The 67,518-nt window shown below is 30.4% G+C and overlaps 6 protein-coding genes across 9 annotated transcripts; 3 read left to right on the top strand and 3 right to left on the bottom strand.

Annotated features, from left to right (window-relative positions):
* Positions 1-8,230: 8,230 nt before the first annotated feature.
* On the top strand, positions 8,231-13,059 carry LOC108471809 (homeobox protein knotted-1-like 1). Its single transcript, XM_017773374.2, has 5 exons — positions 8,231-8,956; positions 9,044-9,154; positions 9,296-9,434; positions 11,680-11,930; positions 12,708-13,059. Exons 1-5 carry the CDS (start codon positions 8,699-8,701, stop codon positions 12,909-12,911), a joined length of 963 nt encoding a protein of 320 aa, XP_017628863.1. The 5' UTR covers positions 8,231-8,698; the 3' UTR covers positions 12,912-13,059.
* A 6,820-nt stretch (positions 13,060-19,879) lies between these two features.
* Positions 19,880-21,246, bottom strand: LOC108472923 (nicotianamine synthase-like). Its single transcript, XM_017774489.2, has one exon. The coding sequence runs from the start codon at positions 21,109-21,111 to the stop codon at positions 20,152-20,154; it is 960 nt and encodes a 319-aa protein (XP_017629978.1). The 5' UTR covers positions 21,112-21,246; the 3' UTR covers positions 19,880-20,151.
* Positions 21,247-38,740: 17,494 nt separating this feature from the next.
* Positions 38,741-40,935, bottom strand: LOC108473773 (pentatricopeptide repeat-containing protein At1g09820). Its single transcript, XM_017775523.2, has 2 exons — positions 40,688-40,935; positions 38,741-40,589 (listed from the first exon to the last, which is right to left on the bottom strand). The coding sequence occupies exons 1-2, from the start codon at positions 40,918-40,920 to the stop codon at positions 39,026-39,028; spliced, it is 1,797 nt and encodes a 598-aa protein (XP_017631012.1). The 5' UTR covers positions 40,921-40,935; the 3' UTR covers positions 38,741-39,025.
* A 24-nt stretch (positions 40,936-40,959) lies between these two features.
* LOC108473772 (lon protease homolog 1, mitochondrial-like) lies at positions 40,960-49,241 on the top strand. The gene is made up of 20 exons (XM_017775522.2): positions 40,960-41,535; positions 41,956-42,021; positions 42,381-42,566; positions 42,717-42,782; positions 42,911-42,952; positions 43,080-43,202; positions 43,569-43,667; positions 43,887-43,952; positions 44,057-44,143; positions 44,341-44,380; positions 44,733-44,904; positions 45,188-45,312; positions 46,158-46,288; positions 46,382-46,486; positions 46,639-46,752; positions 46,875-47,042; positions 47,533-47,634; positions 47,804-47,989; positions 48,265-48,783; positions 48,915-49,241. The coding sequence occupies exons 1-20, from the start codon at positions 41,215-41,217 to the stop codon at positions 49,101-49,103; spliced, it is 2,907 nt and encodes a 968-aa protein (XP_017631011.2). The 5' UTR covers positions 40,960-41,214; the 3' UTR covers positions 49,104-49,241.
* A 5,655-nt stretch (positions 49,242-54,896) lies between these two features.
* Positions 54,897-57,314, top strand: LOC108471808 (uncharacterized). The gene is made up of 6 exons (XM_017773373.2): positions 54,897-55,162; positions 55,339-55,611; positions 55,705-55,878; positions 55,984-56,090; positions 56,384-56,664; positions 56,752-57,314. The coding sequence occupies exons 1-6, from the start codon at positions 55,076-55,078 to the stop codon at positions 57,312-57,314; spliced, it is 1,485 nt and encodes a 494-aa protein (XP_017628862.2). The 5' UTR covers positions 54,897-55,075.
* A 3,337-nt stretch (positions 57,315-60,651) lies between these two features.
* Positions 60,652-63,290, bottom strand: LOC108470943 (uncharacterized). 4 transcript variants are annotated; one of them, XR_008274006.1, is made up of 5 exons: positions 63,160-63,290; positions 62,859-63,022; positions 62,181-62,296; positions 61,183-61,690; positions 60,652-60,981 (listed from the first exon to the last, which is right to left on the bottom strand). XR_008274006.1 is itself a non-coding variant. In XM_017772473.2 (4 exons), exons 2-4 carry the CDS (start codon positions 62,964-62,966, stop codon positions 61,348-61,350), a joined length of 567 nt encoding a protein of 188 aa, XP_017627962.1. In that variant the 5' UTR covers positions 62,967-63,022; positions 63,160-63,290; the 3' UTR covers positions 60,652-61,347. The 4 variants fall into 4 exon arrangements, 2 of the variants coding, with proteins under 2 accessions (XP_017627962.1, XP_052876989.1); XR_001869436.2 differs by having other exon boundaries at positions 61,200-61,690; XM_017772473.2 differs by having other exon boundaries at positions 60,652-61,690.
* Positions 63,291-67,518: the final 4,228 nt, after the last annotated feature.

Genomic DNA, 67,518 nt, shown 5'->3' with positions numbered 1-67,518 from the left:
CCAAACCCATTACAAACCTAAACATTAAACCCAATTCAAAAGCCCATTAAGCCCCCCAAAAAAAAACCTAACCCAAAAAAAAAAGAAAAAAGAAAAAGAAAAACCTAACCCCCCCAAAAAAAAAGAAGAAAAAAGAAAAACCTAACCAAAAAATAAAAAATAAAAAAACCTAGCCACCTAACCACTTTCCCACTTGTCCCATTTTTCCTCCCATTTTTGATATCCATTGTCTACCACCACCACCTACAAAATAGAAAAAGAAATAATAGAAAATCATGTAAAAGATGGCTATAAAAAGCCATTCAAAATCATGTAAGAGGGGATTTTACAAAGATTGAAAAAAAAAAACACAAAAATCCCTTCAAATTTTGAACACAAAAGAAACATCAATAAAAAAGGTTGCATCTTTTCTTTTTTCCTCTTCTTTCGAATCTTTTTTTCTTTTTGTGTGTTTTTTTTCTTTCTTTATATATACATATATTGTTAAAAAATTTTACCTTTTCCGCCACTGTAGGCGTGGGTTATGGTGGTCGACGACGGATGGCGACCGACGTTCGACCGTGACCGCCCCCTGGCCGATTTCCTTTCCCCTCCTTCTCTCTTCTTTCCCCGTCTTTTTTAGGTATTTTATATATATTATGTATATATTTTTAATGCCATTAGTTATATATTTCTTATGTATATATTCTTAAATACTATTATATACATATATATATATATATTTTAAATATCATATTGTGTATATATTATTATTACAAATTATTACTATTGCTAGTATTATTATAACTATTATTATATTAGTGTATATTTTATGTACATATGTATATATATATATTTTGCACATATCATTATTTTATATTATTGTTGTAAATTTTTATGTATATATTTTTTATATACGTTTCCTAATATTTTCTTTTATTGTAGATATTATTATTATTATTATTACATACTTTTATTATATGCATATATATATATGTATTTTTATGTACATATTATTATTTTATATTATTATTACCAAATATATCATTTTTCCTATTTTATTATTAGTACATGATTTGTTTTTATTTTGTAAATATCATTATTATTGTTATTCTAATATTCTAGTATTCCATGTTAATATTTTTCATTAATGATATCATTTTTTAAGTCCTTTATCTATTTTTAATTTCTCACTTTAGGAGTATTTTTTCTCATGTTTTAATTAATTTCAAAAATAAGGCAATGTACCGATTTAATATCAAGCCATCGATTTCATCGCTATGTTGGGTGAAATTGTCGGCTTGTGTTAAAAAAAGGACACCCTTTCTAAAAAAATCGAAAACTAAAATTCTCATTTTTCAATCGGATCACGATTAAATATTATATTGAACTTGTATTTTTGAAAATCAAGTCAACACATGATTATGAGATACCAATTTTGGGCGTCGCGAGGGTGCTAATACCTTCCTCGCGCGTAACTGACTCCCGAACCCCAATTTTTCTCTGAACTTTCATGTAGACCTAAATTTGGCCTTCTTTTTGTTTTAAAATAATTTTATTAGGTGTCCGATCACACCTATAAAAAAGGATCGGTGGCGACTCCCTTTGTTAATAAAATTGAAAGTTGGTTTTCAAATATTTAATAAATCGCCACAATTAGCGACCAAGCGAAACTAAATTTGTTTTACGTCGCTACATTAATAATTATTATAATTTTGTAACAAATTTATTGTTTTCATAATTTTAATAATTTTAAATTTTTAATTATTTTTCAATCAACTATTGGTCAACGATAGCCAACAGCCACGTTAATAATCAATAGCTGTTTTTTTTTTTTTAACGTGATTAGTTTCAAGGGTCAAAAAAGTTTAACAAAATAAAAGCTCAAATATCAAAATGAGACAAAAAAAAAGAAGAAATTTAAGTACGAATATGAGAAAATAAATATATTTCACGAGCCAATTCAGGAATAAAACCCCTTTTTTTTTTTTGTCATTTCAATTTTACTTAGTCATCATATTCATGAGCAACTCCATCAAACAACAAGTACTTTGAGAAGTTAAAATTTGCATCAATCTTTCTACTTTGAAAAAAAAAATTTGAGATTTAATCTGAGTACTTAAAAAAGTCAAAAGTTAAGTCATCTTACAAATACCAAACCAATCATTAAAATATTTAGTTTTTTTGTTAAAATTTGCTAACTTGACATATTAGTTAGGTTGACTTTATTTTATGTGACATATGATTGAAAGAAAATAAACAAGTCAGGTTGAAAAATTTTGATGAAAAATATTAAGAATGATAATGATTTTATTAAAATTTTAATTGAAAAGTAAGAAAATTTGTATTCTAGGATCGATAAAATATTTATCTATTAAATATCTTTAACTCAAACTTCAAAATATTATAATTAAATTTTCACAACGTTTTAATGGAGAGTTAATGACAACATAAATATGACACAAAACATATTCAAAATATATGGATGAAATTATAAATATTAATGTATTTACCACATGAATGATTTAAATTTGACGTATTAAAAATAATCCGTATAAATTATATTGACATTATTTTTTCTTAACATGACGTATAATAGAAACATGTCTACTAATTATTTTACGTATTTAAATTATGCTCCAAGTCAAATGAAAAAATTTAAATTTAAATTGATGATCCGATTAATACAATATTAATATTTTAAAAATTCAATTAAAAGATTAAAAGTTTAAAGATGAATTTAGAATTTAAGTGATAGTTTGAAAACATTTACTAGAATTAACCTATAATAAAATCATAGGTGAATCTAGGAATGGATTATTGATATTTAGGTCCTTAAATTTTTTTAAAAATTTTAAATTAGTAAATATAAAATTATATTTTGACCCTTCTAAAATTATAAAAATTAGATTTAATCTTTTAAAATTATAAATATATAGATTATAAAAATTTAAATTTTCATTTTACCCTAAAAATTATTCTAATTTCTCCCCGAATAAAATAATTCTTTAAAGTGATAATTTGTTGATTGTGAAGGAATATATATATATATATATATTATATTATGTATTCACTCCATGGAAGCACCATTAATTCTTTTAGGCTTAAATATATGAAATCAAATTGGTAAATCTTTTCACGTTAGCTTTTGGATTTTCTTTTTATCATATCAATCCTTAAAATTGGCAACTGTTATCTATTTAGTCCTTGAGATTAATCCCGTTTATTTTTTAAAAAATTTTAGTGACGTGGGCCTGTATTATTGTGATATGTGTTATTTATTTTTCTATATATTTATAATCATATAAAAAAGGTGTTACTTTTTTTAAATATTATTTTTAAATAATATTTTGATCTTGAATTTTGTTTTTGCTTTACAAATCTCTGGTTTTCTTCGTCTAGACTCTTCCTCTCATTTCTCCTATCACTATCAAACACTTCATCAGTACCAATTTTTGGCTTTTTTTTTTACTTTATTCTGAACTTTGCTTTAGATTTCCATTTTTCCTCCATAGGTTGTTCAAATCCAAATCTTAAAGAACACTACAAAAAAAATAAATAAATAAATAAAATCAAGAAGACCCAATTTGACTTTCCCTTTCCATCCGTATCTTACCTTCATTACTCCACAATAAATGAAAGTACCAATTTTATGATAGTAAAGAATTGTCTCTTCTGGTCTGGTATTGGTTTAATTTCTTTTTTACTCTAATGGTTGAGTATTAAGTAATTTTTCTTTGTATCTCGTTAAAAAGGATAATTAAATATTTATATATATAGTTATTGTTTATAGAATTGATGTTCTTAATAAATTTTATGCACGTAGAACACCTATACTGTTCTGAGCTATTTAATAGATTTTATGGCCCCACATTTGAATTTCTTGGGTATATACGAGCTAAGATCGCGAGCTCCCCTTGCGAGCACTTTGTGGCATGTGTGAGTTGAGACAAAGAGCTCTCGTTGTTGATTTCTCACTGTAAAGGTTGCACGTATTCATTCAATAGAGCTTAGCCAAGTTGCGAATAAACGATTTGAATCTTATCTGGTTCTCGGGTTGGCGATCATTATACAAAAGAACACTTTTTATGCTTGGAAAAAGTAATATAAGAAGCTTGAGTTGAAGACATGAGATGGGGATGAAAAAGAGGTGGGTTTTCATGGAGAAAAAAATAGGAAGGAAGGCTAAATTGAATGAAAATAATGAAAAAAGAAAAACTCATGGAAACCGAGTTTTGTATAAAGAAAATGAAAGCCAAGAAAAGGCGGGATTTAAAAATATATCTATATTTTTTTTTTTTGGGGGGGCGGGGTTTCTGTTTAATATATACAAGGTGATTTTTCTGATTTTTTTTCACAAATTAATATATATTTTTAAGTTTTTAATTAGGCATTTACGATGATACTTTAGGATTTTTCACATATTTTCAGGGAAAAAAAAGAATGTTGATTTACAAATATTTGGAGATGAAATTGTTGTTGCTGAGTGTTTGAAACCTTGAGCTCAAAACCGACCTCTCTTTGGTGAAGAGATTAGTGAGTAGTTGGCTAGAGGGAATTGATTCTAGGCTTCTAAATGAGTGATGAAGGGAGGAGTAAAAAGATTAAGAAGAGCTAGAAGATGACGGTAATAATTGTTTTTAAAATTTTTAATTATAATTATAATTTTATAATTATTTTATTTTTATATTTTATTTTATTAAATTAATTTTTATATATAAATTATTTATTTATACATGTGTCGTTACAAAGTTGATTGATTTTACCACAGATAACAAAAAAGTTAACGATATTAGTTGTAGAGGCTGGTCTATGTAATGCTTGTTAACTTTTAGGGACTAATATGATCCCAAAAAATGAAATTGATAACATTATATAATACTAAAATATAAACATGCATAAAAAAAGTTGAGTATATTTAAAGTTTTAATAAATAAAAAATATATAAAATTTTAATATTAACTTAAAAAACATAATTTTAAATAAAAATATAAAATCAACATGCCAAAAATATGCTTAAGTTATACCTTTACATATATGAGTGGAGTTTATTTCATAAACATAAATTATATTAATACCATATATAAACTCGATTTCTTCTCAACTTTACTATTAAGACGACATAATAATTTATTTGGCTCTCAAACTTTACAAAGAAAAAAAACTTTACAAAAAATATTATTTTAATCCTTCATTTAATTTTTCGCCTTTTTTAGCCCTTAAACTTGTATTTTTGTCAAATCACCAAAATGAATGTAAAGTTAACTTTTTTAACTTTGCTGGCATTGCATACTCGTAGATCCCACGTGAATGACACGTCAACATTTAATTAATTTTTAAAATTTTTAAAAATAAAAAATTAAAATTTCTATTAATTGTAATTTTTTAATATTTAAAAATTAATTAAATGTTAACGTGCCATCTACATAACAATCTACATGTATGCTACAAAAGCAAAATTAACAAACGTTTACTTTTTTATTAATTTTGGGTGATTTGATAAAAAAATACAAGTTTAAGGGCTAAAAGAGGCACACAAAAAAGTAAATGAATACTAAAATGATATTTTGTAAAGTTAGATAGCAAAAAAAGTCATTATGCCTATAACATCTCTAATGCTACATTTGACAGAGTATTATTATTTTAGATATGATTTAATATTTGAATTAGCAATAAACTAATTTAATTGGTAATATTTAGCTATTCCGTGACTTATTTTTGTAAAGTAAATGAAAAATTTCCACTTATTAAAAATTGGAACATTAATTTTATTATAAATTCTTATCGTATATGCTATTCCTTACCTAACCCTAACCCTTAAATAGAAGTATAATGCGGTTTAGCGCAATCGAACCCATGATTTTTTACACTAACAACAATGTAAAAAATAAAACTTTTTTCAAAATAAATAGAAAATTTTCATTTAAATTTTACAAAGAATAATTTATTCATAATGTATCCTTAAAGTTGGACCAAACACAAACAATTTCACCACTATACATAAAAAAACTGTGTATTATCTTGTCACAATTGTTCATCACAAAACCTCTACAAAATTAACTTTCAATTAAATGCACATTTTGTACTTGAATATTTTACTATATTAACTTTTTCTTATTTAAAATTGAGTTTGATTAATATTGACATTGTTGTAAATATAAGAAAATGTGAGTTTTAGTGTATTGAAATGCATTATCTTTTTATTTAAGAGTTAAAAAAGACTATAAAATTCTAAATATAGTATTAAAAAAACAGATAAAATAAGAACCAATGGTAAAAAAATTATAATTGTTATACTTTCACTATACCTCTCTTCATTTGAAGTTAAAATTTAATGGAGCTTAATTTCATGGCTTCGATTGAAGCATAGTCTCATCCTCGCTTTACTCAATTGAAAAAATACATTTCACTTAAAAGAGCTATCGAAAATGAATTTGTAAAGATATTTACTTTAAATTTTAATTTAATTTGGATTTAAAGATGTTCGATATTTTATTTTAAATTAACAAAATGCACACCCAAATTATGGATGAATAATACGACCATAAGCCTTAATCTATGCTTGTTTATATATATTAGACTTGATAATGAATCAAGTTTGGTCAATGCAATATTTTTAGCTTATTTTTATGTTTGATTTGAAAATGAGTTTAAAATTTTTTCAAGACTGATTTAGATAAAAATGTTAAACTCGAACCTAACTCGATTCGATTGTATTAATTTTTTATATAAAATAAATTTTAAAAATATTATACATCTAATATACTAAAAATACTAAAATAAATATTTCTCAACAAATTGAAAATACATCAAAATAAAATCTTTATACTTAAATAACACTAATATAGTTGCAATTTTATAAGTAAATACATCTAAAATAGTAACAAATTTAATAACAAAATAAGAGTTAATTAATATCCAAACAATAATAATAAAATAGTAACGTTATCAAAATAACAGCAAACAAAAGCGATTTTTTTTTTTGACAAATTCGAATCAACCCGTGCCCGAGCAAAATTTTACTCGATTAGTTTAAAAAATAGATCTTATTTCTTTTAGACCTTTTTTTTAAATTTATATTTTTTAACTAAATTTTTTTACTTTTCAAACGGGCTGTTGGAATTGAAGAAGTGATCTGAACCATATATTTGTATATTTCTTTTCCTTTCCTTTTGGTTAGTCATAACAAAAAATAAATAAATCATGTGTATGTAATAGCTCCATTCGCTACCGATGTGAAATGAAAATTTAGGCTTCCTTTGGATTGGATTTTACCCATGGTGAGATAGAATATTTGTTGAATATTCCTTTTCACTGCACTGGTTTATTGTTTGGAAGATTTGAGCTGCAGTGCAATTGAGCACTCTCACCACACTACTGCTCTCAATTTTCACTGGAGCTAAAGGTGCCAGTGAAGAAAAAACTGAGCTCAGTTTCTTTATTATCCTTTTTTTTTTTGAGTTTTATAGAAAGTAAAATATTATTAGATATTATTATATAATTTTTAGATAACAATTTAATAAATATATAAATTTATTATCATAAATATATAATTTTAATTATTATTTAATATAAAATAATTTAAATATGTTTTATTATTTATTATTAATATAATTTAAAATATTTAAATTTTATTGCATATGATTTTAATATTTTAATTATCATTTTATAAAATTTTATTTTATTTTATGTTATATTATTTAATATTAATATAAATTTAATTATTTATTTTATTATAAATATATTGTAAACTAATGTTTATAATGGTCATTTTTATTCTCATCTCACCGCTATAGTTACGTTTGAATCCAAACACATATCCACTACTATTTTAAATCTTATCGCTACAGTATCTAATCTCACCACTAAAATAACTAATCTCACCATCATTATTATTTTTAATATCACCAGAGATAAATATACCGTCCATCCAAACTAAGCCTTAATTTAAAAAAAAAAAAAATTATAATCCTATTATGGTACGTTCCAACAGGGTGGCTAACATTGTCGATGGCAACCATAAAGAAAAGAACAGAAAAAGAAGGGTACGTACAGTACAAGTATGTATGACATTAAACAGTGAATGAACAGCATAGAACAGTCGTCCACTATAGTTTCCCTAATCTATAGGGTCCTACAATATATATCCTCTGTGAGACAACCAATGAAACCTTCACAGTGCCATTGTCCACCGTGGGTTTTTTTTTATATATCTTCTCTTTTGACCACTCAATGCATTACATATTTTCATCATCCCTATCTATAACTATACCTACCTTGTTTCAATCTAATGAATGATAAATCTTCACTGTTACAAAGCGTGTGAACATCTGCAGTGAGATACCCCCTCCTTCTCTATACTATCCTCTGTGGGTGTGCAACGTGCAAAAGCAATCCACACCCAACATTCTCTCTCTCTCTCTCTTTCTCTCAGGTCTTCTTGGAAAAGAAAAGCAAAGTCTGGTCTTTTTCATGTGTTTGATCAATCAACTAAGATGTGAAAACTGAAAAACAAAACAAAAAAACCCCACTTTTCCCAAAGCTCAATATATGTCTTTGCTTCTTAGCTTTGCCTCTCTTCTTCTCTCTCAAAAGGTATTTGCTTTTGGTTTCTCTAAAGGCAGCTACAGTGTCTTCGTCTAAGCTCACCCAACAACGTAATTAGCCTTTTTTTTCCCAATATAAACAAGTTGCATGTGTGGTGTTAGTATTAGTTACCATGGAGGACATATACAGGCTTGATGATACAGTAATCGCGTGTTCAAACGATGTTGTAAGGGTTAATGACTTTGCTGCAGCCGTTACCACTGATTTTCTCAGTACACCAGTTGATGATCATCATTTACTTCAATTTGATCATCAAGAAACTGATACAGGTGTTACTGGATCATCAGCTATGTCTGATCTGATCAAGACCCAGATCGCCACTCACCCTCTTTATCCCAACCTAGTATCTGCTTACATAGAATGCCAAAAGGTTGCTTTTGTTTTTCAGCTTTTTATGGTTTTTTTTTTATGATTTATTCTCATAATAATATACATGTAGTTACATGTATGTATATAGGTTGGAGCACCGCCTGAACTGGCCTCACTGCTTGAAGAAATTGACCGAGAGAGCCATACTATAAGTGGTTGCGGTGAGATAGGAGCTGATCCAGAACTTGATGAGTTCATGGTAATTAAATAGTCTAAGATTCTTAATTTTGTCTCTTTTTTTTATCTCATAATATCTTTGTTTGGTTCTCGGGAAAAACGTTAAGGAAAAGGGACTTGTTGCATGAATCGTAACATCCATTATTATTATTTTTGCTTGAAGGAATCATATTGTGAGGTTCTTCATAGATACAAAGAGGAACTGTCCAAGCCGTTCGATGAAGCGACGACGTTCTTGACCAACATTGAATCACAGTTAAGTGATCTCTGCAAAGGAGCACTGACCATGGATTATCGCACTGGTAAAGTTTTTAACTCTGCATTTTCTCTCTAAATGATTTTTTCTTTTTCTTTTTTTCCAATGAATGTGGAAGCTAAGAAAAGCTCAGTCTCTTGTTACTGTGCATGTAAAATAAAATATATATATGCATATAATATTATTTTCTGATGATAAAGTTGAAATGTTGAAAACCCTTATAGCTAGTTCCACAGACAGTACTATCTATAATTATTTGGTGCTCCTTTTTGACTACTTACCTATTTTCTAACCATGTTTTTTTTTTTTTTTGGTTTAAATATTTTTATTTTATATGCTTTCATTAATATCATCTTTCAAGATTCAAATTTGGATCATTACTTTAAATGTGCAATGTAATTTATTATTGTACTCATCATGAGTTCTTCACTTGAGAGGACAATGTGACTTACCCTTTTGTAAACATGCTTGAGCTGTAATTTTGCTTGTGTTTCATGAATTTCTAGGGCCTGCAGGTTACACCACCACCCTGGGGAATAATATGCTTGAGATGGCTTCATTTTTGTGAATAATGAAATACATAATGAGTTGAAGTAAACTTAGATGCATAATTTCCTTCTTAATTAGAAAAAAAAAAACTTAAAAACTCTATTAATATATACATAAATATTATTATAAAAGTATTATATAAAATTGTTTAAAAACAACTAAAAATAAATTGAGGGACTAAGGATCAAACCTGAGATTAGTACCACTCTTATGGTTCATTCAAGCTTAATATATCATTTACTATCTGTGATTAACACTTCTTTTAGGGTGATATTGTGGTTTTCTTTAATGTGATATTTGACAAAATTGTATATTGTTACTAATAATATCAATTTTTAATGTTTAATTCGAGTCTAAGGATTGATTTGATGAAAACTAATTGCAAAGATGATTAATTAATTATGAATTTTCATTAAATGAATTCTAAAATCAGAATTACACAGTAAAAAATTATCAACATTATTTCCAAGTACTAAAATGTGTTTATTATATCTGTTTTTTTTATGTAATGCTTAGAATTATTCATAATATTTCTAAATCTTTAAATAAGAGGATAATGCGTTACAACGCGTTTGAATTCACATACTCTTACACTGACGACAGTGTTGATGCTAATCAAACTAAAACTCAATTGGCTACATTGTGATAATGTTAAATTATGTTTAGTTTGGGAGGACTATATTTTTAGGCTTATGTTTATTTTAGACCTTATAATAAGGTTTGAATTATTGGTTTTTATGATATCTACTTCTCTTAGGAACCTAGGTTTTGCATGAGTAAATGAGATTCATTTTTTTTTCTTTTTATAGTTTTGATTTAAACATTTTATCTGCTTATTCATGAAATATGCAATTCATCAAATTTGATATTCTTAGATTGACAATAGCTTAATTTATACAAAAGAGCATCCTATGTGTATAAAATTAGTGAAATTATTTGTCAAGCCCATTAGATTAAATTAATTTCTCTATTATTAAACGGATCAATTTAATCTATTTACTACTAAAAATTTAATTAAATTAAAATTTAACATAATTAATATTTATTGTTTAAAAATGACAAAAATAATATATCCATTTCTAATTAAATTTCAAACAAAATACTTCATTTATATAATTATAATAGTTAAAAATATGAACTTTGTTAAAGAGTACATAGCATTTTTAAAAGGGTGAAAGTAAATGGTAAACCCTCTATTATAGGAAATGTATCAAATTAGCCCTTTATTATAAAATGTATCTATTTAGTCTCTATACTATTAAAAAGAATAAAATAAGGTCAAATTTTCATAAAATTAAAATTTATTTTTAAAATTGATATTTACTATTTGGAGTGGAATTGGAAAACAAAAAATCATTTTTTAAACAATAAATGTTAATTTTATAACAATTCGGCCTTATTTGACTCTTTCAATAGTACAAGGAGTAAATTGATTTCTTTTAATAATAGAACTAATTTAAACATTTAAGGTATGTTGCTAGCATAGGAGAATGCGGGTTCAAGCGTATTGGAACGCATTATCTTATTACTTAAAAGGTTGAGAAGAGTTACGGATAATTTTAAGCATAGCGAATATAGAACACAAGATTTATAATAATCAAAATTTAACTTAATATAAAACTAATATCTCATGTTTTTCTGTATTCGTATCAATGTCAATATTAATCAGGTTAAGATTTAATCAGTTATATAGTTGAATGTTTAGCAACAAGTACGCATGTATCATATGCTTTTCTTTGTAGATGAAGGTGCTGAGTCTTCGGACGGAGAGTTAAGTGGCGGGGAGCTGGTGGAAGCTTGTGAAAGTCAAGAATGGCACGGCGGGCGTCGAAGCCAGGACATCAAAGGAATGCTGATGCGCAAATATAGTGGCTACCTCAGCAGTTTAAGAAAAGAATTCTTGAAGAAAAGAAAGAATGGCAAGCTACCAAAAGATGCGAGGCTCACACTGCTAGATTGGTGGAACAACCATTATAGGTGGCCATATCCTACGGTAATTGCTGTTTAATTACTTTTAAGTGTTTTTTCTTCAGCTTTCTTTCTAGACATGATTACATGCCACAAAGCAATAGAGATACTTGAATGAATGTTGAAATTGTCAGATATTGATTCAATTTTTTTAAAATTTATGTATTTACTATTAATAATATTAAGATTATGGTGGTTTATGACAGTTTATTCAGTGGGCAAAGAGCCATAGATGATAACGAGTGATCGTAATTTAAGTTCTTGTGAGGGCTGGGTTCGAGAGGAGGATAGGTTGAGAGTCTGAGTATAGGTTCCGTGGTCTATATGGGCCTTAAAAAGTGATGCTTTTGTTCATTTTGCAGACACCATGTGTTGTCTCGATATTAGTTCTTACTCTTTGGAACTCGGCCAATCTATTGATGTCCTGTCCCTATTGATATGACTTGTCATATTAGAATAATGGATAAATATGATGTATAGTTAGTAAACATACTATTCATGTCAAGGGTATCACCTCCATGATGTGTGCTCATGGAGCCATCAGCTCGCGAAGTTGAGGGCTCACAAGGTCTTAGCTTTATAGGTATCCTTAGCTGGCAATGTGATTCTTAGTCTTGTGTATTGACTTGTGAGGTTAGTAGGACATGTAAAAGGAATTAAGTTCTGATTCATGATTAGTGATTGTTTATTGGGTGCTTTGAACTTGTTGTCATCTAATACTTTATATTTGATTTTTTTCTCCTATTTGTGGTTGTTTGGATCTGGTCCACATTAAATATTTACCTTTTGTGAGGTACTGCAGGAGGAAGAGAAGCTGAAATTATCAGAGATGACAGGACTAGACCAGAAGCAAATCAACAACTGGTTCATCAACCAGAGGAAGCGCCACTGGAAACCGTCGGAAGATATGAAATTCGCTCTAATGGAGGATGTTGCCGGAAGTATCAGAGGAGGACCTACGTACTTTGATACCGGAGCTGGAATCGGAACTGCTGATGATATTTGATCAGAACCACTGTATGTATTCATTCTAGGCATCCTTTCCACATGTAAAATTATTTACTCTCACCATATATTGTACTCTGTAACCCATACAAATCTATGTACATGTTACTCTTGTTTTTTTGAAGTTATTAAACTATTTTTCTAGTTAAGCAGTCTGAGTTCATACTTCATTAAAATCCCACCATTGATGTAAATTTGAAACTGCTGGTTTCCTTATTGAACATACTGATGCTTTTCTTTCCTTTCATTTGTACTTCAATGTTGTATTCAAGTGTGTAGCTTTGTAATAGGAACATGTGACAGGCATCCTGGATTCTGTCAAGTCATGTCTGCTTTCACTAAAACCTCATCTTTATGGTACACTTTGCTGCTGAGCCTTATTTTTGCTTTTGCTTTTTTTCATTTAATGAAAAGGGTAAACTGTAAAAATAATTATTTTTATTTGTTTTATGTTAGTAATTTATATTTGAAATGTTACTTTTAATAATTTAATTATCGTATTATAGTATTTTAGTTACTAAGCATTAATGGTCATTAACGATATAACGGAAATTGGTGCGACACATTAAATTATCATTTCAAATGAAAATTTTAAATTATATTATATAATTGGTTATTATTTTTTTATATTTTTAAACTTTCCTTTATTTTTTCCAATTCTTTTCTCCTTCTCTCTTTTTCTTCTATTTTCTATTCCTTTTAACCTAATTTTTATATTTTTATTTGTTAAAATTAGTCTTTATATTTTTTTGAATAATTTTAATTAGGAAGATCAATCAAAGAGAGGAGAAGCATAAGAGAATGGAAAATAGAGGGAAAAAAGTTATAACAACATAAAAGAAAAATTAAATTGTTCAAAATAAAAAATATGAGGATTAATTGTATAATTTAATTTAAAATTTTTGTTTGAAATGATTATATAACGTGTCACATTAGTTTACTATTATACCGTTAACTATAATTAACGGTTCAGTGATTAAAATATAATATGAGGTAAACAAAAGTGACTATTTTGGTAATTTATCTTAATGAAAATGTATTGTTATCTTTGTCTAATTTTTTAATATTAATCTCATTATAAGTTTTTATCTTATTTGCTCTTTTGTACAATGCATAAAACTGCTTATAACTCATCTTCAATCCTTAAATAGGAAGATAATGTCCTTCAGTACACTTGAACCCACATCCTCCTGTACTGATAGCAATGTCAATGCCAATCGAACTAAAACTTAACTGTACAAATCAAAATTATAAAACTTTGGCTTTAATAGTTTTAAACTTTTTATAATATGTATTTCTAATTTTTTAAAAAGTAATAGGTCAAAGTTAAAAAAGAATTTAATTCTAAAAGTCAAAATGTGACAAATTTAGTAAAATGGAATACATCGTTTTATTTACAAAAGATTAAAATTATGAATTTGGATTATTATTTTATTTTAAATGATAAATCAGTGAAAATAGGTTGAGTTAGAATTTTGGGTTTTGGATATAAAACAATTTGTATAAGTCGATTAATGATAAATTATTTTATGGATCTTTCTTACTATATCATTTGTTATCCCTTTCCAATTATTTAATGACATTTTAGTAATTTTTTATGCCATTGATACATAATTTTAGTTTTTTTTCTTTTACCTTGAACCTTAAACCTCGGATCTTGAATTCAAAATTCTAAACCTCAAAATTAAACCCTGAACTCAAATCTTAAATCCCAAACTCTAAACTTAAACCTCAAACTCGAACCTTGAACCTATAACCCTTAAGCCCTAAATTCTAAACTCAAACATTAAACTCAAGTTTAAGGGTTAAGGGTTAAAATCCAAGATTTGAGATCTAGGGTTTAGGGTTCAAGATAAAAAATTATTAAAATTATGTATTGATTGTAGAGCCCAAATTTTGCCCGGGCCCAGCAAGCAGAGCCCAAAACACCAACCATCCAATTAGCACCCCACTAAACCGACCACTAACTCCATCACCCCACTAAATCACCCCACTAACTCCATTACCCCACTTGTCTGCAAAAAGAAAAAGACAATCAGTTGTAAAATTTGGCTATAAAAGCCATTCAAAACTATTGTAAATGGGGCGTTTTTTTTTTTTGAGAAAAAGGGAGGAGATACTAAATACGAACACAAAAACAGCGATTGAATATCGGTTTTTATTTCGAAGGATTTGCGCATCGTTTCAATTTGCTCCTCATTTAAATACTACCTTTTGTGAGTTGAAATATTTGTATTTTAAATCCCTATTCATTTGGGCGCATTTCATTCTAGTTCTTGTCTATGTTTTAGGAATTCTATTTGTCTACAAATTATCCCCTTAATTTTGTTTTTATTTCCATTGAGTTCTTTAAAATTCATGTTTTATATTCTTTATAATTCATTCATTATTTCTTTAAATTCATTTGGCATTTTTTTTATGTATACATTTTGAATTACCTTGATAAGTTACGTTGTTTTTTTTATTTTTGTTTAAGTTACAAAATTATTATTTTAAAATTTCCTTTTATATAATATTGTTTAAAATTTTGTATGATATTATATACTCTTATATATGTTACATGCATATAATTTATGAAAATTAGCTCTATTCTATATACATTATCGTTTTCATATTATTGTATGTAAATATTTTCTTTAGATTTATTATATATATTTTCTTTAAAATTTATTTATGTACAATTTGGCTTTCTTTTAAGAATCTTTTTTTATTGTATATTTTGTTTGTTTTAAATACTTTCATATATTAGTATTTCAGTATATCGTTATTTATCTTATTTTTTCATTTTTACATATATATCGCTAGTCAAATTAATTGGTTTTATTTGAAATTATGTTGTATGTTATTTATTTTGAATTTCTTCTTGCATATTATATAATTTAATAATCGTTTATATATTATTGGTTTTATGTACATATGAGGTATTTTGAATTCTAGCGTCGTTATTCCTTTGTAAATTTTTTCATATAGGTTTTAAATTGTTTTGTGTTATGTCGGTTCCAAATTTTCATATTGTTTTGTGTATTATGTGTCATTTTTGGTTTTCATATTATAGTTACATATTATTGTTTCATGCAAGTAATTATGTTTGTATTTATTGTTAATGCATCATGATTATGATTCTCATATTCTCTAAATGTCGATTGTCTTTTATTTTCGAGCAAACCGAACAAGTATATTTTGATACGGTTTTTATAATTGTTAACTTGAGCCCCCCTCAACATGAGGAAATCTTTCGTGTTTGGAAGTTTGAGAGATCGTGCCCAATCGTGCTGGGTTTCGATTTTTCATTCGACTAAAATACAGAATATCCTTTTGAAATTTCGTCTATGTTCTCTTAAATTAAAGCGAGGCAATATTTCGTATTTGGAAGTTCGATAAATCGTGCCCAATCATGCTGGGTTTCGATTTTTCATTTGACTAAAATACGAAATATCCTTTTGGAATTTCATCCATGTTTTCTTAAATTAAAATGAGATAATATTTCGCATTTGGAAGTTCGATAAATCGTGCCCAATCGTGCTGGGTTTCGATTTACCGTTTGGCCAAATAGCCAAATATCCTTTTTGAAATTTCAAATGTATGAGTTTTGGAAATTATGGGATGATCTCGTATTGAGGGTTTGAAATGTTGTATCCAATTGTGCTGAACATGATATTTTATTCCTTCTGAGAGAATCTCAACATCCAATTCAAGCTATCTAAACGCTTTTAAAGGAATTGTATTTTAAAATCTTTTCCAAACATTAGGACGTTAATTGATCAATACGGTACTGACTTTGGGCGTTGCGAGGGTGCTAATCCTTCCTCTTGCGTAACCGACTCCGGAACCCGTTTTCTAGTCTTTCATAGACCAAAAATATTGAATGAATAAACCAAAATGCTTTATTAGAATGATTGATCACAAGGTGACCCGATCGCACCTAAATAAAAAGGATTGGTGGCTACTCCATACCATGTTTTAAAGTCGATCCCCGTTTTCCAAAATAAAAATGGTTTCGACATTGATGACATAAAAAAATTGTTGAAATATTATTAAATAATTAGAAATGGATTATAAATGATATAGTAAAAAGGATGCATAAAATAATTTTTTGCCAACTAACAAGATTTGTTTAACCATATAAACAATTTGGATCAAAACAAAACAATAAAACACTTTAATATAAAATACAACTTTTGGTAGAGCTTGAAGCATCAAACTCTACTATAATTAGAAGGATTCAATATATATTAGTTTACGAAAAAAAGTGAACCTTGAAATATATACCTAGAGAGAATAACAGGATTGCAGATGCTCTAACAAAAAACGGTTCTCTTGAATGATGAAGTTTTACACATATTTGATGATCCCTTATGGAGATTAAAGAGATCCTAAAAGATGAAAAAAACTATCGGTAATTTATTTATGAACACTTCTATATAATTCTTCGTTTATTTTACCAAAAAAAAAAAGCAATTGTGGGTGTTGGGATAATTAGGCCCAGTTGGAGTTCTTGCAAGCTGCAGCAATGGGCTACAATGCTCACACCATTTATCCTTATTTACCAGCTTCATCTGATACCATTATTCATTCCTTACGTCCCAAGAATACACCGACGTAACTATTTTCCAAGTTTATCTGACATGTCTATCTCCAATAGGTGAATTTAAGTTTTAAATGTTTTTTTTTTATTTTATCATTTTGATTCGAGTTAGAATTATTTAGAGTTATGATAGATGATAGATTTTTAAGTAGTTTTAACCTTTTCGAGTTCAAATCATTTTAAATTATTTATTTGAATTATTTTAAATTTAAATTATTTGAATTCAAATGGGATGAATTCATATTATTGATTATTTATCAGATTTTAAAATTTGCTTTTTATCTTGTTAAATTAATTATTTTTCGATACAATATTAGGATTAAGGGATGGGGTAACACGATTTGAACTCATGTCAAACGGGTGTTTGATAAGAATTTTAACCACCATTTCATTTAAGTCAAGTTTTTTCAAACATTAATCTTATTATAGATTATTACCATATTTGTTCTTTTTAATATAATGTCTAAAACTACCCATAGCCTCTCTCAACCCTTAAATAAAAGATAATGCTTTTATATATATATATATATATATATATATATATATATATATCTTATAAAATAACGTTTTTTAGAAGTTTCAAATTAAAAGAAAAAGAAGAGTAGCGAAAGAAAGCAATTAACAAATTATAAGTGAAAGAAGAAGATATTATCACCATAAAAAAAGAACAAGAAAAATATATAGTCGGTATTTCTGGATCTATCATTGCTTATTTGTCCTTCTCCATTAATCATAACTTATAACTTGATGAGAAATATATTTATGTAGATATTTATATTTTTTTATGCAATACTTATTTTATTTATAAATCCCAAACTCTTAAATTTAAAAAAAATTAATTCGAGTAAGTTTAGATAGACGGTTGGATATACTATAGTATCATTACAGTATCTAATCTCTCGTCACCGCTATTTTTATATTAACTGTAGATAAACACATCACTCATTCAAACTAATCTCAAGTTAAAGTTTAATTGTCCTAAATATTTATAAATTTAAAAATATATATATAAATACATAAATAATGGAATTATATGTGATTTGAAGTTTGGAGTGATGAAATGCAAAGTGTAATGGCGGATAAGGAAAAAAGACGGCAGAATCCAACAAAAATTAAGGTCTTTTCAAACTTTCACCTTTGCTTTGTTTAACTCCTTTAACTGCACTTTCCATATAGATAAGCTTTATAATTTTGTACAAAAACGTCAAATTTATGATTCTCTAATCGACTTTTTCTTTTTTTCTTTTCTTTTACAACTCTTACTCCAAGTCAATTTTTTTTTTTTTTAGAAAAACGAATACCCGGTCAATAGGTCATAGTTATTTAAAACATTTTTTCAACTTACTCAAGTTATTTTTGTAAAAAGTGAATACTTGATCAGTTAATTATTATTACATATAATCTTTTTTTAACCCTTAAATAAGAAGATGAATATATTTTAATGCATTTGAACTAGACTTGTTTATGAATCGGGCTACTCGTCTAAAATTTGGGAGGGTTTAGGCAAAAAAATTAGGCTCGTTTAAAATATGGATCGGGCTTAGACTTGAACATTTAAGGGCTGAGTCTGGCCCGACTCCTTTTAAGTTTATAATACTTTATATTATGTTATTTTTATATATTATATAACTTAAAACACATTAAAAAATAAACTTATACTAAATATATAATACTACTCTAATGTAAGCATTAAAATAATGTTAAGATGATTATATAAAAATTTCAATAAGAAAAAATGTATAAAATTATTAAATATTAAAATAAAATAAAATAAAATAAATATAAATATTTTTAAAAATATTAAAAAATAATATGAGCGGATCTGAAATAGCCTTGGGTTAGTCTTTTACAAATATGGGTGGGTTTAAGTAAAAATTTAGGCTCAGATTTTAGGTCGGACCAGGCTTAAGACAAGCATAAAATATGTTATATAATATCATACTTAAGCCCGACCCGAACCCAACTCAATCTGATTCATAAACACCTCTAATTTAAATCTACATCATCTTGTATTGGCAACAATGTCGATGTTTACCAAGTTAAGACATAATCATTAGTGAAAAATAATAATTAATGTAAGAAATTTTAGATTTTAAAATTTTTAAAATTTTAATCGATTAACGGAATTATTTTTATAATATTAGATTTGGACTAAAGAATAATATTAATAATTGTACAAGCAAATTATATCAAATTAAAATAAGAAAATATTTATTTACTTTTTATTATTTCGGCTGGCAAAATCAATGATACAGTAAGACCTTAGGCTCTAAGGTGAGCAAAAAAACAAGTATACTTGCTTGCCTGCTTATATCCAATAATACTATGGCAAGCAAAGCAGAAAATAAGACCAATCATTGAAATATGCATCACCTTTGATATACTATTTCTGGAACTTAACTACAATTATCTTAATTAATTTATTCATACATACTGTGCAACAACATAAAACCGACCCATAAAAGTTGTTCAATGATTGAAATCGAGACTGATATTAACTAAAAATTTTAATATATCAAATCTTTCATCACTCCACCCGTCAATGAAAAGATACAAACATAAAAGATACATGTTTGTAATAAATAACGTGCTAGACAAGCAGCAAAAGCATAGCAAAGGGTCCAATATGGTGATTTTCAAAGGTACATTAAAGGCTTCACGAGAGTTGGTCCTCAATATCAAGTTCTTCCATCAGGTTCACATGGTTTAAGAGGGGATTAAACATGTCAATGTCGAAACACTTGTTGGGAAGTTTCACCGGCCCCACAGGATGCTCAGCAGAGCAGTGTTTAGGCATTGGGAATTTACGTGCAATGATCACGGAGTTAATGACTTCATCGGTAGGATGGAATATAGAGAGGACTTGGAATCCTCGTAAGTCAAAAGGATCAACAACCGGATAAAGGAAACCCCTAGCTCCATGAGCACTTCTCAACATCAAAACAGCCCCAGGGTTCATGTACTTAGCCAGATGTTCAACGACTCGGACTTTTTCGTCTTTGTCCATCCCAACAAGAGCTGCTAAGAAAACGACATCGTACTCTTTCAAACCATTCGTGACATCCATTATGTCTGTGGTATGAAAGAACATCCGTCGAGACAAATCGGGATCCGACGAGACTAATCGAAGAGCTTTCGAATTAGCCGAAGGGTCGATATCGTAGTTGTGGAACGAGGTGGTTTTAAGGTAGAAAGAAGCTAGCACGATCGAAGTGAGGGGAAGGGGACCAGAGCCAAGGAAGGCAACTTTGTTAGGCACATTTGAGCAGTGTTTGGTGAGGATATTGAATTCGAGTTGGCTGAGTTTAAGGTAGTTTGTGTAGTAAGGGAAAATATTGAGATGGTGAAGTGGGTTATCATAGGATGCTAAGATGGTGGAGAAATGGGTTTCTAATAGTCCCTCGGCTTCACCACATAGCCGAATCAATTTGGACCTCATCTGTTGAACCTTTTTGCAAAGCTTGGTGACATCGATATGGGTGGGTGGCATGCATGTGAGGACGAGTTGGGTGAAGAGCATGTTGACATCTTTGGAGGGTTTGAGACTGTCGAGGGTTGAGATTTGGTCATATAAGTCGGTGATTTTTTGTACCAAGGGATCTTTCTCGCAGACCATTGTCGACGCTACGAGGTTATGGGAAATTTAACAGAGACTTCCAAAGGGAAAATGAAGAGAAAAATGGCAAAGGAAATAAAAAACACCCAGTTGAGAGAGGCAGAGACAATTTCAAAACCACCAATGGCGTCGTTATTTATGGGCAACTTTTGGGGGACCACACCATGCCTGAGGGTGGCCTTTGTTATTTTTCTTTAGGTTAAAATACGTTGTTGGTCCTCTCTACTTTAACAAATTTTGAGATTTATTCTCTATACTTTAGAAGTTAATATTTTAATCTAACTATTTTTTAAAATTTCAAAATCCTAGCTAATTATTATCTTTGTTGGTAATTTTTATTAAAATTTTTCAACTTATTATATGTTGAGGATAAACTCGAATTAAGCAACAAACAAGAACGAATAGCGAAAATTGGACACAAATATTTAAGTGGAAAAACTCCTTTGAATAGGATAAAAAACCAAGGGCAATGAAAAACTTCACTAAACGAAAAAAACCCAAAGAGGAGTACAATACGGAGAAACAAAAACAAACCCAAACCTAAAATAGAGAGTTCTCTTAAATTCACGCAAAACTATCTCTTAATTATGTTGTTGAATCAATCTCTCTAGGGTTGCTAAAAGCCCTTTTTATAGGCTAAAATTCATGGGCTAATCTGATTAAAATATCCCCAGATTTATTAGAGTTCAATTGAGAAAAGAAAGCAAAGTTTAACTAAGAGAAAAAACCTAGTTTAGTAGGGAGACGCTTATCGACTTGTCGAGACATCGGCTCTTTCCCGTAGCGACATGGACCCTATTTCGTCCAAAATGCGAGGCATACTCCACGCTATATTTATTTTCTGTCAATCATATGACATGTCATATAAAGACAGCCAAATCAAAATTCCAAGTTAACAAAATTTGATAAGAAATATTTACTATTTTAATTATTAGACTGAGATTTTAAATTGAAAATGTAGGAAAATTAAATTTTAATTTTTAAAGTATAAAGATTAAATCTCAAATTTTGTCAAAGTACATAAATTAATAACATATTTTAACCTTTACTTTATTATCAAGTGAGAGAGGCTTACTTTAGTTTTTACCTTTTCTTACATTGTTTATGTTATAATTATATGCATAGAAAATCGGCCCTTTCAATAACAATTACCCGCTATAACAACAATTAACAACACCAATTAAGGTTTTAGTAGAGTCGATTTTTTACGTTTAATAACTCATGATAAATGAATTAATTTAATTTGATAATCCATGCTTTGATTAACCGAGATTGCTAGATTTATGAACTTTATAACTAATTATTAGAAATAATGTAAAATAAAATATGTATAAAAGCAATAATGCATGCACATGTTATATGCTTTTTAATTTTGTTGATCTATTAATTCACAATTTAATTTAACATAATTCTCAGTTTTTTATTTGATGAATTTTGAGGTATATTTTAACATATTGTTATAAGTGTATAATAATCATCTTTTTATAACACGCAAAGTCTTAATAGACAAATGAGATTATTATAGAAATTAAAGTTTATTTAAAAATTTTGAGTTAAAAAGTTTAAGTTTTTAAATTTAAGAAAAATAAAAAATAATGAGATGTTAATTTGTGATTATCATCGAATGTCTTAACTCGCTTTATATTGTTGTTGTTGCAACAGTTTAAATTCACGTTCAAATGTACCTAAACACATGGTTTTTATACTATAAAAAATAAAATTCAATTTAAGTTAGATAATCTCAATTCGGATCGATTTTCATTTTCTTAATTCTTTTCTTAGCTTTAATAAATAGTTAAGTGATTAATTAAGATTTTTTAGGGTAAATTACAAAGATAGTCACTCAATTATATTTTCTTTTCATTTTGGGCACCCAAAATAAAAAATTTGTAATTTGAGCACCTACATTACATAGTTTGGCCATTTTGGCTACTTTCGCTAAAATCACAAATGACAAGCTGATGTGGCAATTAAAAAAACGATATAATCTTAACTTTTACATATTATATCGACTTAGTCATAATTTTAAAAATTAACCCCAAAATTTACAAATATTCTCAATTTGGTCCTAATTCTAAAAAATTCAAATAAGTATATAAAAATACATAAATATTTTAAAAATATATAATAAATTTAAACTTTATATCAATAATTATATTAATCTTAAATAAATATAATTATATTAATAATAGTTTAGTACTAAAATGAAAATTTTCGAATAGTTCAGTGATCATTTTGTAACTTTTTGAAGTTAAATGACTAAAACATAAACTTATTAATAATTTAGTGACCTTTGATGTTGTATACCCTTATAATTATTTTATGTTTAATCTTTATGTAATATAAAATACATAATATATATATATATAAAACAAATGATATTATAAAAATAAATCTATTTTTTTTCAAATTCATTTTTGAATCTAAAATTTTAATCAATCCTTTCAAATATAAAATAAATTTTTAAATTTAGATGAATAATTTGTTCTTAAATATATCATTTTAATAAATAAACGTGAATACAATAATAAAACACTTTGCAGTTTAGATAAAAAATTTAATTTCAAATCTTAAAAATAATATCGTTTAAAAAATAATTATGAATTTTAAAAATATTAATCTTTACGAAATTCATAAGACCAACATGAAAAATATATGGAGATGTTTGATCCGAATATCAAGATTCTTTACGCTCTATGCTTTCACACTACGGATTCTCACGACTTTACGTTTGGGACTACAAACTCATTACATTTGCGATTTGGAGAACCAACAAATGTTAACCAAATAATAATTTCCTTTTTCTTTTCTGATCCTTTATTTGAGAGGTTGTCAGGGTTCTATATTTTATAATCACACCTATAATTAATATATTTATAGAATTGTGTTTGGAATTAAATATAAATATGATAAATTTTTTAACATTAATTTTATTATAAATTTTTATTAAATCGGGTTCTTTTTGATATAATGTTTAAAATTATCCATAGCCCTTCATCAATTCTTAAATAGGAGGATAGTGCACTCGAATCCATGAGAAATTATTTTATGGACCCTTTCCACCATATTATCCATGGTCCCTTCTTAATTATATAATGATATTTCAATGATTTTTTCTATATTATTGACACATAATTTTCGTAATGTTTTTACCCTAAACCTCGAATTCGAACCCTAAATTCCAAATTTTAAATCTCAAACTTGTTCAGGGTTCAGGGTTCAAGGTTCTAAGTTTAGGATTTGGGTTCAGTGGTTGGTGTTTAAAGTTTGAGATTTAAGATTCAAAGTTTAGGTTTGAGGTTTAGGGCTCTAAGTTTAGAGTTCAAGGTTTAGGATTTAGGATTTAAGATTCATAGTTTATGGTTCAAGGTCAAAAGACTACAAAATTTTTTTATCAATGTTAGAATTAAGTGACCCAAATTCTTATTTAAATAAAATACGATGGAAAATAAAATAAAAGTAAAATCCATATAGAACTAGACTTCTTTTATTTTATTTTAGAATAAGGTTTTAAACCTTATTAAACTCCATCTATTTTATATTGATTAGGATAAGGTGTTTCAATCCTACTAGAATATGGCTTTGCAAGCCTATAAATAGACATAGTCTATTCCTCTTGTATTTGAGTAAAAATTTTTCGACATAGTGAATTTTCTTCTCCTCTGCCCGTGGTTTTTTTTCGAAAGGGTTTCACGTAAAATTTATGTGTTCTTTATTTTTATTTATTTTATTCTATTTTATTTTTCAAAAATTGGTATCGAGTTTCGGTTATTCATCTCAATCACGGTAATGGCGTCTTTGAAGGATGAAATTCATTGTTGGATCGCAACACCGATTTGCGTTGTGGCAAATTAAGATGCAAGCGCTTCTTGCAGATGGATCTAGAGGATGCCCGCTAGGATAGATAAGATGCCTTCGACATTAACAGATGAAGAGAAGAAGCGTAAGGATCGAAGGCATTAACACAATTACATCGCATTTGTCCAACGAAATTTTGCGAGGATGTAATGAAGAGAAAACCGCCATTGCATTATGGAAGAGGCTAGAACAAATATGTATGTCGAAAACTCTAACAAGCAAGTTGCATATGAAGCGGCGTCTTTATGCTCATCGTTTGGAGGAAGGTGCGTCGTACACGAACACTTAACGGTGTTTAAAGAAATTCTCTCAAACTTGGAGGCCATGGAGGTTCAAGATGATAAGGAAGATCTAGGGTTGATTCTACTTTGTTCGTTGCCCGTCTTATTCAACCTTTAGAGACACGATTTTATATAGCAGCGAGTCTCTCACAGTTGATGAGGTTTATGATTCTTTAACCTCGTATGATAAGATGAAGCATCTTGTGGTTAAACCCAACTCTCGTGGAGAGGGTCTCATTGTTCGTGGGAGACAAGACCGGAATGTTGATGATGATCGTGGTAGAACACAGAACGGAATCCTCGTGGTAAATCTAAGGGTAGATCGAAATCTTCAAACAGAGGTAAAACTTGCAACTTCGCAAGAAGAAAGGGCACATTAAATCGAGTGCTATAAGCTACAAAATAAGATTAAAAGGAGGCTGCGAATCAAAAGGGAAAACAACCGGAAAATTCCGGTGAAGTGATGTTGTAGAAGACTACAATGATGGTGAACTTCTAGTTGCTTCATCAATGATTCTAAAAGTAAGCGAGGTGGATACTTGATTCAGTTGCACCTTCCACATGAGTCCCAATCGGGATTGGTTTACAACTTATGAAACGATGATCTGAAGGTGTTGTTTTGATGGGAAATAATGCTTCATGTAAAATCGCGGTGTTGGAACAATTAAAGTTAAGATGTTTGATGGAGTTGTCGAACACTTAGTGACGTGCGGCATGTTCGAATTGAAAAGAAATTTAATTTCGTTGAGTACTCTTGATTCAAAAGTGCAGATACACGGTGAAAGTGGGGTTTTAAAGATTTCAAAGGGTCCTTGTTGTGATGAAAGGGTAAAGAAAGATTGCCAAGTTATATGTTTCTGAGGTTCTATCATATTGGTGATGCAATTGTCGCTTCCTCTTCCTTGTCGGATGATGATATTACTAAACTTTGGCATATCGCCTAGGGCATATGAGTGAGAATGGCATGGCGAATTAAGCAAAGAGGACTTCTTAATGGGCAAGGAATTTGCAAACCGAATTTCTGTGAGCACTGTGTTTTGGGAAGCAAAGAGAGTTCGATTCACTAGAGGAATCCATAACACGAAGGAAACGTTGGAGTATATCCATTACGATCGTGGGGCCGTCCGAGTGCCTTCGAGAGGTGGAGCTAATTATATGCTAACCTTTATTGATGATTTTTCGAGAAAAGTTTGGGCATTCTTCCGAAGCGAAAAGCGATGTGTTTTCCACATTTAAGTCTTGGAAAATTATGATTGAAAAAGCAGACGGAAAAGCAGATAAAATACCTCCGTACAGACAATGGCTTAGAGTTCTGTTCTGATGAGTTTAATAGATTGTGCAAGTCAGAAGGGATCATGAGACACTTGACAGTTCGTCATACTCCACAGCAAAATGGCGTTGCAGAACGAATGAACAGAACGATCATGGAGAAGGTTCGATGTATGTTGTCAAATGCCAACTTACCGAAGTCATTTTGGGCGAAGCGACCTCATCGCATGTTTTTGATCAACCGATCTCCATCCGTTGCCATTGAGAAAAAGACTCCACAAGAGGTATGGTCTGGTAATCCTGCTAATTATTCTGATTTAAAGATTTTTGGGTGTCTTGCGTATGCTCATGTTGATAATGGAAAATTGGAACCGAGATCCATTAAATGCGTTTTTCTTGGTTATAAAGTGGTGTAAAAGGCTATAAGTTATGGTGTCCTGAAAATAGAAAAGTTGTGATTAGCGAGAGATGTTGTTTTGATGAAACGCTATGCTACCTAACTTATCTCTTAAAGACTCTTCCAATAAAGAAAACCAAAAGCGGTGGAGCATCGTTAATCTGAATCAACTCCTCAAGCGAGTACAAAATTGAGAATAGAGTTGCTTCTTCACCGCAATACTCTATCGCCAAAAACAGGACAAGAAGAGAAATTAAACCTCCAAAGAAGTATGCCGAGGTTGATCTAGTTGCTTATGCTTTAAATGTGGCTGAAGATATAGATGCGAATCAAGAGCCATTTAATTATTCGAGGCGATTAGTTGTGAAGACTCGAGAAAAGTGGATGTTTGCTATGCAAGAGGAGATGGAATCACTCCACAAAAAACGAACATGGGATCTTGTAAAACTTCCTAAAGGTAAAAAGGTCATTCGTTGTAAATGGGTGTTTAAAAGAAAGAAGGGACTCAGGAGTTGAAGAACCCAGATATAAAGCAAGGCTTGTTGCAAAGGGTTACTGATCAAATTCGAGTGGACTTCATGATGTGTTCTCTCCGGTTGTTAAGCATAGTTCGATTCGAGCTTTGTTTGGTATTGTTGCCATGCATGATTTGGAGCTTGAGCAGTTAGATGTAAAACCGCATTTTGCATGGAGAACTTGAGGAAGATATTTACATGCAACAACCAGAGGGTTTTATAGTCTCGAAAAAGAGGACTATGTTTGCTTCTTTGAAAAAGTCCCTTTACGGTTTGAAACAGATCACCAAGACAAGTGGTACAAGAGGTTTGATTCCTTTATGACTTCTCATGATTTCAAAAGAAGTAGTTTTGACAGTTGTGTCTACTTTAAGAAAAACAGTGATGGTTCTTTTGTGTATCTACTTCTTTATGTTGATGACATGTTGATAGCAGGAAAAGATAAAAGAGAGATAAGAAAGGTTAAAGCCCAACTAAGTGAAGAATTTGAGATGAAAGATTTAGGACCAGCAAAGAAGATACTTGGTATGGAGATTCTCGAGATAGAAAAGCAAGTAAATTGTACCTAAGTCGGAAGGGTACATTGAGAAAGTTCTTTGCGGGTTCAATATGCAGAGTGCTAAGCTGTTAGTACTCCTTTAGCGACCCATTTCGGACTTTCATCGGCCTTATCTCCTCAATCGATAATGAGATTGAGTACATGTCACATGTTCCATACTCTAGTGCGATGGGATCTCTCATGTATGCTATGGTTTGTTCACGTCCGGTTATCATATGCGATCGGTCAGATTAGCGGATACATGGCGAATCTGGTAAAGAACAACGGAAAGCGATTCGGTGGATTTTAAGATACTTACGAGGCACTACTAATGTTTGCTTACGTTTGGAAGAACTAAAGATGGAGTTATAGGGTATGTTGATGCTGATTTTCTTGGAGACCTTGATAGAAGAAGATCTCTCACGAGTTACGTCTTTACAATCGGAGGTTGTGCAATTAGTTGGAAAGCCACTTTGCAAACTACGATCGCTTTGTCTACCAACGAAGTGAGTACATGGCGATTCTTGAGGCTTGTAAAGAAGCTATTTGGTTGAAGGGACTATTTAGTGAACTCAATGAAGACCTTCAAATCAAGACAGATATTTTGTGACGATCAGTGCCATCTTTCTTACAAAAATCAAATGTTTCATGAGAGAACAAAACACATTGATATTCGGTATCATTTTGTTCGTGATATTATTGCTCGTGGTGATATTGTTGTGAGCAAAATTAGCACTCATGAAAATCCTGCAGATATGATGACTAAGTCACTTCCTATAACCAAGTTTGAGCATTGCTTAGACTTGGTTGGTGTTCATTGTTGAAGTTAAACCCTTAAGGGTTTTTTGGAAGAGGTGAAGAACTTGTTTATTGAAAGTTCGCGATGAAGAACTTGTTCATTGAGAATTTGTGTCAAGGTGGAGATTGTTAGAATTAAGTGACCCAAATTCTTATTTAAATAAAATACGATGGAAAATAAAATAAAAGTAAAATCCATATAGAACTAGACTTCTTTTATTTTATTTTAGAATAAGGTTTTAAACCTTATTAAACTCCATCTATTTTATATTGATTAGGATAAGGTGTTTCAATCCTACTAGAATATGGCTTTGCAAGCCTATAAATAGACATAGTCTATTCCTCTTGTATTTGAGTAAAAATTTTTCGACATAGTGAATTTTCTTCTCCTCTGCCCGTGGTTTTTTTCCCGAAAGGGTTTCCACGTAAAATTTATATGTTTTTTATTTTTATTTATTTTATTCTATTTTATTTTTCACAATCAATGACATGGAAAAAATGTTGAAATGTCATTATATAATTGGGAGGGGACCATGGATGACATGGTGAAAAGAGTCCGTAAAATAATTTACCTGAATTCACATCCTTTTGCACTGACAAAAATACCAATCGAGCTAAAACTCAACCGACATACAAATACTATAATTATAATTAATATATTTATATAATTATAATTATTACAATTATATGCATAATTTTAACCATCACATTCTTATAATTACGACCACAATAAATTTTTATAGTGCACAAAACAAGGGAATAACACAGGCAAATGGCAATGGGAGGCCGAGGCCTTGCCCTCCCCCAACATTTTCTGAAATTTTTATTAGGATCTCAATTTTTTTTAAAAATTTTAATTAAACCCTCAAGAATTTTAAAAATTCTTATTACGCTTTTTATTTTTTAAAAAAATTCAATTGAACCCTTTTAAAATTTTTAGAAAATTCATCAAGTCCTCAAAATTCTTGAAGATTTTAACTAAGCCCCAATTTTGTTTTTGAAATTCTCATTAAAACCTTTAAAAGTTTTGAAAATTTTAATTAATCTCTCAAAACTTAATGTCCAGATCTATCACTAAATTAACAATCTAAATATATTTAAATTTACATGAAATAAAATGAAATAATAGATCTGAATTGAAAACTCAGACGTAATTTACACAAAACGAAACTCAAAATTAAAATTTAAAAATCGTGGAATGTGAGTTTTGCAAGGCAAAACCCCCCATTGACGCAAGCTACAAGCATCACTCACTCGATTCACACGTAACGTTGGCAATCAAATATGAAGCCAATAGGCTTATCCTATGGACACAGAATTTTGGGTCACCAAAATTATCCTGATTGATTGTTTTGTTTTGGTTGGGGACAAATGTTGACGTCTTTGTTTTATATATTATGTTATTTTCCATTGGGTTTTTTTATTTATCAAAACCTATCTCATTCTCAAATCTATATATACAGACGTCCAAAATCAATTATTGTTGTGGGAAAATAATTCATTCTCTTCCAAATCTAAATATATTGCTTAATTATAATCAATGTATCCAAAAAGTTACATACAATGATATCAGTGGCAGAGTCTAGAACTTTTTTGGACCAAAATTAAATTATATATTTTTACGATAATAAAATATAATTTTATCATTTTAATAGTCTATATATTTATAATTTTTAAAGGGTAAAATTAAATTTTTATCATTTTGGGGGCCAAAGTACAATTTTATCATTACTAATTTAAACTTTTATAAATTATAAGGAGCCTAAATTAAAATTTTACCATTTTAGGGGGGTTTATGGTCCCCTGGATCTCCACTGCACTCCGCCACTGAGTGATATATATGCAGTGGTAGAGTCAGAAATTTTTTTGAAGAGTCGGAATTAAATTATATATTTTTATGCTAGTGAAAATACAATTTCATTATTTTAATAGCCTATATCTTTATAATTTTTAAAGGATTAAATTAAATTTTTATCATTTTAAAGAGGGCAAAGTGTAAATTTACAGTTATAAATTTAAAAATTTAAGGGGTCTAAATGAAAATTTTCTATTTTAAGGGAGGAGCCGAGGCTTTAGATTTTTGAGTTTGAGATATTTGAATTCTTTCTCAAATTTATTTTGTTAGTTAATTTGAGTTGAATTATTGTTAAGTTTTTTCTTAAATAATCTCATTATAGGTTACGATAGTATATTTTTTTCGGTATAAATAAAGTTTATATTACATTCTAAGTTTGATTTTAAAATTTTTATTCTAATATGGAGCGGAGTTTAAAATGATCAAGTAACTTATTTTATTATTTAAAAATAATAAAATATTAGAACAAAAATTTTCATATTATTTTTATAGTTAGATTTAAATAAAAGTATTTTAATTTTTAACTTAATTTTACATCATACATGCGTATTTAAAATTTTACTCAAACTTATCGAGTCTTCTCATCACACGTGAATAATTTAATTTTAAAAGAGAGAAAAAAGGAATTTCCAAAGACTTGAACTTCGCATAATCACTATATATATATATACCATGAATTAATAATTTATAGATGAAAGTATGATGTGGAAGCATGACCATTAGGCTTTGAAACAGCACATAATATACCCATGACCCTTCTGTGTATTTTCTCCCTATCTCAATTCCATGTGATAGTTCAACCATCTAAAAGACAACATGCCTCTACACATATTGGATGGCCAGTTTTGAAGCTCACTGTGCATAGATGTTGACATTTCATACTATAATTTCAAACTTAATTTGCAATGTTATCCATTGAGATAATAATAATTATGTCCACTATTAATGGAAGTAAAATTAATATATTATTTAATATATTTTAAAATAAAAATTATACATATTAATATCTTAATCCTACTTGTATAGGGAGCATGATAATAATCCATAATAATATATACAATATTCCTTTTTAATTTTTTCTATTATATTAAATTTCCTTTTTTTTCTTTTTGTATTCAATGGTGAATATTAGAGATGATTAGTGCTCTTTATCTAATTATCATTACAATTCATCCACTTTTGGCTTAGGAGGTAGCTCCTACCATGACTATATCTATATACAAAATTGAAAAATATTGTATAAAATAGAGATATTTTCATTTTTAATAGTGTAATATCACATTAATAATTTCATCTTGAATCTCAAGATTTTCATTTAAATTTAATTTTTTAAGATGAAAAATGCTGATGTAGCATTATACTATTGAAAAAGAGATATAGATGATATCACATCACAGTTTTATACAATCATTTCTCATACAAAATTAAACACAAATTAAACTTTTGAGTAGAGAAATGAATTAATAAATTTAAAAGAAAAATAATTATGTCCATAAATATACACGTTTCAAGTTTCATTCAAATTTTGTTGGGTTAATTAATTACATCGAATATTTTCGGTTTAAATTTTAAATCAGTCCTTAAATTTTAAATTATTTTGATTAGATCCTCAAATTATTAATAATGTTCTAATCAAGCTATTTCGTCACTATTCTCTTCATTTTTCTTATTAAATTGAGTTGGTGTCACATTTCACCGTTTAGTTGAAATGGATGTTAGCATTCTTAATTTTTAATTTTTTCCTTTTATTTTTAATCTTTTCATTACTTTTTTCATTCTTTTCCTTTATTATAGATAAGTACAAAAATTATATTATAATTTAAGTACTCTTAAATTTATAATTAATTATAAAATTACTTATTTTTATTTTCTCTAAAAATATTTTCTATTTTTAATTTCATATATTAATAAATATAGAAACTTAGTTTGCATATAAATTTAAATTATTTTTTAAATAAATACCTTATTGAAATAGATTCATTTATATTATTGTAAACTATTTCCCTTTTATGAATAAAATAATTCCATAAAAATAAATTATTTATGAAATATAAGTATTTATTTACATAATTTAATTAAGATATTGTCTACGTGTTTATTTCTAAATAGCTTAAAAGAAAAAATATAAGAAATATATGAAGAAACATAAAAGTAAGGTTTTTTATGAAACAATGAAATTTTTTGTAGTTTAAAGAAGAAACTAAAAACAAAGAGAAAAATAAGAATGAAAATAATACAAAATATTATTACTAAAAATTATTTCAATGATTTTATAAATTATTTTTAAAATGTTAATTTAAATTCTAATAGGAATTATTATTTATTTTCTATATTTATTTATATAAAAAATGGATGATTAAAATTAAAATGCTTTTATGAAATTAATATTATTAAACAATATCGTAATTAATTATAAATCTAACAATTATTTTAATTTTATACATAAGTTATTTTCATTTTTATTTATTTATGCAAAGGAAAAACAAATGAATAATGAAAAGTGAAAAAAAGAAAAGAAAAGAAGTGTTGGGTTCAAATTGATATTTGAAAGCAAAAATAAGCGGTGTTAAGATTAGGTCCAATTGCTTTAGGCACAAAAAATATAAAAAAAAAAACCAAGACGAGATATTTACGCAGTTTGGTTTCTCTATATTTGCATTGCTTTACCTAGAATAATATTTACTATCTTAACACCTCGTAGACCAAGTGTATTTAGGCCTTAACGCTCCCGTTTAGACTTCTCACTTTTATACCTAAGATCTAAACATTTTCCCTCTAAGTTTTTTGAAAAACTTAGGACTCTTAACCAAGCAACACACATTATTGTTACAAAAATAATGCACTCTACAAATACGTTCTTCACTGAACAACATAAGTGCTCTCCACTCAATACCTCGCTTATCCTATTCAAATTCGCACACTATATATTTGTATGAACTTGCTAACATACTAAATCCTATACAATCAATTATCCTTTGAAATAAGTAGGATAGATATTCCAAAATCCTTAAGATAAGTCTTCTAGTAGCTAAGGGTATCTTCCTTTCAATAGGCTTGATTTGATTTTCTCCTTAGATCAAGGGATAATAATTGCTTAGATTTGATATCAATAATATGTTAGCAAGAGTCTTAATCTTATAAGGAAATCTCAACCCAAATATGTTTGTTGAGAAAATTTGTCAATCCAAACATAACCGTTTTTTAGAATAACTAGTGCTATAAGCAGTTGGTATTGTTCGAGACAGTAAACTAGACATGTTAGAATTAGACCGTAACACATGTCACCAATTGAGATTCAAAAGAATATTTAATGGAATGGTTGATGGGAGAACCTAATTATGTTTGATACAATTAAACTTTTTTTTTGAATAATCTTATTATTGCTTCTTCTTCTTTTGTTACAATACTTAAAATTACCTATAGCCCCACCCTAACCCATAAAAATGAGGATAATACACTTCAGCGCACTGGAACCCACATCTTCCCACATTAATAATAATATTCATACTAATCAAAATAAGAAACAAAAGAAGAATCAATTTATTAAAACTCTCGTAATGCTCTCCATAATGTGCATGAACTCTATTATATTCAACAAATAAAACTCTGGCTTTACAAACGGAAAAGCAAAAAAGTGAAAGTATACACTTGAGGAGGAACTCATCATATGCATAAACTTATTATATATATATATATCGGGATAATATCATCCATCAATATATCTCAACTCAGTTATAAATTATTAAATATTTTATTTTTATAAAGTAAAAATATTATTTTAAAAATAACTTTATCTCTTTATATAAAAATTAGAAAAATATTTGTACATCGTAAGATTTGAACCTTAAATATTATAATGTTTAACATATTAGTTTATCATTTCAACAAAATCATATTTGGTTATCTCTTTAAATTTGTTTCATAAAATTTCTACTCATATAAATGAATCTATGCGAGATTATATAATTATGTGAGTGAAAAGAGATTGCTTTTTCTAGGGTGACCGATTTTTAAAGAGAGACTTTTATCCAAAATATGATATGCTTTAAAAAATTCAAATAATATGATTTAATTTATATAATACGAAGATTTTTATTTAATTTATTAATTAAGTTGGTGTCACTTGATTTGTGTCATTAAAATTGACCAGTCACTTGATATTAATTTTAGATCATGGCACATTTACAATGTAGATGAAAAAATTATGTAAAAATGTATCTATAAAAACTTTATAATAAAATAAAATAAGATTTTAATTGAAATAATTAAGTTAAAAGTTTTAATGTGTTCTAAATTTTTTATAAAAAAATCTTGATATTGCTATTTATTAATTTGTAAAAGAAACTATGAAATTTTTAATCATTTCTTAATTAAATTAATCCTTTGTTGATTTATAACATTAACTCAGATAAATTAACTCAGATAAATTATGTGATGAAAATGATAGAGAAGAGAAAAAAAATCCAAAAGGATGAAGGAAGTGAGGTTGGTTTTGGTGATGAACAATGTGATGGGATTGTTTATTATTTATATGATGGCCAAATTGGGCACCTAAAACCCTAACTATAGGTCTACGAAGCAACCGCGATTACTCGACGTCGAAGTTGCCATTTACTTTTTCTTCATGCCCCATGTTAGCCGCCTAACTTTTCTAAAGGCACCTGCTTGCTAGTGCCTCACCCTCTGGCTCTGCATATCATTTTCATTATTTCTTCTTGCTTTAATTATTATATACGTTTGAAGCAAAACCAAAGTAAAACACTTTATCTTCTATTATATTCCAATTGGAATTAAATTATATATTTTATAATAATAAAAATATAATTTTATTGTTTTAATAATTTATATTATTAAATTTTAAAGAATTAAATTATTTTTATCATTTTAGAGAATTTAAAATATAGTATTATTATTATGAATGATTAATATTTTAAAAGAGTCAAATTACTATATTTTTAATAAAAATATTGATTAAAATGTTTAATTTTTAAACAAAGCATCTCAAATGACAATCTATATGTAATTCATCTCAATTGAATTTTTATAATTTTTATATATTTTATAATTTTAGTCGACTTGCGCATATTGTCACGCTAATATCATTATGACTTATCATGCGAGTTGTCATCATTGTTAAAATAATATTTTAATAATCATTTATATTAAAAATTGATTTAACACTTTTTAAAAGGTCAATAGTTAAATTTCACTCGAAAATAAATAAATGTTAAATTGATAAAAGATATAAATGTTCAAAGTTAAATTTATTATTAAACTTTTCAAAAGCTTGAATTTTTATTCTTATTTTCTCAAAATAAGGGATTATTTATTTTTGACTAAATTATAGTGTAAAAATTTAAAGGTTACAAACTGCTTAAAGTTTTGTACTCTTCATAGATTTGAATTTATTCATACATTTACTTTAAGGAATTTAGTTTATCTACTTTTTGAATTTAGAAATTTAAGTCTATTTATTAACATTGTTAGAATTCTTTTATATTGGTGTGACATTTTAAAAATATAAACTTGGTATCCACGTAACCAAAAAAAAAAACATCATAACAGACCCAAAATTAATAAAGAATTTTAACGGTTATTTTAATTAGAATAATTTATTTAGACTAACTAATAACATATAAAAGTTGAGTTATCAAATTACGTCAATTAAATCTCAAATCTAAGCGAAATATAGAGATCAAATTGAAATTTAACTAATTTTTATAATCTAAAAATAGATAAATTTAGATTTTTTTAGAAGCTCTTTATAGGTTCTCATCATATTTACTCTTTTTGATATAATGTCTACTTATAGGAGGCTGAAATTAAATTTTAATAGCTTATATCTTTATAATTTTTAAAGAATTAAATTAAAATTTTATCATTTTTAGAGGCCTAAAATATAATTTTATTTTTATTAATTTAAAATTTTTTAAAATTTTTAAAAGGCCCAAATAAATAATTTTCTATTTTATGGAGGCGAAACTTTTGCCCGTCCTTTTTCTCAATACATAAATAAAAGAATAATACATGACTTACTTAAATTTATTTTTTACATTTGTAATAATATCTATACTAATAAAATTAAGACTTAATACTTCAAAGTAATATTGAATTTACCCAAGAAAAAAGGGAAAGTGCCCAGCTTCCTTCTGTATATAGATAATAGTAATATTTTTGGGGCAAGTGCTGCATTGCAAAAACTAGAATCTAAAAGGGAACAGAGAAATATAAGTGGAGCCAACCTTTGTAGGGTGTAGCTGTAGGATGGCCATCAAAGAAGTCAAATAAACTGTGACTCATGCTGTGTGTGATGTCATTTAAAATTGACATATTCTTTTTGGTGATTAGACCTCCATTCCACTCTGCTCCAACCAAACATTACCCTTATTTCCACAAAACTGCCATTTGGGTTGTTGCTGTGCCTTCAATATCTCTGTAATTTGGTCACCCTTCAACCCCACCCCACATCAGATACGTCACTTTTTCTTAAGATTTTGCTTTATTTTTTTTTTTGGCTTAATGCTTAATGCACTATTTCAAGCCTAGTTTCATTTCATATTAAGGTCTAAATCTTGTTTCACCATAAGAGAATAATTACCAAATTTAAATCTTAAATAGTGGAATAACCCTTATTTTTTCAGCTTCATCTCCCTTACTCTTTTAATCATTTTGTGTAGTACACTATACTAAGAAACTTTCCATTCTTTGGCCCAACAATTCCTCATCCCAATCCAATCAAGCTTAAGCAGTATTCCATGCAATGCTAACTGCTAAACGGTTTATTTTTCTCATGTCCATATATTTATGACTAAACTTGATTATGAGTTGGGTCTGAACTAAAAAACCGACTCAAACTTTGGTCTGTTTTTTAAAGGGGTCTTTTTTTTTTAATCTAAACTCCTTTTTTAGACTTATACTTTTATCCATATCCTCTCACTTTTTAGACAGATGGCTTAATCTATGATCAAGTCTATTTCTCCGTCAAAACAAAATAAGATGATTTTGTAATAATATATGTGTGTGTGAAGTTACTAACTTTCGACTCATGTTGAATGTAATGTTAGGAATTTTTTAATTTAGTGGATTCACATATGAATATAATTATACATAGGCTGCTAGCAATTACAAGAGAGTCTAGTTATTTGATCTAATAAGGCACTAAATCGAAATGTATTTATAAAAATATTATTTGATTTGGTGTGAGTTTATATGCTTAAAAACCCAATAATACTGTAGTTATGATTGATGAGCCCATAACTAAGTATTACTTAATTTAATATAAAGGTCATGATCCTTGAATGAAGTTTCTCTTCTCTTCCTAAGTGTATAAACTAAAGAGAAATATTGTAATTTGACTTAAACATATCTTAATCACTTCAAGAGTTTCTTTAATAGATCAATATATATATATACATATATTATCATTGTCTATTGATTTACAAATGACTCTCGGTTAATTTGTTTGTATGACTTATGTTGTTTGAATTTTGCTAATTAAGTTTGTACTTTTATCCCATTAAATAGTATCATGGGTGAACGCTTAGTTAAATCTTTAGACGTGATTTGAGTTTATATAATTTTGAATGTTCCTTTCTTGATCAAATGAAATGCATTTGCCAATAATTAGAAGGACCAAGTTAAAGAGTCTTTATTGGCACCTCAAAGTTTAGAGTTCAAGCCTTAGCGGCATTAAGGATATAAGAGTTCGTGGTGACTCATCCTAAAACACCCCCCCTTGCTCAGATCTTATGTTAAATTCGTTAAATGATTCGCACATTTGTTACATTCTCAAAAAATATGTCGGACTTCAACTCCAAGCAATTGAGAGCAAAGCGTGACTTATTTTGAAGGTATCCTTTAAAATATAGTCTCTTGGATCGGGTATTACGAGAAATGTAGCAACAAATTCTCAATAAAGTGTTCATAACAAACACGAAAGGGAAACAATCTAGCAATGCCAATTCCACACTGCAAACAATCTCAAATGGCGCTTTTTGATGATATATTATAACTGAGACAAAAAGTAGAGCTAGGCAGGGTGGCTAGACATGTTGAAATTTTGTAGAAGATTTTGAACGACAAGGACTACTTGCTTTAGTGTAACACTTCATGATTGGATTTTTCTAAATAAATTCAACGATTTTTAGCAGCAATGCCACGTTCATTACTACGGATCAATGGCTGTACTTTGTCGTTATGGCTTTAAAAACCAGAAGTTTGAAAGGTCCTACACTCCTACATCAGAAATAAATAGCATGGTTCAAGGACTTGAGGAGCATATTGCAGTATCTCTTGCAAGAAAAACATATAAATGGATGCTGTAGGGATGGAAACAAGATAAACTGGAACTATCTTTTTATAAACATGATAAAACACTGCAACAAAACAATTACTGAAAGGCTATTAGCTGCCTGAGATGTTATACATATGGCCTTCTATATCAGGAACAAAGCCTTTGTCCACCATTTCCACTTTAACTATCTCGTAAGTCATTCGATTTGGGATCAAACCTTCCTCTAACATCTCATTAAGAAGTCCATTTGCATCTTCTAGTTTTCCCTTCTTACATAAACCTTTTATTAGCACATTGTATGTTGCAACATTAGCCCGCATCCCTTCTTTCTCCATTCGCGTTCTAACGTTCAATGCTGCCCTGAGGTTTCCTTCCCTACAATAGCCATCCATCAAAGTATTATACGTTACGTGATTCGGTCGCAAACTCATCTTAACCATCTCATCTAAGAGTCTTGCAGCTTTTCTTGACTCTCCATCATTGCACAATGCATCTACCAGTATATTATAAGTTACAACATCAACTTTCAAGCCTTTATTTAGCATTTCATTAATGAGCTTTCTAACAGCTGTAATGTTTCCTTCTCTACATAAACCAGAAATCAAGCAGTTATATGTTGTAACATCAGGGAAAGTGCCTTTATCTACCATAGATTCACGCAGGGCAAATGCGTCTTCCATTCTTCCATCCTTACAATAGGCATATATCAGGGTATTATATGTTACAACAGTAGGAGAGATTCCTTGTTTTACAACATCGTCAAACAAGTCAGTAGCTTCCTTCATCTTACCCTTCTTACAGTACCCATTTATAAGTACATTGTAAGTAACAACATTCGGCTTCAAACCGGATCCTACCATGTCATCCAGCATGCCAGAAGCCTCATCAAGCTTCCCTTCCAAACCAAGTTTATTGATCAAAGAATTATATGTAACCACAGTAGGTTTCAAACCCTGTGTTTCCATTTCCCTAAACACCTTCATAGCAGCCATTAAATTCTCGTCCTTACAGAACCCATCAATCAATATATTGTAAGTAATCTCATTAGGTCTAACTTCATTTGCAATCATTTCCTTCAAAATAGCATCAGCTTTATACATTTTCCCAATCCTACCTTTCTTGCAATAACCAGAGATAAGAGTATTATAGGTAATTACATCTGGCAAGACCCCCCATGCTTTCATGTCCTGAATAACATCACTAGCCTTATTCAATTTCCCAACTTTACAGAGTCCATTAATCACAGTATTAAAACTTATTGCATTAACTTCAATTCTCCTTCTAATCATCTCTTTATACACATACTCCACATCTTCAATCTTATCCTCCTTCACCAAAGCACTCAACAGAGGATTACAAGATACAGCTGATAACTTAAAGCCATAGTCACCAGCTCTCTTAAAAGCTTCAAATGCTAAATGACTTTTCATATTGTTCACATAAGCCAATACCAACATGTCAGCAATTATTGAACTAGCACAAAAACTATCACCAGATACTGAAATTGCATGAAAAATAGATGAAACTGAAATGGAGTTCTCATTCTTCACAAAGCTATACAAGAAAGATCTCATTTTCGGATACCTTTTAGCATTTGCAAGTGAATGTATCAGCATACAACTGTGTTCTAATGAATGGGAAAGATTAAACTCTTTTTCTGACCAATTAAAGTACCTAAAAGGCATCAACAAACAATCAAATAAGCACCCAAAAGGAAAAGAAAGAAACAAAAAGGTTTTGGGGTACCCTTCAAGCTGGGTTCTTTATACTACCTTAGTGTGAGGCAAGGGTCAACCCTGGAATCAAGCAGTTGTTGCAGAAGTGTGATGGGGCTTGCGTTTTGGAGATGGGTTTTGAGGCTCTTCCAGTGTTGTTTCGATATCAGTTCGGTAACGATTGGTAATGAAGTGTTGTCTGAAGAGAATGGTCTAAGGGGATGTTTGTGTCCCGGGAAAATGTTCACAAGTATAAACTTCCCATGGAAAAGTTTGGGCTTTGGATGCATCTGATAGAGAAGAAATTAAATTGATATATACCTAAATTGAATTAAGGAAGGAATTGCAGAAAAATTGAGAATTATACGGAAAGAAGATGGGCAGAGAGGGAGAAAATGTTGTAAGGGCAAAACGGTAACTCTTCAAAATCCAAGGGTTTATGACAGGTTTTTACTTTTTAGTAACTTCAACTTCGACCTCCGCTAAAACCCCAATTTCCCCTTTCAAACCTCTCGGCCAATGGTGCATTTCCTATTGCCATTTTAACCACTTGTGTCACATAGGATTCCTTTTCTACCCCTTCAATGCTGAAACTCGTCTTTTCCTCCTCTTATCGTGAACACTGCCTCAACACAGTAGCTCCTAGACTCCGAGTCAAACCCGACTCAAATTCGCTTTTCGATGCAGTGGGTCGACTCACCGGATTGACTCGGAGGAGCCCTACGAATTCTCTATCCAGGGCTTTCTTCTGTTCTGATTCCAATGATGGGTCCGGATCGGGTTCAGGGTCCCAACCTGTTGTTGAGGTCGAGGTGAAGGGAGTTGAGTCCAACTCCGATGGGTCTGACTCGAAAGCATCGTCGGCTATCGTGCCGACTTATCCCAGGCCGGAGGATTACTTGACGGTTAGTTTCGGAAATTATGAATCTTTTTGTGGTGGGGAGTTCGCTTAGTTGCTGAAAAATAAGCCGGGCCTCTTGGGAAATTTTCCTTTTTGGACATAAACAAAACATGTATAATGAGATAAAAGTAAATTATTTAATTTGCAAACTGTTATTTTTTTTTACCAATCTATTTTCCCTTTTGAAGAATTTTACATTTTTGGACATAAACAAAGCATGTATAATGTAGTGGCATTGGTTGAAGTTTTGATGAAATGAGAGTAAATTTGTGAATTGCCAAGTTTTTACTACTTTATTTTCCCTTGGACATTGCGTAACAAGTTGTATTTGTGGAAATTATGAACGGCATTTAAAAAAAAAAAGCTCTGTAATTTGTTCTCTGCTAGATTTGTTTAACAAATTCTTTATCTTATATGTTTGCAGGTTTTGGCATTACCTTTGCCACATAGACCTCTTTTCCCAGGATTCTACATGCCTATTTATGTCAAGGTATATCATGCCGTTCACTTACATGGAGTACTAAATTGGGGTAGTGACTGGTAGTAGTTCATAAATTGTGGTATGGACTACATTGTTGAATTCCAGGGTGTCTTTACAAAGCTGATATTAATGAAATGTAAATTTAGAGCAATTTTTATCAATATGTTTGTAAATCTTATCTTGACCAACATGTGGCCTTGCCGAGTTAATATGACTTGAGCCTTGAAGTGGCACCATTTTATAGATTAGATTTTTAGAGCAAAATCTGTGGTTTTGTAACTCTAGAAAGTCCATACCCTGCTTGCTTTCACTATTATGTAGGCATGAGGTCAATGGATTCTCTTACCTGGAGATGCTATATCGTGCAGGATCCTAAGTTGTTAGCAGCTTTGCAAGAAAGCCGGAAAAGGCAAGCTCCTTATGCTGGTGCTTTCCTTCTTAAAGATGAACTGGGGACTGAGTCCAGCCCTAGTTCTGAAACAGAGAAAAGTGTTTATGATATTAAAGGAAAGGAGTTATTTAATCGTCTTCATGAAGTTGGCACCCTTGCTCAGGTATCTACTTTTGTTGCTCTTCTTTTAGCAGAAGGGTCCCCTCTATATCTTGATTAGTGTTAAATGCAATAATTTTCAGTGGCAGTTAGATACATATGCAACAATATAGCATTATTGCGTTCACTTTGTATCTTAATATTATATTTTCAGATCTCAAGCATCCAAGGGGATCAGGTTGTCCTTATTGGTCACAGGCGGCTTCGAATAACAGAGATGGTGTGTGGAAATGATCCTGAAATCTATCTTTTTAGCCTATGAGAATTTGGTGTTTGTGTAAAATTATCTGTCATACATGAATGTTAATGCAAAACCTTATGAACTTAAACAGCATGGTTTCTATACAGGTCAGTGAAGATCCCCTTACAGTCAAAGTTGATCATCTCAAGGTATGTTGTCTATATGTTGTCATTTCCAGAATTCTATGTTTAAATTTCAAACATAGAATTGATTTTTCAAGTATGCAGTGAATAGTTTATTAATCTATTGATTCACTAAGCTGTCTTTATCATGTAGGAAAAACCTTATGACAAGGATGATGATGTCATAAAGGCAACATCCTTTGAGGTTATATCCACCCTAAGAGATGTTCTGAAAACTAGTTCCCTTTGGAGGGATCATGTTCAAACATATAGTCAGGTGTGCTCTTTCTTCCAAAATTTTATTTCTTTTTTGTTTATGTTGATTTATATCTTCTCTTTATGTTTTCTAGAGCTCCTAACTCCTCCATGTATTTCGACTTTGCCCTAATTATTCCCTCAAAGTAGTCTCCATTGAGTTTCACATTAGATAATCATCATAAATTTGTCAAAATGCTTCTGCAAATATTCAAATATTAAAATAATATTAGAATGGTTACTATCTTTTTTCATGTCAATTGCCTGCACTAGAGATTGTTTTATGTGCATCATCTCACTATCAAATCTATTTGTTGGGTTGTTCAATTAACTTTAGCGACTTAATTGTGAAATCTTTCTTCTTTTTTGCCTTCTCAATGTTTTGCAGCATATTGGTGATTTCAATTTTCCAAGGTTAGCAGATTTTGGAGCTGCGATATCTGGTGCAAACAAATTGCAATGCCAGCAAGTTCTTGAAGAGTTGGATGTAAGTGCACTGGATACAATGTAATATTGATTACTGATCTTTTTTGAGATCTATTTCTGGTTTAGTTGGTTTTATATTTGAGGATATCATGAGTCTCAAACATCTATTATGTGAATTATCCTGGAATAGGCATTGACCTGTTTGTTTGATTTTATATATTTGGAGATTGGAGTAATTATCTTTTTTTCTCGTTAAACTGTTCTGTACTGTTTTCCTTAGGTGCATAAGCGATTGCAACTTACACTGGAATTAGTAAAAAAGGAAATGGAAATCAGCAAGATTCAGGTACTTGATGCCATTGAATCTCCTTGCACCTCTGCGTTATTTAAACCTTTTTGTTGTTGTTGTTTGATTTGAGTAGGTCTAAATCATTTGAAGCATATTTTTAGGAGTCAATTGCGAAAGCAATCGAGGAAAAGATAAGTGGTGAACAGCGCCGATACTTGTTGAATGAGCAGCTTAAGGCAATAAAGAAGGTATTTTTATTCCAATATTATTCTTATTATTTATGTTCTTCTTAGGTGGTGCTAATGCTTTTACCAATTTATCTTTAAATTTAGTCAAATATGCCCCCCATATAATTATTTTATTTTCTTTGAACTCTTGTCTCTATTCTTTATTCCAACCTTTCTTCTGTTGAAATTGGAATGAATTTCATTTTTTTCTGGTGCAGGAACTTGGGTTAGAAACAGACGACAAAACTGCACTTTCTGGTTAGTTCTGTTTCTTGTCATATTTGGCAGAATCACAAGATAGTATTTACCCGTTTGTGTTTCCTCTATCTCTCTCTCACACACAAAAATGGTCATTTGCGTGCATGGATGCTCCTCTTGAACATTGTTGTTGAAGTAATTTTTCGTACGGATGAAGAACTAGACTAATTGTTTATTTTCAGACTTTTTTTTCCAATAAAAAGAAACTTTCTGAATTTCAGTTATATTATAATAATATAACAGCAATTTCTAGTCTATGTAAACCCCCAAGCATAAGTTGCTACACAGTTGTAGTTATCTTTTTAAATAATTATTATGACCTTTAGTATACTTTTCTGTTCCTTTCTTGCAGCAAAGTTTAGGGAAAGACTTGAACCAAATCGAGAGAAGTGCCCACCTCATGTGTTGCAAGTTATAGAAGAGGAGCTAACTAAACTACAGCTGTTAGAGGCCAGTTCAAGTGAATTTAATGTAACTCGTAACTATCTGGATTGGTTAACGGTACTTCCTTGGGGAAATTACAGGTTCAGTTACTCCTGCAATACATGTTAAGACAAATTTTGTTAAGTCTGATTATGATTCAGCATTGATATCATATAAGTTTTATTTCTTAAATGATTGCCAATCTCACGTACAAGTGATCGTGATGTTATGATCTTATATCAGGTCTTGTTCTCTGTGGCACAAGTAGTTTTCTGATCTATAACCTGTCATGCTTGATTGTAGGGCAGAATAACTAAGGAACAACTCAGAAATTTTTAATAGTTCGATCTGTATATACGTCTCTAATGTTCTTCGTTTTTGCAGCGATGAGAACTTTGATGTCATCCAGGCACAAACAATTCTTGATGAAGATCATTATGGATTAGCTGATGTTAAGGAAAGAATATTGGAATTTATAGCTGTCGGAAAACTCAGAGGAACTTCACAAGGTTGGTCAAGCTTATTTTCTTTTATAGATTTGTATTGAAAACATAGGTGGATTGATGCTTTATGTTTTTTCTGTCAAACTGGTTTTCTCTGGGATACAATATTATCTGAACTGTTAATTTATTCACCTTTGATTAGATCACGATAGCTTAAAAGATGCTTCATGAATTGCAATCTTGTCATATGAAGTATAAAACTCAGATAGCTTGAATCCAAAAGTCGGTAAATAAAGAAAATTACTGGGTCTTTAGGATGAGCTACATTCATGAAAAAAGTTTGTGTTAGAAGAGAATTCGCAAAAGTTCACTTTTTCCACTTGTATTCTATGTTTGTGAAGTGGCATTGATCAACTCCACTTTGTACCTAAATATTCTGAACAACAGATTTCAGTCAGAGTAAATCTCAAACTAACTGCTTAGCTCTGATATATAAATTATTGCATGAGACAGTTAACCTATTCTTTTTGTATGGTTGCTAATGTTTCGAAACTTTCTTTAAATTCTATCTACTCTTTTCCCAGTAAGAACCCACATGGTTTTAGGCTTCTGTTCAATGAATAAAAATCTCTAGAAACGAATCCGTTTTATCTTCTGTTCTTGAGTTTTAGCCTTGGCTATGTTCTTCTGAGGAATAGAGTTGATATTGTGGGCTCCTACTAGTTTGAGTTTGGTGACTTTTTACTCAGATATGTGGTTTCCTTACATAGTTTTGTTAATTAATCTTGTTGAGTCCAACATCATTAGGCTTCAACATTAATGCATGCTGTTAAGCTGTACAAGCTGACCATCTGTTTCAGTTCAAAATAACAGCACCGGCTCATTCATGATCATTTTGTGATGTGTTGCAGGTAAAATTATCTGTCTCTCAGGCCCACCTGGAGTGGGCAAAACTAGTATTGGCCGTTCCATTGCCCGTGCTTTGAACCGCAAATTCTTTCGGTTCTCTGTTGGAGGACTGTCTGATGTTGCCGAAATCAAGGTAGTTGTTCACCTTTCTCCCTGATTATGGTCAGTAAACATCTTTTATCATAATTGCCTTGATCCCTTGTGTTATATCCTAATTTACATCCAGGGCCATCGACGGACCTATATCGGTGCTATGCCAGGAAAGATGGTGCAGTGCCTGAAAAATGTGGGGACAGAAAATCCTCTTGTTCTAATTGATGAAATAGACAAGGTATTTTAAATTTAATGTTTAAAAACTTTGCATGGATAGTGAGCTTCAGGTTACTAAGATGATTTGCCTCCGCTTCCTTGAATATGGCTCTCTACCATTTAGTCTTGTTGAATTTGATAATGGTTGACCAGTTGATTCTCACATAATGGCAGCTGGGGAGGGGACATGCTGGTGATCCAGCTAGTGCTTTGCTAGAGCTCCTTGATCCTGAGCAAAATGCCAACTTTTTGGACCACTATCTCGATGTACCTATTGACTTATCGAAGGTATATTGGTTTATGATTTAGAGTATCCATGTTAGCTGGCTTGCCTTCAATCGTTTCTGGCATTTGTATAATATTTAACAAGTAAACTTGATGCCTTACATATCTTAAGCATTTGGTTGCAGGTTCTATTTGTTTGCACAGCAAATGTTGTGGACAACATACCAAATCCTCTCTTGGACAGAATGGAGGTCATTGCTATTGCTGGTTACATTACTGATGAGAAAATGCACATTGCTAGAGATTATCTGGAGAAAACTGCACGAGAAGCATGTGGCGTCAAACCTGAACAGGTTTTTCTTTCACCTGGTCATATCCCTTTTTTCTCTCTTTCCCCCAACATCCATGTCTGCACGTTACAGTCCTTTAACATGCAAGCATAAAGATTCAAAATAGAGAATAAGAAGTTGTGGTTCCAGTCCCTAAGGTGGAACAAACATTGAATCCAACTTGAGCTGTATGTTAAAGTCTTTCTCTTCTCTCCTCCATGTACTAAAAGTATGATTGGTAGTTTTGAATTCCCTGTATGTTCTAGTGATGCTGATATCAGCTAAAATGGCAAAGCCAATTACCTCTGCACTTGTTATTAGGTGGTTTTCCCCTATTCCATATCTTTCCAGACCTTGTCAGTAACAAAGTACATTGATTCATTAATTGCAAAATCTGTTGACCGAGTGATATGTTATTTTCAATTTTATTATGGTGGTACTTTTTCTTTTTTTTTGGAGAAATTTTAAAAATGTAAGGGGAGTATTTGACTTCTCATCAAGCTGTCTTGTCCAGGTTGAGGTAACTGATGCAGCTCTTCTTGGCCTAATAGAAAACTACTGTCGAGAAGCAGGAGTTCGAAACCTTCAAAAGCACATAGAAAAGATCTATCGTAAGGTTTGCACAACCGCCCATCTTAAGTTTGCAACGGTTACTAGGTTTCAATCATGAAGCATTACAGTAAACAGTCACATGGATTCACATGCACATACACTCTTTCCAGTCATATAATCTCTCAAAATTGTGTGGAATCTGGATAGATTAAGACTATGTTGGTGGATTGCAGATTGCTCTTCGACTTGTGAGAGAAGGATCATCAAATGAGCCTGTCATGGTCCAACCTGCTGATGCCAAAGCAGAGGTTGTTGATGAATCTGATCATCATGCTGCTGCAAACAAGGCTGATGTTGAAGTTGAAACCTCGGTTCAGGTTGACACAGTTCAGACAAACGACCAGCCTAAGGATCCAAAGGTATTTTAATAGTTATTCATTTCTAAAATGGTTTGGGTTTGAGAATTGGGGAAAATTTGTTTTTCGGAATGAAGCTTATGAAGTTAAACATATAAAATGCCGATCTTTGATCCTTGCAAATTTGTCTACTAAACTATAATCCAAGAACGTCAGCCTTTTAACATTTGTAGTAAGAAACAACTATTCAACAGGTTGTGTGGGTTGTTATGCCTTTTTTTTGTTTTAGTTTCGAGACGATATAATTGAGTTGCTTATTCAAAATTCTTTCCCTGCAGGATGCAGCAGGCAGCCAGGAACTTCAGGAAACTGAAGCAACTAAGGCAGTTGAGAAGGTGGTGGTGGACACCTCAAACCTAGCCGATTTTGTTGGGAAACCAGTTTTCCATGCAGAGCGCATCTACGATCGGACTCCAGTTGGTGTTGTGATGGGTCTAGCATGGACTGCCATGGGTGGTTCCACCTTGTACATCGAAACAACTCAGGTTGAACAAGGTGAGGGGAAAGGAGCCCTTCATCTCACTGGTCAACTTGGAGATGTCATGAAAGAAAGTGCACAAATTGCTCACACACTTGCTAGAGCCATTTTGCTGGAGAAAGAACCAGCTAACCCATACTTTGCCAATTCCAAGCTTCATCTCCATGTCCCTGCTGGCGCCACCCCTAAGGATGGACCCAGTGCTGGTTGCACCATGATCACTTCCATGCTATCCCTTGCCATGAAGAAGCCTGTTAGGAAGGATCTAGCAATGACTGGGGAAGTGACTCTGACAAGGAAAATTCTTCCTATTGGAGGGGTAAGCTAAACTGCCCCCCCCTTTCTTTTTTTCCCTTTTCAAGTAATATGTCATAACATCATAATTAGTTAATTACTATGCTAAATTCTTCTTTCTGTGACCTTACTAAAGCAACATTTTTAAATCTTTAGGTGAAGGAGAAAACAATAGCAGCAAAGAGGAGTGAAGTGAGGACCATAATATTCCCAGCTGCTAACAGACGTGATTATGACGAGCTTGCCCCAAATGTAACAGAAGGTCTCGATGTTCACTTTGTAGATGATTACAGTCAGATTTTCAGTTTGGCCTTCGAATATGATGATAACACTATGGTAAATTAGGTTCTTATTACCAGCCAATGGTTTAGATTGGTTTTTGGCTGAATATTCTTTGTAACTGATCTTGGAATCCAAAACCCAGTTTTATATTGTGAATTACATCAAAATTTTCAATCAAGAAATAACAAGGTTGAGTATAAATTTCTGATATTGTTTCACAACAACAAACCAACAAATATGGAACAGAAGTGAAATGCCATGAATTCCAGTTTCCAGCAGATGCAATTCAGTAATTGTCTTTATTATCCTGTCCAAAAATCTGAAGTTCAGCTCATATTTCGTTTTCCAGATATGCTTATGATAGCAAACGTCATTTGATTATGTCTTTAATTATTTCTTCATTTTTAGATTATGCTTATGATGGAAAATCTAAGATTATCTTCATAAGAAGTAGGGAAAATGACCAAGAGCACGTGTAAGAATCCAAAACAATCATGACCAGTGCTATATATATATGTATATGTATATTATAGTACATGGCGTGTCATATGAAGCTAATAAATATCATTTTGGCATCTAATGTGCGGATATAAAATAGAGAGTGGGTTGGTGGCATTTCAGTACGTCTTTACTTTCAGTTTTTTCTTTTCTCGTGAACTTTGACTCTTGGACGAGTCATCTTCAATTTCACTCTTGTAATCATTCCTTCACGAAATAATTAAATATTTGTGTTAAAACTCAACAGTAAGATTATGTTTTAAAGTTATCCCACAAAAAAACTAATAAACTAAACTGCTTGCGTAGATTAAACTTCAATTAAGTAAATGATCTCTAAAGATTCAATGCATGCACCTTCGAAGAAACCCAAAATTTGATATGTCCCGTTGCTAGACTTGAAGGCAGAATCGCACCAACTTCAATATTTTTATGCTCTTTTTCAAATAGAAAATTATAACACGGGTTACTTTAGTTGGTTAAGTATTTATTAGCATTTTGATAAATATTAGGGATTAAGTTTTACTAACAATCTCATTTAATGAATGATCTCTAAGTATCATTTTCGGTTTACTATGAAACTAATGACATATCTTAACCTTAAACTAAAGATTTTCTCTCTAAAAAAGCTACCACCTTTTACAAAAGAGATTATAATTAAAAAATATATATAAAGAAATATATTAATACTTAAATCTTAATTTTTATGATTTATTTCTTTTAAGTAAATAATGATCATCCAATACCCAATACTATCACATTTGTAAATTCAAAAGTGGCATCATCGTCATCATTGCCATCATCATCTTGGAGGTGAGAAAAAAAAGAGAGATTTGGGGGACCATATTTTGGTCATACTTCCACCAAAGATATGGAACTGTAGTAATAGTTTTCAAGCCATTAATGACTCTTGGGGATGACCACTACTTCACTATCAAACTCATGCTTCTTATTTCTCATAGACACATGAATTTTTATAGTCACCAACTAACAAAAAGACACCCCCTTTTTTAATTTAATTTTATTCTTTCATTATTCTACCCATTAAAATCATAGCAAAGTGTGAAGTGAGTACAGCAATGGGTAGACTCCTTTTTCAGCTTATCAGGCTACCTAACTAACATTATCCACTTCTAAGTCCAATCAGCCGACTCAAATCCCCATGCACTTGAATTTAGAGTATGTGAATTTTCACAAAAAAGTAGTGTCTTTAAGCTTTTGAAGCTTGGGCATGGATTCTATTGGGGGCACGTTCCATTCTGAGAGAATACATGCATCACTATATCATTAATAATGACATAAAGTAAGACAATGATTCTACAGATCTAAGCACTCAGCATACACCTTGATTCATTCCAACAAATATTGCACCTTGCACACGCTTCATGGATTTTTTTCATTAAATTTGACAAATTAAATTTTTAAATGAATTAAATGAATTGTTTATAAAATTTAAATTCAAGATTTTATATAAAAAGTGAAAAAAATTATAAGACAGACTATGAACTTAATAAATTTGTTTTTTGTTACTTGTTTTCCTGTTGTTATAATTAGACTTGTTCATGAGCTAACCAAGTAGTTTGTCTAAAAAATAAAATTGGATAAAAATATAGGTCCAAAAAATGAAATTAGACAAAAATATAGATCTCGAATAATATTTTTTATCCAGACCTGGCTCGACTTGAATTTGTAAAAAAAAAAATGTTGTTTTGCTATTATTTTCTCACTGTCTTGTTGTTGTTTTTGCTATAATTTCACTATTAGTATTTTTGATATATTGTATTTTTCAAATTTTTTTATATAAAAATAAAATAAAAAAATTAATACGGACTGAGTCCAAATTTAACATCTATAATCTAGGCCGAACTTGGGCAAAAATTTAAACTCATTTTTCAAGTCAGACCTAAACTTAAAATTCTGTTAAGGGTCAACTCAACCCTACCTATGAACAAGTCTAATTATAATTATAATTATAATTATGACTAATCCTTATATTCATATAATTATCATATTAACAATTAAAAATAAATTTAAACAACATGGATAATATATATATATAAATTGAAATTAGTAGCTAAGAGAAGATTTGAGGTTTCAGAAATTTGCTTGAAATCATGACCTCGTCCGCCCATCACTGTATTCTTGATTAGACAGATGAGATTTTCCATTTTCTAACATCTAACAATGGGTCAAGCTCCATCAATCGATGAAGACCTACCCAATACTCTTAATTTCGGCATCCCACTTCCCAAAATCTTATTTAATTAATCATTGGTTTTTATCCCAAAAAGGAAGTTATGTCAGTTTGATATGACCTTCCTTCCACATTTCTCTCTTTTTATATTACTTACAGCTGCAGATGTCACTAAGTAGAGATTCACATGCTTGATGGATGCTGGCATACAACTCTAGTAGTAGCATTAAAGTAATGACCTCAATTTCTCTATCATTAGCTGCTAATGACTTAGCCATTACACTATGATTGGTTAGATTTCTTATCCCTAATGCAAATAATTCTTTGTTGATTGTTGTTATAACAATATTATTTATATATATATATTCTAACTTGGTCGAGTCTATGAGGAAAAATTATTTTATTAATCTTTTCATCATATTATTGATAATTTTTATCTCGAATTTAAAATTTAAAATCTTAAATCTTAAATCTCATACTATAAATGTTGAATCCTGAATCTTGATTCAAAGTTAGAAAATTATTGAAATTATGTGTTAATGATATATTAAAATTGTTGAAATGTCGTCATTAAATAATTACAAAACGGATCATGAATGATATAGTGAGAAAAGTTCATAAAATAATATCTTCTATGAAAAATCAAACCATCAATCAAAGTTTACGAAGGTCACGTGTTTGATCCACATTCACCGTACAATTCTTATACTTCATAATCTTAATTGAGCACTCTTTAAAATACGAGAGACAAAACCCTTTAAATGGGACAATGCTTTTCATTGAGAATCCTACCCCAACTCTTCTCAATAATACTTTTTAATTTTTAAATAAAAAATATTTTAAAGAGAATTTTGAAAGCTTTAATAATATTTATTGATATTGATGATTAGAATTGACGTAATTATCTAATAATTGGTTTTAATTTTAATTAACTTAATAAAGAAATGGTGAAGAAAATCACGTGTAGAAATTTATATGTGACGTGTGCAAGTGACTGCTGTGGATGGAATGATAGTAGCTTTCTATTTAAAGATTGCTGCACCACTAAATAAAAAATCCAATTAATCTTTTAATTATTTCAAGTGTGTGTTTTAAATTATTATTTTAAGGGTTATCAGAGTGAGTACACCCGTTACTAGTGGATGGCTTAATAGTGTATTTGACCGGGTAGTTAAGGATAGACAGTCTCTCCTGTGAGGTGGGTGGGACTATGATGCACACCGGTGGTCGGTCATTGAATGACCATCTAAATAAGGATGGAGTCAACAAATTTTAGTATATCGGAATTAATAAGACCATCTAGATAAGGGTAGAGTCAAAAATTTTATTATGTCAGAATTAAAATGTATATTTTTTATTATAGTAAAAATATAATTTTACTATTTTAATTGTCTATATATTTATAATTTTTAAAGAATTAAATTAAATTTTTATCATTTTTGGGGGTCACGATGCAATTTTACTATTACTATTTTAAAGTTTTATAAATTATAAAGGAGTCTAAATGAAAAAAAATAGTTTAGGGGCAAGTGGGGCCCTTTCCAACCCCTTGACTTAGTCCCTACATCTAGATTCGGTTGGTTCTGGTGTTGCCACATGTTCTAATCGAGATAGTGGTATAACAATAATCCCTCAATTGGGAGGTACGTTATAAAGTGAGATAATCTACAACTTGCTTCTAAAAGTGGTAGTTACTGCAAAAAAGGTAATGGGTGGTAATTTGGAACTGTTCACCCTTACAAAACGAAAAGTCGTTAATGATGGAAGTGAAGGGAGATAGTACGGAAAATTGCCTTTGCTTATTGAAATTTGAAAAAAAGAATAAATCTCCAAGACATTGCTTTGTAGTTTGGCGAAAGGTACAAATATTGACCTGATGATTCAAGAATATACAATGCCTTAAAAAATATATTGAAAGTCATTCCTATCCCTTTTTAATAATTGACTAATGATATTTTTATTTATGGTTAACCTGTATAAATTTAACAATTCCATCCGCAACTAATTATTAAAAATTAGAATTTCAATGTTACCAACCATTAAAATAACTTTATTTAATTATATGTGAAAAATAAGAAAAATAGCAATTCAATGTTAATAAAAACAAAAAAAATAAAAATTGTAAAGTAACATAATTAAAGTTAGAATCTAAATAAAAAGTAGCAAATCTCATGTTTAACTTTGTATGGCTGTATAATTAATGTCTCTTTCTTTTCTTCATCTTATTTATAGTAAATAACTATGGTACATATCTACTGTCAGATTGCATCTCCTTCATTTTACTACTTTTCTTTAATTTCATCAAAATAATTATTAAGAAAAATCCAAGTTGACTGTATAATTTTCATACCACACTAGGCTGAATTCTTTTGTTATTGAAAATGAAAATTTTCAATTTATTCTCTACTTTCTAGAATTTGGATTTATTGCTGATAGAATTTCACATTAATCCTTCTTTCTCTTTATCTAGTGAACAAAATTGATTTAATTTAAAAAATTTTAAAAAATAAAATTCAAGTTCATTGAATTAAGTTATTCAAGTCAACTAGAATAAGTAATTGAGTCGAGTTGAATTTTATAATTTGAATAACAGATTGGTGTAAATACTCTTTTGGTCCATGTCAATTTTAAAATAAACAAATTGATCTCTCTCAATAAAATAAAAATAAAAATAAAAATTCAAAATACTTATAAAAATTTCAAATATATATAAAGAAAGTTAAAATTTTAAAATTTTCTAAAATAATATTTTTGAACCTAAAATAGGACTAGTCAACTTGAAATTTTTCACCGATTCGATCCAATTTCATCACTAATTCATCAAAATCATTTAAAAGATTCAGATTAAGATTTTGCTTGATTGATGTCCTTTTTCCTTTAAAAAAATAAAATATTACAAGTATTATTTTTAAAATAAAAAGAAATTAAGACTTTTAAGACTTTAACTAATTAACAAACTACAAAGAAGTTGATATACATCCAAATACCTATTTAACAGTTTGACTTTAAGTTAAATAAATAACAAAGTTTCTATTATACCAAAATACCTTTTAAAATAAATAAAATAAAATGTAATAAACAATAAACTAATATACTAGTTTTCACGTAGGAGCAGGAATCCTTGTGTATATATATATTCATATAACTCACTTTAGTTTCTCAAACTAATCGTCTCTCTTCAAACACCTTTTTTCCCTCTCTCTTTTCTCTGCGTCAGTTTTCAGTTTCAGGTTCTTTTAATTTTCTTTTTTATTTGCTTTTAATCTCACATTCCATGTTTTTCAAATAGGATTTTCCTTTTTTATTGATAAAGAAATCTGGGTTTTTTTTTTTTGTTTTTTTGATCATGGAGCATTATGGTATGAACGATTCTGCAGATTTTAGGAGTAGTGCTGATGAATATCTTGAAGCGGTTTGGAGACGACGTATAGAGGTTCTTTCTTTGATTTTCTTTATGGATTCTTTTCTTTTCTTTTGATTCATGCATGCTGTTCTTTATATTCAAACACCATCTTTCATAGCAAGAATAGATCAAACACCACCTTTATATTCATGCATGCTGTTCTTTATAGGCTGTTCTAATTTTTTTTTTTGTTTGAAAATTTGCAGTTTAACGTGAACGAAGCTTTGTGGCGATTACCACCTCTCGGTTTAAAGCTTACTCAAACACCATCATTCTTAGCAAGACTAGATCAAGTGGAAATAAATCAATTAAATCGCCTTAACAACCTTCACAACATGACCGACAACATGACGGATAATGCTTATACTGCCATGGCTGCTACACCAATGCCAAACGACTATATTTTACAACATACAAATATGAGTAAGCTTAAAGCTGAAAATTTCATGATGTCCTCAATTACAATCGGCTCATGGGAGGTGAATAATCATTTATATATATTTTATGTGTCGATTATGTATGTCATATATATATATATATATACATATTGAATGAAAATAAAATATTTGTAGAGGAAATCGAAGAATGAAGGTGATTTGGTAGCCAAATGTTATTTTGCTAAAAAGAAATTGGTGTGGGAGGTCTTAGATAGTGGGCTGAAAAGCAAGATTGAAGTACAATGGTCTGATATTTCGGCTTTCAAGGCTACTGTGCAAGAAGGTGAACCTGGGATTCTTCAAATTGAGGTAATTAACATTTTCTATTTTCTATTTTCTATTACATATATATGTATAGTTTTGAATTGAATTATATCGAATCGTATTGAATTTTTGTGTCGTGTCGTGGTGCAGTTAAATCAACCTCCATTGTTTTATCATGAGGTTGATCCACAACCAAGGAAGCACACTCAATGGAGAATGGTTTCTGACTTCACTGGAGGGCAAGCTACTAGTAATAGGTTCGGGTTTATATTTGATACATTGCCCATTATTTGATATTCATCGAAATATACTTAACTTTGCTTAAATTTCAACCGGCTAATTGAATTTTTAACAGTGTTAGTGATTTAGATTAAGGTGTAATATTGTTGCTAATATAAGCAGAATGGTGACACGCTATGGCTAGATATTTGATAATAAGAAGATTAAGACTAAATCATAAGTTGAGCATATTACAGGGTTTAAAACTACAATTTGACCTTTCTACAATTATTTGCTATCAATGTATTCAACCTCAATTTGTATCTTTCAGGAGGCACATTCTTACATTTCCACCAGGATCCCTTGAGAGACCCCTTGAGAAGCTCTTAAGAAGCGACAAACGGTTGCATCAGTTGAATCGACAAGATTTTCCAGAAAGCAATTCTCCATACTTTCCACCACCCTCTGTTGCAGATGTTGTTTTGAATTTCGGTGGACAACTTCAAATCAGTCCTCCTCGAATCGACCAACAACAACAGCAACCTCTTCTTTCATTTGCAAGAACACCTGATCAAATGTATCGCCCTCCACCACTTGATTCACCCATACCAGGTATTACCATCATTATCATATAATGGCTTCGGTCCCTCTACATACTCAAATTGTGTTGTATTATAATGTAGTTTATGAATTTTTCAGAATACGGAAGCAGTCAAATGTCATTTTGGGATCAACTAGCAAGGATCAACAATTTTGGAGATAATCATTTCATTGCAAATCAAATTGGGGGAACTAGAATGCCATTCAATGCTACTGTTTCATCTGTCCCGCGGGTGCCTTTCCGAAGCAATTACATACCATATCCACAGAATCAATTTCGTCGATTTGCCTTTATGCAGCAACAGGAGCAGGAGCCGGAGCAGCAGCAGCAGCAGGAGGAGCAGCAGGAACAGCAGCAGCAGCAGCAGCAGCAGCAACCATCAATGCTCCAAACAGTCAATGATGAATACCAACAAAACATGCTCTCCAACAACAATTCACAAACTGTGGTTCCAAATAGCATGATGACCCCAGGAGGCAATTTTTTAGAAAATCCAAATATGGGTGACAATGGTGCGTTGATGAATAATAATAATTTGCCTACCGATATTTTTGATCCGCAGCTGTATGTTCAACTTATGAACATGACGACCGACAACGGTTCGTTTAGTTCGTCGGGGAATAATTCCGACGGCAATCAGGAGGGCAATTATTGGTTATGATTTTAATAGGTTTTTCTTTTAGTATATAAATTTAGTTTTCTTGGAAGAAGTGATTTTTTTTTTTATAGGATTTATGATTTCCTGATGCAACTTATGGAAGTTCTTTGCTCTTGTTTTTAGATCATATGAATATAGGAAGAGATTTTGGTATTCATTTTTGCTTTATATTAATTAGTTCCAAAATGCTAAGTCAAATTTTATTATTTTTGAAGGATGAAAATGCAATTTAATTATTATTAATTTAAAATTTTATAAATTATAAAAATAGGGTCTTTTGCCACCCTTAATTTCGCCTCTGCTTGTGTGTTTTGATATTAATTTCTAACATTTCAGAAATATTTTATAAATTTGTTATATGGGGTTGAACAAACTTTAATTGATGTGGTTAATATGAAAAATAATTAAAGCAAGATAAATATTTATTTATCTTTATGTTGTTATGATAAATCAATTACATTGAGATGATTTTTATTTATCTATTTGTTACTTTATTGATAAATCTAATTTAAATTAAATTTTAGTGATAAAATTTTAAAAGTAAATATTTTTAAACTTATTGATAAGGATAAAAGTCTTTAGTGTTTGAAGATATATAAATACTAAAAAAGACAAAAAAGTTATTGATTAGAGGATAAAGTCTTCAACTTTTTATAATTTGAAATAAATAGACCAATACTAATTTTGGAGTAAAGTGTTATATTTATAAGAAATTTTAAATCTTTTATAATCAGAAATCAAATAGAAAGATAAATATTAAAATAATATTAATTTTGAAATCAAGTTGTGATTTATTGATAAGGCGTTCATTTCTTCAAAATTAGTGCGGGTTTAAATCACAATTCCATCAAAAATATTAATTTTAAAGTTTTATCGATGATGGGAGGTAAATTTATAGTTAACGTAAATATTATATGTATATATATTTATAAACTCATAAGACAATTAAGATATAAAATTATAATTATATCTTTGAAGTAAAACAAGATGTATTACAATTAGTGCCTTGAAAAGATATTGTATAATGCTCCGCACTGCTTCTTATGTTGACACTATCTATGTACTTCTAAGTAGTGTTGTCTATGGATCAAGTGGTTTGCTCTAAAGTAAAGAGTTTTTATCCTTGGATAGGTCTACGTATACTCCTAAGACCACATAAGATGTAAAGTTCTAATTGTATCTTTGAAATAAAACTAGATGTATTACAATTAGCCTTTCAAAAACATATTTCATGATGCTCTTGCACTCCTTTAATCCATAATCAGCTTTCTTAAGTTAACACTATCTATATATTTTTAAGAACAACTATTTATAGATTAAGTGGTTTTTGAATTAGGTTTAACATTAGATAAATTGCATTGCTGATATTGACCCCAAAAAAAACAACGGTAGGTGCAATTAGTTAGTGAACAGCCAACTATTGCAATGTAAAAATTGGATAGGTTAAGTCTATGGTCATTGGGTCCTCCTAAAAAGATCTACTAAATTCATCGAATTGTTCTCAAGAATCAAAACTGCCAGTTATTAATGAAATTCCTTATCAGCTCTCTATAAAATACTTGTTTAGACGAGGGCTTTCAGACATCATAAGCTAAACATGTGCTGACGGATAGCAAACCCACTATGATATGATTAGAGAAGGTATAACTATGAATGACCCTATATTGAATACCGGTAATAATATTAACAAAAGAACTTCTCCTATGCTTCCAAACTTTAGGTAAAGAGTTTTTATCCATAGATAAACCCAAATGTATTATTATTTTATAATGTTTAAATATTAATATGGGGTTTTTAGATAGTTGAATTGGACTTGAGCTTCTAACTTAAAATGTTTTTAAAATTAGACATTGGTTGGACTTAGCCAATAAACACTTTTACTCCTAAGAAGGCATACTATCAACCCAAACCCCTTAAACTTTGAGCTTACAAATTGCTTGCCAGCAGACCCTGCCTCCAAATTCATTTATGGTGTTCAACAAAAATATTTAAAAATGAGAATTCAAGAAAGTCACATGAAAAGGGAGCAAAACATTTGAGCAACATTCTCAATGCATCAGCTCGAACTATACAAAGGGTCAATTTAGTATTTTAAGAATCATTTTTGAGAAAAAAAACATTATTAAACAAAATGTTTTTCGAAAGAGAAAATGTTTTTCAAGCCTTCAAAATTAGCTTATAAGTGTTTTTGACAGGAGCAAAAAATTTTAATGTTTCTCCAAAAGTATTTTTTTTTTTTTGTCTAAAAAATACTTCTTAAAAGCAATACTAAACTGACCCAAAATATATCTTAAAAATTTCTATCATGGAAATGCCAGAAATTAGCACATATTCAAGAAAAGAAAAAGAAGAAAAAGGAAGCAGCATATATTGATGAGACATAGCAGATTGTGAGGATGATGAATTAGAGAAAATTTATGAATTATGAGAAGCATTAGGTGTTGAAAACAATGAGGAATCAACAACACGCACTCATGTTTCCCGCCCATATCCATCTCTGCGCCAGAGGAGTTCAGGTCAGTATCTTACTCTGCTTTGCCTGTCTTTTTCTTTTTTGGCCATGGGTTAAAATGTACTTATATATATTATCTATACAAAATATAAGATTATGAAATATACTCTATCTTAAGCGATTATTTAATTTAAAAATTCAAAAGAAATCTATCTATGTTATTAAATTTTAAATGAAGAAAATATAATATATTTTCTTTTGTATTATATCTTCATAATCAATTTTTAGGGAAAAAAATTAAAACGGTAGATATTTTAGATTTTCTCAAGTTTTTTTTAAAAATTAAATTAAATTTTAAAATTTTTACTCAAGATTAATTGATTAAGGTTAATCACTGTCGAATCCTTTTGAAAATAATATCTCTTGACTTCTATGGAAATTTAGAAAATAATATTTATGTTTTTTAAAAATTAAAAAATTAATATTTTTAATGATTTAAATTTTTATACATGATAATAAATTTTTTAATAAAATCCAATAGAATTTTTCTAGATTAGGACTATTTATTAGTTAATGAAAAATATTTTAAACAAATTTTATTTTATTTTAATATTATATTATTCTATAAAAACTTTAGGGTTTCGTTTAGAATACAATGGACAATAATTAATTTTGAATTATTATTATTATTTAAAATCTATATATATCAAACAATTTAATTATATTTCATAATTAATTTTGAATAATATATCACATAAATTTCATGACTTGAATCTTCAATACTTAATTTTTCAACCCTTATTCTGTTTTTAGATTATCAAACACCATCCATTTTTTTAAAAATAATTTTAAGTTCGGAATTTTAACAGTGAGAAATATAGAAAACCGTTTCATGAGAATATTTGAAATCTAAACATTGATAATCACATTCCAAATTCTTACATTACCACTGAAAATATAAGATTCCACCAATCAAACTCTCCTATTTTAAATCTAAAAATCTTCACAACTGTGTTAAAAGACTTCATGCTAAGTCCTTTGCTCCTGTTTCTCAAATGCCAAACCTGGTATATACTGCCCAATTTAGTTCATCCTGCCAAGATCACATACTTCTTTCACTATCACAAGCTGCCAACACCTTCCTCCATATCTGCCTTGAAATTTCACAGCTACGAGCTCCACTGCTTCTAAGTGCACATGGTCTCTTTTGAGGACAATCTATCAAAGTACAGCAAGGCAAGAAATAAATGAGTGCCTAGGAATAAGTAGATAACACCACACCAATCTATGCCACATTCATTTATGGTGTTCAACAATTTATTTCTATGGTGCAAGAGCCAGAAACTGGATGATAATAAAAAAAAATTTTATCTACTTTGTAAATAAGCAAAGCCAAATGAAACAGGCCTGGGGATATACAAGGAAATAAACTAAACCTAGCACTGTTGTGTTGTTCTATCACTGGAAATTGAAGGGAAAATTTTTTCTTGTCTTTTTCTTCCCAGTCAAAAGACCACCACATTAGGTTTTGCAACAATCGTTTCTGTTGACACATGAAGATATCTTCATGCTAGGCATGGGAGATTAATTAGCATCATGGGGTGCGGCTGGAGTATCGGTAGACTTTCCAGTGATGTCAGTGGCACTTCCATTGGCATTCATGTCATTGAAACTTCGTTTCTTTGATTTGGATTTCGAGTTCTCCTTTTCGTTTTCACAGTCTTTTTCCTTCCCTTTTCTTTTCTCATCTCCGACTGCTTTTTCAGGCAGAAGAACAACATCGTTTGAATGAGGAAACAGTGGAGGTTCCCTGCCACTTAATTTACAAAAGACTCTTTCAACCGTTTCACTTATTTCCTTCCCTAGCCCATTGCTGTCAAGAATCAACTCCCAAACTGATTTTGAGGCCATCTCAAGCACTGGGGTTCTGCCCAATGATAAGAACAAAAATTAGTTCCACCTTACATTTAATTCCCCATTAGCTTTCAAATCAGGAGCAAATAGCATATTGAGAGTGATGACTATAGAAAGTTTCATAAATTATGATAAACTATAGGCCAGGACATAAAAACATGAAAGAAGCACTTGAAATGTCTAAAGCATTATTGAACTTTAACTGTTAAAAATAACAAAGATCAGCAACAGTCACTCAAGTTCCTGCTTAAGTGCATCAAACAATTTTCTTTAGGCTGGGAAGGTAAGAACATGAAAGAAGGACACGAAACCATCTAAGCATTTTTGAGCTTTAGCTGTTGAAAACAATGAAGGATCAACAACACTCACTCAAGCACCTCTCTAAGTGCATCAAACAATTCTCCTCAGGCTCAGAGGGTAAAAACATGAAAGAAGTACATGAAATGATCTAAGAAATATTGAGCGTTAGCTGTTAAGAACAATGAAAGATAAACAAGACTCACTCAAGTTCCTGCCTAAGTGCATCAAACAATTCTCTTTTGGTCTGTTTCTCTGCACCAGATGTGTTTAGGACCTTACTCTGCTCTGCCATTTTGATCGTTGTGTTTTTCAGCTCCTCCTATAGCAAAGAGAAATTGCAGATATCATATACATTGGAGGAAGTGTTATAAGTCATTACTCTTCAAATTCAATGAAAGTAGGTTTTGTAGACAATATTAATTAATTATGTAATATCAGCAAAGCACACAATCAATATCAGCAACTTCAATGGAGACCCAAGAACTTAAGTTAATCATCATCTTTAACCAAGTTAGAACAATAAATATAATAAACAAATCATTGAAGCTTGATGGAGTCAAAACATTTACAGAGATTATACGATAAGCATATAACATTATAATCAGTACCTAGAAAAAAGACTAAAATCTTCTCTTTTATAACATCATAAAGAAAGAAAGACTAAAAGGACTTAATTGCATTCAAACAAGGAACAAAGATTCATATTCAAGCTATTATCAAACGAGCTCAAATAAATAACATCAGTAAAATTGCAAAATTTCATGATAATACACAAAATTAAGGGGCACTGTCCCAGAAAATCGTTCAAGGAACTACTTTTACGTAAAAAAACACACAAATAAAACCAGGTTGAATATAAAAGAGATTATTGAGAGACTAACATTGGCTTTTAGCTGATTTATAATCTTCAACCTGAGAGCATCAATGGTTCCATCATTCATCAATGACTCCAACACATCTTCTGGGGTTATTACTGATGATGACCCCATCTTTTAATTTTCACCAAAAACTAAAATTGACAGATTGAATCCCTTCAATTCAATGCCTCAAAAAAAAAAAGCAAAAACAAAAAAACTCTTAGGGCTTCGTTAAGCAAATATTAAAGTTGGGTACTTGAAAACAGAAACAGAAGTTGAATAGCAGAAGATGGAGATTAGAAAGTTAGAAAGGGTTTCATCGTACCTTGTCGTTCTCTTTGTTGTCAATCTGCAAAATAAACGATGATTTATTTGTTTCTCACATGGGGATACAGTACTAATATTGAACATTGGGGGACTCCTGCTAGGGAAACGGCATCGTTTTGCAATATACTCTTCAAGGCAGTTCTTTGTTTTGGATTTTTTTTTTAATGGTTAAATCACTTTTGGGGTCAAAATTTGGTAACTATTATCACATTAGGGTCGAAACTTATTTTTGGAGTTAAGCCCAAAACTTGATAATTGTTCTCAAGTTGGAGCTTGAACTTTGTTTTGTCCAAGTTAAGTCCGGAATTAGGCAATTGTTCCTATATTAGAGTTTAGACTCTTTTTTTTCAAGTTAGTCCCTAATATTTTCTTAAAAACCCTAAAATTCATATTCCAATGTGGAAACAATTGCCAAGTCCAAGTCTTAATATGGGAATAATTGCTAAGTTCAATGACTAACTTGGACAAAAAAGTTAAAGCCCTAATATGGTAATAGTTGTCTAGTTTAAACCCTAAAGTGGAAATAATTACTAAGTTTAAGGTCTAAATTAAATAAAAAAAAGTTTAAGTTCCAATGTGATTTAACCCTTTTTTATCAAATTCAGAAAGAAAATGTTACCAATATGAGAACAATGTTATAGTTAAATTGTAAGGTAAGTCACATTATAAAAAAAGTTCAAGCCTATAAGGATTTAGTATTGTTAGACTTTTCTTCAAATCTATGTGGCTCTGGGTTTAAGGAATTTCAAGAGTGTTTGGTTTGATTTGTAAAATGAGAAGAATGAGCTAAGAGACCTTGAAGTTGACACTTTGATTCCTCTCTAGTTCCTAATTAATCTTATTTTATCTTAATAAAAAAATTAATAATTTTACACTCTTTTTTAAAGATTTTGGTTCATTTTAATTAAATGGAAATAAAAAATAGCTAATGAATCAAAAAAAAAATAGAGAAAATGAACTATCATTAAAGAAAAATAAAAAGGAAAAAACAAAGTCAAATTGTAAAAAAAAAAAATAAGACTAAACTCAAATCAATAGGCTTACCCCATACACTCTAAACTTAAAACCCCTCATTACGGGTATGAATTTATAGGCCCAACTCATACACCCAAACTTAAAGCTCCTCATAGCGTTGAACATTAAAAAATTTAACAAATAAAAAATAATATCATCATAAATATGAATATTTACTTGAAATAAGGCTATCTGAATGAGTCAGTGAGTAGTCTTATAGCATTCTGACGAATTTAATGAAAGGATAGATGTTGAAATTGCAATTGCAGCTATGGACAGCCCTCAATCAAAAGTCCGAACTCAGAGGTGTAGTAGTTGCGTGAGTTCAAAACAATGACCACCTCTAACAATCAGATTCAAAGATAATGTTATCCATACTTGCCGACTTGGTCCATGAGAGAGCTTCTTGTACTTGCCTCAGCTACATAAGGCCTAATCGCTGCTAAGAGCTGGTCGAACACCACCTATATGAAAGCTCCGTTCTCATCACGAACCACTACTCCAAAACCCGTACGCTGATGATCCATAAGTAGTGTTGCATCAACGTTGCACTTTAGGAAGCTCGGGGGAGGCCGAACCCATGCAACAGCTGCAGTAGAGCCTGGCGGCAAAGTCTCAAACAAAACCCGACGGTGAGCAGCACTAGAAGCATCCCAGTCCTGGATAAAACGAGAAGCGAACGCCACAACACAACATGCCGAGGCATCACCCGCACGCCAAAGAAATAGGTTTCACTAATACCATAAGCTTCATAAAGTCAACAGTTCTTTTCAAGAGGGTTTCATCGACATTAAGCAATAGGGACGATAACCACAGAGAATAAGATAGCGAAGAAGGACCAATACCAGTTAAAGCCCACACCTGAACTGCAAACGGGCACTGCAAAAAAATATGATCGATGTCCTCATACTCCCCGCATTTAAAACCGCACGACGGACATTGGAGCGGTACGGTGCAACCCCATTTGGCAAGCTGACAATGAAATAGAAGAAAATTATGCAGGCATCACCACAAAAACTCCTTCACCTTCGGTGGAAAGCAGAATTTCAAAGCGTCAGCCAGTGTCCCTCGACTCTATTACTATAAGAATTGGCCAGCGAATCGAAGGTGAGCCGATACCAAGCTTCACCGTGTAAATGTCACCCTTGTCAAAATGCCAAATAAGCTTATCAGGGGGCTGAGCCAAGCTAATTGGCAGCTACAAGATTCGACGAGCATCATGGGGAACGAACAAACCTTCTATCAAACTTCGAGCCCAAGCTTTATGATCCACTTGGAGCAAATCGCGCACAGTCAAATTTTCCATGCTGTCGAAGGGAGTAGAAACGACAAAGAAGTTCGAGTCATCATCAAGCCAAGGGTCGTTAAAAACCGTGATGGTACGCCCATTCCCAGACCACCAACGAGAGCCTCTCAAAAGCAATGACTTGGCCAGGCAAATGCTTCTCTAAACAAATGAGGGGTCACTTCCAGAAGAAGTTAAAAACTCATCCCTCAAAAAGTATCTAGCTTTGAAGAGTCAACTAAGGAGAGAGTCCGGGTTAGAGAGAATCCTCCACCCTTGCTTCCAAGCATCACTAAGTCAAAGCAATGAAGCTTCCCAAAGCCAATGCCACCCAACATTTTAGCAACATAAAGCCGCTCCCACGAAGCCCAGTGAAGTCACGTAGAGTTACTCGATTTCGAGCTCCACCAACACTAGTTCGTCATACTCTGAAGATCGCCACACGTACTAAGAGGAAGGAGGAAGACACTTAGACAGTAAACCAGGAGTGCCTGCGCTATCGATTTAAGCATAACCTCCTTGCTTGCCCGGGAAAGAAGCCTATTCATATAGAGCCTGTCTCAGATAAAACAGAACACTAGCTTCTTGTTATGGCCAATAAGTGATAGGAGACCCAAATATCGACCATGCTTGATTAGAGCCTCAACCCCCAACAACGAATGCACCATTTGTCTATCAACCAAAGAGGTATTCGAGCTGAACAAGACACCAGAGTTTTGGAATTTAACTGCCTGACCCGAGGCGGCTTCATAGCTGGCAAGAATAAGTTTCACATCTTGACACTCAGACTCTTGAGCCTGAAAAAAAGAAGAAATTATCGCTGACAAAGAGTAAGTGAGAGACAACTGGACTATTGCGACAGATCGGAATACCATGCAGATCACCTCGAAGCTCAGCTTGTCTGAACAGACAACTGAAGCCTCTAGGCTCTAGCCCATAGAATAAACAAGTACTGAGATAGCGGCACTCATCCCTATTGAAGGCAACAGTTTACTTATCACATCATTAGCCAATTAACCCAGTGCAAACCAAACCTGAATTTGATCAGAATAAACTTCAGAAAATCCCAATCAACGTGATCACAGGGCTTGCTAATGTCAATTTTCAAGGCAACCTCCCTTAGCCTGCCGCGCCCCTTATTCTTCATATGATGCTATATCTAAAATGACACTATAACGTTGTCCATAACTAAGCGCCCAATTATAAAAGCAAACTGCGTAGACAAAATCAGATCGGGCAAAAGCTTTTTGAGATGATTAGCCAAAACTTTAGCCACCAACTTATAACGCACGTTACATAAGGCTATGGGGAGCAAATCCTTCATACAATTTGACCATTTCGTCTTCGGAATAAGCACTAAAATAGCATCATTAAGCAAGGTTGGGAACTCGGTTGAATACAACCAATCACGGTACTGTTTAAACACATCTTTCTCAATCAGGGCCAGCATTTCTAATAAAAAGTAGGATTCAACCCATTCGAAGTCGTAGCTTTGTGAAGGTGCATCTCTGAAAACCGCTACAGACAAATTTGATATATTCTTTTAAGACATAATAAATTTTTTGCTCCTTCAACTTTATAAAAATGTCATTTTAGTTCTCTATTTAATTTTCGCTTATTTAACTCTTAAATTTGTATTGTTTGTCAAATTATCTCTATAGATAAAAAGGTTAACTTTTGTTATTAGTTAACTTTAGATGACATAGCATATACACGTTAGCAATTAATTATTATTTTAAATATAAAAATAATTTTATATTTTTATACTTTTTAGTACTTTTTTAATTTTTGAAAATATTTTTAATTTAAAAAATTAATGACTAACGTGAGTCCACATAATAATAATAATTCTTTTAAATTCAAACGTTTATAAAATATAATTTTAAATAATCTAACATTCCGTTAAATAAATTGCAAAATAAACCAAAATAATTTAACATATTCAATAATTCTTTTTATCATAAATAATTTTACATTTCGTGACTCAAATAACATCTAAAAGATAGGGAGATTAGTGATGCTGCTTTGCCTATGCCTTACATTTTGTGCCATGGGTTA

The sequence above is a fragment of the Gossypium arboreum genome, chromosome 11 (genome assembly GCF_025698485.1).
Source record: "Gossypium arboreum isolate Shixiya-1 chromosome 11, ASM2569848v2, whole genome shotgun sequence".
NCBI classification, from domain to species: domain Eukaryota; kingdom Viridiplantae; phylum Streptophyta; class Magnoliopsida; order Malvales; family Malvaceae; genus Gossypium; species Gossypium arboreum.
The sequence above is the reverse complement of the archived record's forward strand: the minus strand, read 5'-3'. Positions and strand labels throughout refer to the sequence as shown.

Coding starts and splice junctions, on each gene's coding strand:
- LOC108471809 (XM_017773374.2), top strand. CDS start 8,699: ATGGAGGACATATACAGGCTTGATGATACAGTAATCGCGTGTTCAAAC. Junction 9,155..9,295: donor CAGAACTTGATGAGTTCATG/GTAATTAAATAG, acceptor TTTTGCTTGAAG/GAATCATATTGTGAGGTTCT. Junction 9,435..11,679: donor GACCATGGATTATCGCACTG/GTAAAGTTTTTA, acceptor TTTTCTTTGTAG/ATGAAGGTGCTGAGTCTTCG.
- LOC108472923 (XM_017774489.2), bottom strand. CDS start 21,111: ATGGTCTGCGAGAAAGATCCCTTGGTACAAAAAATCACCGACTTATAT.
- LOC108473773 (XM_017775523.2), bottom strand. CDS start 40,920: ATGCATCCAAAGCCCAAACTTTTCCATGGGAAGTTTATACTTGTGAAC. Junction 40,590..40,687: donor GACCCTTGCCTCACACTAAG/GTAGTATAAAGA, acceptor GATGCCTTTTAG/GTACTTTAATTGGTCAGAAA.
- LOC108473772 (XM_017775522.2), top strand. CDS start 41,215: ATGCTGAAACTCGTCTTTTCCTCCTCTTATCGTGAACACTGCCTCAAC. Junction 42,953..43,079: donor TCAAAGTTGATCATCTCAAG/GTATGTTGTCTA, acceptor TTTATCATGTAG/GAAAAACCTTATGACAAGGA. Junction 46,487..46,638: donor TAATTGATGAAATAGACAAG/GTATTTTAAATT, acceptor ACATAATGGCAG/CTGGGGAGGGGACATGCTGG.
- LOC108471808 (XM_017773373.2), top strand. CDS start 55,076: ATGGAGCATTATGGTATGAACGATTCTGCAGATTTTAGGAGTAGTGCT. Junction 55,612..55,704: donor TTACAATCGGCTCATGGGAG/GTGAATAATCAT, acceptor AAATATTTGTAG/AGGAAATCGAAGAATGAAGG. Junction 56,665..56,751: donor ACTTGATTCACCCATACCAG/GTATTACCATCA, acceptor TGAATTTTTCAG/AATACGGAAGCAGTCAAATG.
- LOC108470943 (XM_017772473.2), bottom strand. CDS start 62,966: ATGGGGTCATCATCAGTAATAACCCCAGAAGATGTGTTGGAGTCATTG. Junction 62,297..62,858: donor TAAATCAGCTAAAAGCCAAT/GTTAGTCTCTCA, acceptor TCTTTGCTATAG/GAGGAGCTGAAAAACACAAC. Junction 61,691..62,180: donor GCACTTAGGCAGGAACTTGA/GTGAGTCTTGTT, acceptor ATCATTGGGCAG/AACCCCAGTGCTTGAGATGG.